Source organism: Hoplias malabaricus, chromosome 13 (assembly GCF_029633855.1).
Source record: "Hoplias malabaricus isolate fHopMal1 chromosome 13, fHopMal1.hap1, whole genome shotgun sequence".
In the NCBI taxonomy this organism is placed as follows: Eukaryota; Metazoa; Chordata; class Actinopteri; order Characiformes; family Erythrinidae; genus Hoplias; species Hoplias malabaricus.
Genome location: NC_089812.1, coordinates 8,204,252 through 8,276,340, shown reverse-complemented (window position 1 = coordinate 8,276,340; position 72,089 = coordinate 8,204,252). Strand labels below are relative to the sequence as shown.

General features: G+C 40.1%; 5 gene segments (V, D, J or C); all 5 read left to right on the top strand.

The window, feature by feature from the left end:
• The first annotated feature begins 410 nt into the window (after window positions 1–410).
• On the top strand, window positions 411–2,703 carry LOC136664441 (immunoglobulin heavy variable 3-30-3-like). The segment is given in 3 exon segments: window positions 411–456; window positions 587–661; window positions 2,471–2,703. Coding segments are annotated over 3 exon segments (354 nt in total).
• Window positions 2,704–8,075: 5,372 nt separating this feature from the next.
• LOC136664440 (Ig heavy chain V region 3-6-like) lies at window positions 8,076–9,798 on the top strand. The segment is given in 2 exon segments: window positions 8,076–8,118; window positions 9,287–9,798. Coding segments are annotated over 2 exon segments (555 nt in total).
• A 1,865-nt stretch (window positions 9,799–11,663) lies between these two features.
• On the top strand, window positions 11,664–12,106 carry LOC136665140 (Ig heavy chain V region 186-1-like). The segment is given in 2 exon segments: window positions 11,664–11,706; window positions 11,799–12,106. Coding segments are annotated over 2 exon segments (351 nt in total).
• Window positions 12,107–48,573: 36,467 nt separating this feature from the next.
• Window positions 48,574–49,176, top strand: LOC136664439 (immunoglobulin heavy variable 3-7-like). The segment is given in 2 exon segments: window positions 48,574–48,622; window positions 48,863–49,176. Coding segments are annotated over 2 exon segments (363 nt in total).
• Window positions 49,177–50,582: 1,406 nt separating this feature from the next.
• Window positions 50,583–51,025, top strand: LOC136664438 (immunoglobulin heavy variable 2-26-like). The segment is given in 2 exon segments: window positions 50,583–50,625; window positions 50,715–51,025. Coding segments are annotated over 2 exon segments (354 nt in total).
• The last annotated feature ends 21,064 nt before the right edge of the window (window positions 51,026–72,089 follow it).

Sequence of the window (72,089 nt, the reverse complement as noted above, 5' to 3'; positions counted from 1 at the left end):
TGATGATTGTTGGTGGGTTGTGTCTGTGTTGGATTATTCATATGAACCTTGGCATCACGAAAATGAAAAATAAAGTGCATACATGTGTACAGTGGTCACATGGCAGCCTAGGGTTTGATCCCCAGCTCGGTCAGCAATATCTCACTACATGTAATAAAAGACACTGCGTTAGCCTAACATTACAAAGATGCTATGAGTAAAAATGTCTGACAAATGCCATAAATGTAATGAAGCAACAACTGCAAAAGTTTGGGAACACTTTTAATTTGAGCGCCAATTGTGTTTAATGCAACAATGGAGCTATGCTACATGTGTATGCAGATATATGCAAACCCTCCACCTCCTTCTGTTATATAAGGAAGATCTGTGTGTGTTGGTGAGGAGGAGAAGAGCATCTTCACAAACCAATGATGATCTCCTCAGTGTTTCTGATGCTGTTAATAGCAGCTGCATGTGGTAAGTCTGTGTGGTGTCTAAAATTAAAAGCAGCAGCTAGAGGTCCAGCTGTTTCCAGTGGCTGTGTGTATTGATAGATACAGAGCACTGTAAATAATTCAACACCATGCACTGTTCTTCTTCTTCTCAGGTGGGGTGGACAGTGTGGAGCTCACCCAGTCGTCCTCAGTGGTCATAAAACCTGGAGAATCATTCTCCATCTCCTGTAAGATCTCAGTGTCCAGCTACTGCATTCACTGGATACGGCAGCCTGCTGGAATAGCTCTGGAATAGCTCGGATATTTGTGTAATGATGGGAGGACAAATACTAAAGATCAGTTTCAGTCAGAACACTTCCATCAGTACGGTATACTTACGAGGCCAGGACTTTCAGCCTCAGGATACAGCTGTTTATTACTGTGCTCAATTAATTGATTTTCACAAAACACTTTGTCTACACCACAGTTGCCTCAAGGTGCACATCCCCCAAAGACCCCTGTACACACTGTATATTAAACAGTTTATTATTTCACTGATATTTTATATTAATTGTTGTTTCCCAACAACTATAATCCCATTAGATATATCAGAAGATCAGTGTCTGACACCATGCACAAACTCTTCTAGGGTTAGAGGAGAATTTGACACATATAACAACAGATGGTAAAACAAAGTAAACCCTGAATATATTCAGTGATGGATATTTAAGCATTGTACCTGTTCAAATAAAATCTCATTTTAAACCCCTCAGAGTAGTGAACATCCTGATTGGTGGATCCAATTAGAGGAGCAGTTATTTTAGCTAATGATTCATCTTCCCGTAATGTAACAGCTGTTATACTGACACACAGTGGGTGGATTTTTGGGAGATTCTGTACTAAATTCCTTTTAAACATGGCTGCTCTCATGTGGGGCACCCACTTTATGGAGCATATAGTGGTTCATCCAAGGATGACACTGCAGTTTTTTTTGAGTGTATAGAAGAAATATACAAATGATATAATAATGTTTGTAATATAATGTTTGTTATATATTTTTGATATAAAAATGACATATTTCATTGAATAATCTGTGGATAATGATCTGGGGTTCTCAGGTTCTCCACTGGGGAACTGAACTGAGGTCTGAACTGATGATAATCTGTACACTATCATTATTACAGCTATAGGTGGCACTAAAGTCCAGCAAATGATAAAAAGCTGAGCCACTGGAAATTAACAGAAAATTAAGGGCTAAAATCAGAATAAATGAACTCACAACACAGAAAATAGTTTTTTGTCATCTACTGTCATCTGTTTTTTGACACTTTTTGTCATCTACTGTTGCGTCAAGGCAACATCCCCTAAAGTCCCCTGCATGCATTATATATTAAACAGTTCATCATTTCACTGATATACAATAGCAGGTGTGATATTTGAAACTCAATTAATGCTGCTATTTATGACTCATAATTACACCCAGGTTACATCAGGATAATTATTTAGACAGCAATATTTTGTAATAAATAATGGCATGACAAATATCTGCCCAGTGAGGAGGCGTATCATAAATGTGAGAAACCTGTATTATCAAATCTATATTGTGGTGTACTGTGTTCAGTGGATTGTGGATCTGAAGAAATGTATATAATTTTAAGTGAAACATCAAAACATGGCCCACCACTGTTATTCCTTTCTCATATATGTAAAAAAGGAAATACAGAGCGGAGGTTATTTTTCTGTTCTGTATCATACTACTGCTCCCTACTCCATGACTTAAGTACTTTTGCCTCTTACAGATCACTGCAGATAAGCAAATACCAGTTTCCTCCCTCTACACCTCTCTCTATTAAAGTGTGGAGAAAAGAGAAGATCTCACATCTCCAGCTTAACCCACACTTCAATACCAACCATGTTCTCTACATCTCTACTGCTCCTGCTGGCAGCTGCATCCTGTCAGTTCCTCAGTAAACAACACTCAACACTTCTGAGATCATGTTCTTGTCCAAGATGATGAATCTAATCACTTTGTATTTCTGTGTATTTCTGATCCACAGGTGTCCACTGCGAAGTACTGACCCAGCCTGCTTCTGTTGTGGTCCGTCCAGGCCAGGTTCTGAACATCGACTGCAAGGTCTCATATGCAGTTACTACCACGTATTACAGTGATAAAGTGAAAAGCATTTTCACAATGTCTGTAGACTCAGGGACAAACACAGTAACACTACAAGGGCAGAATCTGGACACTGGGGACACAGCTGTGTATTACTGCACCAGATACACCCAGTGACACAAACTAATGCACACGCTGTACAAAAACCCTCACAGTGCACCACGCATATAATCAACTATAGTTTCACTAAGAGAATTAGCCCAGTGGGATCTCTTTTATAAAGTGTCATGAATGATGGTGTAATTACACCTTAATGACACACACAAACACATTTAACGATGGAAGTACAGCTGATATATTCACTGTCACAGATCAATCACATTGATACAGGTGTTTGAATCAACTTCAGGTTTTACTGCAGTCTTCAGAATTACTGCATATTTAAATGTAATTACACAAATACATATTGAAGATAGAATATATTTACTTGATTTGTGCAGCGCCCTGTGAAGGACTGGTGCCCCCCCCACCCCCCGGGTGTATTCCCCGCCTTGCGCTCAATGATTCCAGGTAGGCTCTGGACCCACCGCAACCCTGAATTGGATAAGCAGTTACAGATAATGAATGAATGAATGAATGATGATTTGTGCAGCAATAATACATCTGTATCAATCAGTGAATAATTCACCATTAATGTGCTGTTAACAGACACTTCAAAGAGCAGGTCCAGAATTGGGAGATGTACTTATTGTACTGTTTTTTTAATTTAAAAAAACAGTTATGACTTGAATAAAATGTCTAGGAACTTCTGATTAATGTTCATTATTAACTTCATCATTTCAGGTGTAATATTTGAAATTTACTGTATATGCTAGTTTTATAAGTAAGGAGAGAAAAATAATTCTTATTATAAACAATGGCCTTAATTAAACATGATACAATGAGTGTATTTAGGAAGTGGTGATCAAATCATGAGGCTGATAATATTCCAAAAATGCACTATGGAGTATGTTATTTTTTTTATTACAACTTTATACGTAATCAATAAAAACAGACATGTACTATGCTGTATGAAGGTGTAAAAGTACATTTATGTTGCTTTGTACAGTTAATGAGTTTAGTCATTGATGATAATCTGTACACTACCATTACCTCAGCCATAGGTGGCACTAAAGTCCAACAAATGATGTAAAGCTGAGCCACTGGAAATTAACAGAAAATTAAGGGCTCAAATCAAAATAATAATTTAACTCACAGCTCAGAAAATAATTGTATTTTCACACAACACTTTTTGTCATCTACTGTTTCCTCAAGGCAACACTCCCAAAGTCCCCTGCATGCATTATATATTAAACAGTTCATCATTTCACTGATATAATAATAATAATAATAATAATAATACATTTTTATTTGAAAGCACCTTTCAAGAGACCCAAGGACACTGTACAATAGATAATAAAAATAAAACATAAAAAAATAAAAATAAAAATAAAAAAGTTAAAAAAGTAAGTAAAAGGTAAATGCACATACAAACATAAAATAACCATAGAGACATATACATAGTATCATCCATATGCTAGTTTAAAAAGATGAGTTTTGAGTCTGGTTTAAAAACATCTACATATGTACAAGCTCGCAGTTTATCAGGAAGACTATTCCACAGCTTTGGACCCACAACACAAAATGCTCTATTTCCAATGGTGCTTAGCTTAAAATGTGGGACCTCAAGCAAATGGAGGCTTGAGGACCGAAGAGTACGCACTGGAGAGTATGGTTGAAGTAAACTACTTAGATAAGAAGGGGCAAGGTCATACAAGGATTTTAACACCAACACAAGCAATTTGTACTGTATACGAAACTTCACTGGACGCCAATGAAGACGACTTAGGACTGGAGTAATATGCTCCCAAGATTTTGTATGGGTCAGCACCCTAGCAGCAGAATTCTGCACATACTGCAACCTGCTCAAAGCCCGAGCAGGGAGGCCACACAACAGAGCATTGCAGTAGTCGAGTCAGGAAGTTACAAATGCATGGACTATGGTCTTGGCAGCAGTGAAAGAAAGAAAAGGGCGAATCCTAGAGATATTTTTTAAGATGATAGAAGGCTGTCCTACATGTGTTGTTAATATGTGATTCAAATGATAATGTAGAATCAAAAATTACTCCAAGATTTCTCACTAGTGTTGAGGTAGATACAACAAAACCAGGGATACAAACAGTAGTGTCACTAAGCCTCCTGACTGTTGTAGGAGAAGCAATTATGATGGCTTCAGATTTTTTATTATTTAAGCTCAGGAAGTTCTCGATCATCCAAGCCCTCACATCGGTTAAGCATTTCAGCAAGGCACTAGGTGGCAAGCTGAGAGAAGGTTTTGTACAAATATATATCTGGACATCATCAGCAAAACAGTGAAACTGCAGCCCATGATGTCTAATGATGTCACCAAGAGGAAGGATGTACAAAATAAAAAGCAGGGGCCCAAGAACAGAGCCCTGGGGGACACCATGTGACATGTGACATGAGTCAGATCGAAAACTTCCCATTGAAACAAACTGCTGCCTACCAGAAAGATACGATTCAAACCAAGCTAATGCAGTACCAGTTACACCAACCATGTTTTTGAGCTGAGTAAGTAAAAGGCTATGACACACTGTATCAAATGCTGCAGTAAGGTCCAATAGTACAAGAAGACTCAGCAGTCCTTGGTCAGCTGACATCAGCAAGTCATTGACAACCCTAACAAGAGCAGTTTCAGTGCTGTGATTCCTCCTAAAACCTGATTGGAAGACCTCAAACAGATCACATGATTGAATATGTTCTGTTAACTGAGCAGCTACTGTTCGCTCCAACAGTTTAGCAAGGAAAGGGAGATTAGAGATGGGCCTATAATCTGTGAGGTTCTCAGGATCTAAGCCAGGCTTCTTGAGAACTGGAGTAATAGCTGCCAGTTTCAAAAAGGCTGGGACCATTCCTGAAATAAGTGAAGCATTGATAATTTTGTTAATAAGAGGACAGATAAATGGAGAACAGTCTTTCACCTGCTGTGTAGGAAAAGGGTCTAATTGACATGAAGTTGCCTTTGAGAAATTAATAATCTGTGAAACAAGCTGTTGATTTACAGTATTGAAGGTGGAAAAATATCTGCTGCTGAACTGAGGAGATCGTTGTGGAATGTTTAGCCTGGTTGCAGTGGGCTGGAACTGTGAGTAAATTGTAAGTATTTTATGATTGAAAAAGTCCATGAACCGAGAGCAGAGTTCAGCTGAAGGAACCATAGGGAAACTTTTCACAGGGCTCAATAGCTTATTAACAGTAGAAAAGAGAGCTCTAGGGTTACTGTGGGCACCATGAATCACATGAGAATAATAGAGTGTTTTAGCTTCCTGTAGTTTTTCCTTATAAAACAAGACATGATCACTGTAAGTAAGGGCATGCACAGTCAGGCCAGTTCTGTTTGAGAGCCGTTCAAGCTGGTGACCAGCAGCTTTCAGCTTGCGCAGCTCAGCAGTGTACCAGGTAGCAGGCTGAGAAAATGTAACCAAGCGTGTTCTTAGAGGTGCCAGGTGGTTTAAAATATGTGACAATGTTTCGTCATAGTGGGTCACTAGCAAATCAGGATCTAAGCAATCAGGTACCGGGCTCTGACTGAGCATCTCCATAACAGCAGGAGGACTGATATTTTTAATGCTCTGGAATGTAAACTGGCGTGATTGAAGCTGCCCTCGCTGTTGACAGGATAGTGGAAAGTCAAAGAACACAGCTTTATGGTCAGATACACACAGATCAATGCCTCTCACATTAAAAGGGGTTTTACCCAGAGAGCAAACAATGTCCAAGGTGTGGCCCTTGTTATGTGTGGGAAAATCAACGTGCTGAGAAATATCAAAGCTCTGTAAAACATTAAGAAATTCTTTAGCAAACAAACAGTTACCAGAATTGATATGAATATTAAAGTCACCAAGCAGCAACAAATCAGAATAAACAGGAATAAGTGTGGAGATTAGCTCAGAAAACTCTGCCATAAAAACAGATGAGGTTTTTGGGGGACGATAGATAAGCAGAACCAATACAGGTTTAACAGCAGAGACCAACAGCGCCAAACACTCAAACGATGTCATATTTGGGATTAAAACTGTTTTAACTTTGAGGCCAGGGCTGTACACCACTGCAAGTCCTCCTCCTCGACCAGTTAAAAGAGGTTTATCAACGTATTGATAATGTGGAGGCAGAGTCTGGTTGAGCGTGAAATACTCATTGGGCTGCTGCCAGGTTTCCGTGAGACAGAGCAGGTCAATGTCATGTTCCTGGATAATATCTGCAACAAACATTGCCTTATTATTTAAGGAACGAACATTAAACAGAGCACATTTAAGATTATGATCAGTGCTCGGAGCGTGTAGAGATGTTGTAGACACGTAACAAAGGTTCCGGTTATTTGCGTGATCAGTTGAGCCTGCCGTCGCCTTGGAAGATTTACGGTGACACGATGACCACAGCGAGGGAATTTTGTTGGGGTGCTGATAAGAGTTATAAGTCCAACCAAGACCCCGATGACAATATTTAGGTCGTCGCAAAATACCAAGGTGACGATGGATCAATAGAGGAGCAGGAGTTTTACACTGTGCATTTCGGAGCGTAAAAAGTTCACCAAAAGAGTACCTTATCCTCCTTGTCGCCATGATAAGGCCACAATGGAAGTTGCAGCCGTAACAGCCCAGTAGAAGCCAGAGAAATAAACCCGAAATAATCCACATAGCACGGGCAACACAGGTGCTCTCGTGGCAGATGTTAAGCACAGTCACGGACGCTAAACTCTAAGAGAGCTCAGAGCCACAAGGAGAAATCCACAAGGCTCATATTACAGTAAATCCAGTACAAAGTTCGATACAGTGTGTTGGGTTCTGCAGCACTTTTGCACACAGCGGGCAGAAAAACCGAATACAAACTTTAGAACTAATAAAAACTTTATCACCGGGGGAGAAGCGGCAGCCAAACGCGCCAGCGTATCTCTCGCAACCCGGAAGTATATACAATAGCAGTTGTAATATTAATTATAGTAATATTAATAATAATAATATTAATCATTAATGCTGCCGAGACTCATAATTATACACAGCTTACATCAGGATAATTATTTAGACAGCAATATTTTGTAATATATAATGGCATGACAAATGTCTGCCCGGTGAGGAGATGTATATTAAATGTGAGAAACCTGTATTATCAAATCTATATTGTGGTATACTGTGTTCAGTTGAGTGAGTATCTGAAGAAAGTGATATAATTTTAAGCGGAACATCAAAACATGGCCCACCACTGTTATCCGTTTCTCATATATGTAAAAAAGTAAATACAGAGCAGAGGTTATTCTTCTGGTCTGCATCAAATTACTGCCCCCTATTCCATTAACTAAATAGTTTTGCCTCTCACAGGTTACTACATATAAACAAATACCAGCTTCCTCCCACTACACCTCTCTCTATTAACGTGTGGAGAACAGAGAAGATCCCACAGCTCCAGCTTTAACCCACACTTCAACACCAACCATGATCTCTACATCTCTACTGCTCCTGCTGGCAGCTGCTTCCTGTCAGTTCCTCAGTAAACAACACTCAACACTATTGAGATTATGTTCATGTCCAAGATGATGAATCTAATCACTTTGTATTTCTGTGTATTTCTGATCCACGGGTGTCCTCTGTTATGAATTGACCTAGCCTGCTTCTGTGGTGGTCCATCCAGACCAGGCTCTGACCGTCGACTGCAAGGTCTCGTATTCAGTTACTAGCGAGTACACAGGTTGAATCCAACAGCCTTCAGGAAAAGCTCTGGAGTGGATCGGAAGGGAAATGGTGTACAAAAACCCTCACTGGACAAATAACTACTTCATTCTGTGTCATTAATATTTTGGTAATTATATATTTACGACACATATCAAGGATGATTATAATTACATCTTCTTACAAAACTAATATTAATGGTGGAATGTGTGTCATCCACTCAGTTGTTCTACAGTTATACTTCTGTAACCGTGAATAAATATGGCTTATGATTTTAAAAATAAAGAGTAAAAATGGAAAGTAAAAAGTAATAAATAAATCATCCTAAAGCCTGTGGTGTGTGGTGTTACATTAAAATATACACACATCAACAACACTCCCAGATTCTTGACAAAGCGGGCTCTTTGAAGAGCTTCAATTAATTTGAATACAGCAATTTCATACAGCTACACAGTACTTTTAAAGCCTCAAAGGGGCACTCTTTCTTTATTTTTCACAACCATTCACCACAAGAACTTTAAAAAATGATATGAGGAAAAATGTAAAAATGTAAATCTCCTGGGATTTATACAAAAGTGATAAAGCCCACTTACAAAATTATAATTTTCCACTGATATTATTAAGAACTACATATAATTGAATTAATATTATGTACATGATGATGATGTGAGGTGCTAATGAATGCTAATGATGTGAGATTTAGTCACAAAGTAGTTCTGTGGCTGAGTGAAAGTGGAAACACTGTGATGCAAATCAAACACACTATAAAACTTAAGCCAGACTTAAACTGATCAGTGAGTGGTTCGTCTCAGTTCAGCTTCCACACCAACCATGTTCTCAGCAGCTGCTAATCTTCTGCTGCTGCTAATAGCTGTATCCTGTAAGTATCTGCAACATAGTGGCTGTACATTTATGATATTGGGATCATTTTCTAGTTCTAATCCACTACTGAATAACTTCTTGACTGGTGTCTACAGGTGTGGAGTGTATTGAGCTGGATCAGCCGGCTGCTGTGGCAGTTAAACCTGGGGAATCCTTCTCCATCGCCTGTAAGATCACTGGATACTCAGCTGTAGGTGGAGGCTACACCAACTGGATTCGACACTCAGCAGGAAAAGCTCCAGAATGGATCGGATGGTTCTATAGCTCCAGTGCAAAAGGGACCATCGACTCTTTAAAGACCAAGATCAGTTTCAGTGGAGATTCCTCCAGCAATGCAGTGGTGTTACAGGGCAGTAACTTCCAGCCTGAGGACACAGCTGTGTATTACTGCGCTCGAAATCCACACACTGCTATAAACAGTCCAGAGACCTGTACAATAACCCCCTTCACTCAAGAAATGTTAGATATCTCAGAAGATCAGTGTCTGACACCAAGCACTAACTCCTCTAGGATTAGAAGAGGATCTGACACATATTACAGCACATGGTCTGACCACCCTTTGTCTGTTTCATCTTCAGTTAAAATGGAGATTAAACACAATTCTTAAAGTATTAGAAACAGAAACAGAAAGTCACACACAATAACGGATCGTCCAGTGTTTGTCTTCATTATGGTCTCCATTATTTTCAGAATACATCAGGTTTTTGTAAGGTCTCATATTCAGTTACTAGCTACTACACAGGTTGGATCTGACAGCCTTCTGGAAAAGCTATGGAGTGGATCAGATATACCTATGTTGGTGGGAGTGATTATTTCAATGATAAACTGAAAACCAAGTTCATCTCTGGGGATTCAGGGACAAACACAATGACATTACGAGGACAGAATCTGGACACTGGGGACACAGCTGTGTATTACTGCGCCAGAGGCTCACAGTGACACATTCTAATGCACATGGTGTACAAAAACCCTCACAGTGCAGTACACATAAGTTTAACTAGTTTCACTGGACAAAGAACCAGCCAAACAGGTCCCACTTTATAATGTCATTGATAAATGGGTATCTACACCTTTACAGAACATATAACAATGAGTTCATAATGTTTTTACACAACCATTATTAATGTTATAACATGTGTAATCACCTTAGTTGTTCTACAGTTAAGCTTCAGTAATAAGTTTATTGTTGCTACATGTGTTTAGTTAATGTGTGACTGCACAGTTATTAGAGGAGATATGTTTCAAATACTATTAAATACAATCAGGATCATGATACAACGACTACTTATTTGTTCATCGTGGCCTTGTTTGATGTAAAAAAATAATTTTGATGGAGGAAAAGTCAGGAATTAGAAGGAAAGTATAGGAAGTGTATTCATAATTGTTTTTAGTTGCAATTTTATTTTCAGTAATGCTTATATTTAACATTTGCATTTAAGCTTCTATTAGTTCAAATGATCAGTTCACACTTTTCATTTAGTCATTTTATAAATAAGAGGAAAAACATGTGATAAAATAATGTTATAGAAAACATACATACTCTAATGAACACATGGGAAGTGATGATCAAATCATGAGGCAGTTAATGGACAGCACTCTTCTGGATGTTTTAATTATGTAATTACAATATAACTATTGAGGAACTTAGAAGACCCATGTATTTTATATGTAGTGAGTTACTCTATTTTATTTGTCATTTTATAACGTATTTTGCCCCTAAATGGCTTACAATAGTAAAAGTAAACAGTACATACGCAAAGAAAAATGTAAAACTTCCCAAAGCCTGTAATGTATTTGCTGCATTTTATTTTACACTATAGAGGTAAAAACTGAATTTGTAATTTGATTCAATGACAAGAGGTTGCAAATGTTTATATTTATTTATTATTTATTTGAACAGTATAAAATGGAGAAAGAATTAAATATTATACAAAAGTAGAAAGCAAAATAGCATGCAGGGAATATGAAGATACAAGATAATTTTGTGTGAAACACTTTTCTTCTGAAAAAAAAAATTAACATCTTGATTCCTAATGAAGTTTGGAGTTCAGTGATGATCATCTGTTGTGTGCACATTACCAACAACAGGTGGTGTTAAAGACCAGCAAATGATGAAAAGCAGTACCCCCAGATATTAACAGTAAACTGAGGACTCACCAAAACTACTATATATATATATATATATATATATACACACACAAACTCACTCACTGCCACTTACTCATGTACATACTTATGCACATTTAAGAACAGCTCCATATATTGACACTTATCAGGTGAAAACAAACCTGGAGACTACCAGCGTGTTCTAAACTACTGCCCCCTACTCCATGACTTAAGTATTATTGCCTCTTACAGGTCACTGCAGATAAGCAAATACCAGCTTCCTCCCACTACACCTCTCTCTATTAAAGTGTGGAGAACAGAGAATATCCCACAGCTCCAGCTTCAACCCACACTTCAACACCAACCATGTTCTCTACATCTCTACTGCTCCTGCTGGCAGCTGCTTCCTGTCAGTTCCTCAGTAAACAACACTCAACACTATCAAGATTATGTTCATGTCCAAAATGATGAATCTAATCACTTTGTATTTCTGATCCACAGGTGTCCACTGTGAAGAACTGACCCAGCCTGCTTCCATGGTGGTCCGTCCAGACCAGGCTCTGACCATCGACTGCAAGGTCTCGTATTCAGTTACTAGCTATTGGTCAGCTTGGATCCGGCAGCCTTCAGGAAAAGCTCTGGAGTGGATCGGAAGGATCAGTAGCAGTGGGGGCACATATTACAGTGATAAACTAAAAAACAAGTTCACTATCTCTAGAAACACTGGGACCAACACAATAACATTACAAGGACAGAGTCTGGACACTGGGGACACAGCTGTGTATTACTGCGCGAGGGAGTCACAGTGACACACACTGATGTACACGGTGTACAAAACCCTCACAGTGCAGTACACATTTCAACTGTTTTCCCTTGACAAATAACTACTTCATACTGTGTTATTAATATTTTGGTAATTACATATTTACGACACATACCAAGGATGATTATAATTGCATGTTCTTACAAAACTAATATTAATGGTAGAAGTTATGTCTTCCACTTACTTGTTCTACAATTATACTTTTGTAACCGTGAATAAATATGGCTAATGATTTTAAAAGTAAAGAGTAAAAATGGAAAGTAAAAGTAATAATTTAATCATTCTAAAGCCTGTGGTGTGTGGTGTTACATTATAATATACACACTCTCTATTATATGTCTATCAGTGTCGGATCTATGAAGAGCTTCAAATAATTTGAATACAACATTTTCATACAGCTACACTGTATTGTATCTAGTAACTTTTAAGGCCTCAAAGGGGCACTCTTTCTTTATTTTTCACAGCCGTTCACCACAAGAACTTTAAAAAAAGATATGAGGAAAAATGTAATCTTCTTGGATTTATACAAAACTGATAAAGCCCACTTACAAAATTATAATTTTCCACCGATGTTATTAAGATCTACATATAATTGATATTATGTACATGATGATGGTATGAGGTGCTGATGACTGCTAATGATATGAGATTTAGTCACAATGTAGTTCACAACTTATATTAATGTTAACACCTAAAGTAATTAATCTAACTTCACGTTTTGAATTTCTTTTTTAAAACAAATAAAAATATCTGGCCACATGACACTGGACGTTAGGCTTCACATTGCCTTTGCCATTTGTGGCTGTAGAAACATGTTTATAACACTAAGTTAAGTGGAATATGATGATTGTTGGTGGGTTGTGTCTGTGTTGGATTATTCATATGAACCTTTGCATTATGAAAAATTACAAAAAAGTGCATACAGGTGTACAGTGGTCACATGGCAGCCTAGGGTTTAATTCCCAGCTCGGGCAGCAATATCTCACTACATGTAATAAAAGACTGTTAACACTGCATTAGCCTAACATTACAAAGTTGCTCTGAGTAAAACTGTCTCACAAATGCCATAAATGTTATGAAGCATCAACTGCAAAAGTTTGGGAACACGTTTAATTTGAACACCAAATGTGTTTAATGCAACAATGGAGCTATGATGCATGTGTATGCAGATATATGCAAACCCTCCACCTCCTTCTGTTATATAAGGAAGGTCTGTGTGTGTTGGTGAGGAGGAGAAGAGCATCTTCACAAACCAATGATGATCTCCTCAGTGTTTCTGATGCTGTTAATAGCAGCTGCATGTGGTAAGTCTGTGTGGCGTCTCAAATTAAAAACAGCAGCTAGAGATCCAGCTGTTTCCAGTGGCCGTGTATTGATAGATACAGTGCACTGTAAATGATTCAACACCATGCACTGTTCTTCTTCTTCTCAGGTGGGGTGGACAGTGTGGAGCTCACCCAGTCATCCTCAGTGGTCATAAAACCTGGAGAATCATTCTCCATCTCCTGTAAGATCTCAGAGTCCAGCTACTGCATTGACTGGATACGGCAGCCTGCTGGAAAAGCTCTGGAATGGCTCGGATATCTGTGTAATGATGGGAGGACAAATACTAAAGACTCAGTGAAGAGCAAGATCACTTTCAGTCAGGACACTTCCATCAGCACAGTGAACTTACGAGGCCAGAACTTTCAGCCTCAGGATACAGCTGTGTATTACTGTGCTCAGAGTCACAGTGTTTAAAACAGACAGCAGACCTGAACAAAAACACCCTCCACTACTCTCAGCAAACACAACAAGTTTTATTGGAAAATTAATTGATGTTCACACAACACTTTATCTACACCGCAGTTTCCTCAAGGTGCACATACCCCAAAGACCCCTGTACACACTGTCTATTACACAGTTTATTATTTCAATGACCTTCTCTAATAATTGTTATTATTATTATTATTATTATTATTATTATGCATTTATTAATAATAATAATAATTATTAATATTATTAATATTATTATTTTATTATTATGTAATTGTAATTGTTTTCCATCAGCTATAATCCCAGATTTTGAGCCAAGCTGGATCTCCAAATTACATTTTGTTAACTTGCATACAGTGGCCTGGATTTTTGGGAGATTGTGTCCTAAATTAATTTTAAACATGGCTGCTCTCATGTGGGGCACACACTTTAACCCTCACAACAATGAATTAGACAAATGGTCTAGTAGTTTTACTGGAACTAGTGAAATAGTTTGATTATTATGCAACTGCACCTTGACCAAACATGCATCATGTATTTACTCAACAAATAAATGTAAAAACATATATCTTAGCTGTTCCAAAGGTAAACTTTTGTATCAGGGAATAAATCTGCAGTTGTTACATATGCCATTAATGTGTAATTGCACAATTATTAAAAAGGAGATATTTCAAATACATTCATTCATTCATTCACTGTCCGTATCCACTTTTCCAGTACAGAGTTGCAGTGGGTTTGGAGGCTATCACCGGGAGCCAATCGCTAGCAGGGCAACACACACTCACACATTCACTCACACATTAACACCTATGGATAATTTTGAATAGCCAGTCCACCAACTGTGGTATAGTCAGTTGTGCTTTTTCAATGTAAGTTGAGAGGGAATTGAGAATTTTATTCATAATTATTTATTTCGTTCATGTTCATATTTAACTTTTTCATTTGTGCTTGTACAAACCGGATTCCAAAAAAGTTGGGACTCTAAACAAATTGTGAATAAAAACTGAATGCGATGATGTGGAGGTGCCAACATCTAATGTTTTATTCAGAATAGAACACAAATCACAGATCAAAAGGCATCATGGCATCAACAAATCCCAAAAAGGTGGGACAAGGCCATTTTTTACCACTGTGGGGCATCCCCCCTTCTTCTTACAACACTCAGCAGATGTCTGGGGACAGAGGAGACCAGTCTCTCAAGTTTAGAAATAGGAATGCTCTCCCATTCATGTCTAATACAGGCCTCTGTATCAACTGTTCAATCGTCTTGGGCCTTCTTTGTCACACCTTCCTCTTTATGATGTGCCAAATGTTCTCTACAGGTGAAAGATCTGGACTGCAGGCTGCCATTTCAGTACCCGGATCCTTCTCCTACGTAGCCATGATGTTGTGATTGCTGCAGAATGTGGTCTGGCATTATCTTGTTGAAAAATGCAGGGTCTTCCCTGAAAGAGATGATGTCTAGATGGGAGCATCACAAGCCTTGACCCTTACGCACAGCAATTGTTCCAGATTCTCTGAATCTTTTGATGATGTTATGTGATGAAATGTGATATCAAAATTTGCTTCTAAATGACTTAACATTACTAGATGTAAAAAATAAAAAATGATTCCACAGCCTATAGTGACTGGTTTACAGCATTTTAAATTACACTGCAGAAATTAAATTAAATTAGATTTTTTTTTTTTACATTGAAAAGTGGTTGTAAATGTGGGTTTGTACAGTAGGCAGTTGTTCAGTGATGATAATCAGTTGTGTGTACATTACCATTACTATAACAACAGGTGGCACTGAAGTCCACAAATATCCTAAAGCAGAGTCACTAGCCCTTAACAGTAATCTGAGGTCTCGCCACAACAAATAAATTAACTCATCCCAGTTCCATTTAAATTCTATTGGATTTTTTATTAAAACAGACAGCAGACCTGAACAAAAACACCCTCCACTACTCTCAGCAACACAACACACTCTGTTCCATCTCTCACACTTCATTCCAAACACCTTGAAATAGTAATTATGTTCATGTTGATCATTTTAAATGTAGTTTTTATTATAAATCAATAAGAATGTCCTGTTTTTACACACAATACTTAATCTACCTCAGTTTTGCCTGAAGGCAATGTCCCTCAGAAGATCTCTGAATTTATTAAATATTAAATAGCTCATTTCAGTGATATATATTAGAGATTTTTAGGTTTGAAACACAAGACTTGCACTACAGCAATAACCCATAATTTTATCAGACTTATTATTTAAAGTACAATTTGAATGTCAAATTCAGCTGAATGACAAACGCTCAACCAATAAAAGTGTTAAATTAATGTATTTTACTGTCCCGTGTTCAGTTGGTGTGGGACATTAATTTTTTTGAAAATTTCTTGGATATTATTCCTCATTTCCGCCAACATCATCTGAATTGTATTTAATAAAATATTACTATAAATCATAAACTTATGGTTTGTTAATAAATAATAACAATTTAAATACATAGTGATATTAAAAATGACAGGTTGAATTGTGCTGCATTTTTCAAACTGTTGTTTGAAGGGAGCACCCTATTTATTATTCATATTTTTTGGGACATAGCTGCAAGAAAATTTGCATATGAAGTCCTCCCAGTCCTGTGCACATATAAACAGCCTGATCACTGTTTTTAATCAAAGTGACTTTACACCAGTTCTTAAGCCATGTTTTGGTTGTTTCTGCTCTCAGCTGCTGTATCATGTAAGTTCCTTTAAAATTCTTAGGTGAGGTCACTGGCTGCACTTCATATGAGGTGTTGGTATTAACTGTGTAGTTACACATTAACAACAACATTACTACTGGGGATGTGTTCACTGCTGTAGATTGAATACTGTAGGACACTATGTAAGTATCATGTTCAGTGGTTATGTATTTACATGTAAACATTTTAACTAATAAGACGTCCTTGTGTAATCACACGAGCAAAACTGAAGATGATATTAGCTTGTGGAAATACTATAATCCATCATTTACAGTAAATACATCCTCAGTGGTTTGGCCGTTGTTAATGTGTAATTACACAGTCAAAACTGCCCAAAAATAAAGTGGGACCAGTTTACTGATGTTTGCTTAAATTGAGGCCTCCATCTGAATCTTACATGTGATTGGTTGACAGATGTGTACTGCAGTCCTGACCACAGCCAGCCAAGCTCGCTGGTCGTGAGGCCTGGGGGGTCTTTGACAATCTCCTGTAAGATTTCAGGATATTCTCTGAGTGACACCTCTAAAGCGCCTTCATGGATACATCAAACTGAAGGAAAAGGTCTTGAGTTCATTGGTATGATCCATGCTAGTGGAAGCACAGACTATAAAGATTCCCTCAAGGCAAAGTTCAGTATCTCCAGAGACATGACCAGCAGCACTGTGTTTCTGAACGGACAGAACCTGGACACCACAGACACAGCTGTGTATTACTGCGCTCGCTACACAGCCACAGTGACACAGATGGCTACACCACCCGTACAATAACGTATGACAACAACAAAAACAGAGTTTGCTGAACTCAATATTCAGTGGACTTTTACAGTGTCAACAGTGTTTTTTTTCTGTGTTAAGTTACTGCCTCCTACTTTACATTTTAATTAGCTTAGCCTCTAAGGGGTCATTATATTAACAAATACCAGCTTCCTCCCACTGGAAATCTGTGTATTTAGGAGATCAGACTCTCTTTATTAAAGTGTGGAGAACAGAGAAGATCCCATAGCTCCAGCTTCAACCCACATTTCAACACCAACCATGTTCTCTACATCTCTACTGCTCCTGCTGGCAGCTACTTCCTGTCAGTTCCTCAGTAAACAACACTCAACACTATTGAGAATATGTTCATGTCCAAGATGATGAATCTGATCACTTTGTATCTCTGTGTATTTCTGATCCACAGGTGTCCACTGTGTAGAACTGACCCAGCCTGCTTCTGTGGTGGTCCGTCCAGACCAGGCTCTGACCATCGAATGCAAGGTCTCGTATGCAGTTTCTAGCTATTGGACAGCTTGGATCCGACAGCCTTCAGGAAAAGCTCTGGAGTGGATTGGATATATATATGGCAGTGGGAGCACATATTACAATGATAAACTGAAAAGCAAGTTCACTATGTCTGTAGATTCAGGGACAAACACAGTAACATTACGAGGACAGAGTCTGGACACTGGGGACACAGCTGTGTATTACTGCGCCAGATACACACAGTGACACAAAGTAATGCACACGGTGTACAAAAACCCTCACAGTGCAGTACACATGTTCAGCTAGTTTCCCTGGACAAAGAACTAGCCAAATATTTCATGCTGTGTTAACAGTGATGATATAATTACATGTGCTTACACAACTAATATTAACGTTAACACGTGTAATCACCTTTGTTTAACAGTTATACTTCTGTAACAGTCAATAAATATTTTCTGCCTCTAAATGGCTTATAATATTAAAATTTAACAGTAGAACACCAAAGCACATGTTAAAAGTAAAGCATTCCAAAGCCTGTAATATCTAGTCTGCAGAATTTCATTTTACACTGTAGAAATAAACATAGAAATTTCAAATTTACTGCATGAGAAGAGATTGCAAATGTTGATTCATACAGTGATGATGATCTGTTGTGTTTCCATTACCATAAATCCAACATTAGGTGGCGCTACAGTTCAGCAAATGATGTAAAGTGGCACCTCGACAAAGAAATAAACACAGCTGAATTCCCTTTTAGAATTTAATCCTAAAGTAATTAATCTAACTTCACTCTTTAAATTACTTTTTTAAAGCAAATAAAAACATCTGGCCACATGACACTGGACGTTAGGCTTCACATTGCCTTTGCCATTTGTGGCTGTAGAAACATGTTTAAAACACTGCGTTTCTGATTCTGTTAATAGCAGCTGCATGTGGTAAGTATCTGTGGCGTCTCAAATTAAAAACAGCAGCTAGAGATCCAGCTGTTTCCAGTGGCTGTGTGTATTGATAGATACAGTTCACTGTAAATAATTCAACACCATGCACTGTTCTTCTTCTTCTCAGGTGGGGTGGACAGTGTGGAGCTCACCCAGTCGTCCTCAGTGGTCATAAAACCCGGAGAATCCTTCTCCATCTCCTGTAAGACCTCAGAGTCCAGCTACTGCATTAACTGGATACGGCAGCCTGCTGGAAAAGCTCTGGAATGGCTCGGATATCTGTGTAACGGTGGTAGCACTAATACTAAAGACTCAGTGAAGAGCAAGATCAGTTTCAGTCAGGATACTTCCATCAGCACAGTGTACTTACGAGGCCAGAACTTTCAGCCACAGGACACAGCTGTTTATTACTGCGCCAGAGAGTCACAGTGTTTAAAACAGACAGCAGACCTGAACAAAAACAACCTCCACTACTCTCAGCAAACACAACACACTCTGTTCCATCTTTCACACTTCATTCCAAACATTACTGGCCACTTTTTTACAATATTACCAGCTTACAGTGTAATTCTCATTTAAAATGATTAGAAAATATTTTTTTTTTTTCACACAAACGTTTGTCTCCACTTCTGTTGCCTCAAGGAAATGTCCCCCAAAAGTCCCCTGCATGCATTATATATTAAACAGTTCATCATTTCACTGATATACAATAGCATTTGTGATATTTGAAACTCATTAATGCTGCTAAGACTCATAATTACACCCAGCTTACATCAGGATAATTATTTAGACAGCAATGTTTTGTAATAAATAATGGCATGACAAATGTCTGCCCGGTGAGGAGATGTATATTAAATGTGAGAAACCTGTATTATCAAATCTATATTGTGGTATACTGTGTTCAGTTGAGTGAGTATCTGAAGAAACTGATATAATTTTAAGCGGAACATCAAAACATGGCCCACCACTGTTATCTGTTTCTCATATATGTAAAAAAGTAAATACAGAGCAGAGGTTATTTTTCTGTTCTGTATCATACTACTGCCCTCTATTCCATGACTTAAATAATTTTGCCTCTCACAGGTCACTACAGATAGTCACAGTGACACAAACTAATGAACACGGTGTACAAAAACTCTCACAGTGCAGTACAAATATCAACTTTTTTCCCTGGACAAAGAACTACTTTATACTGTGTCATTAATATTTTGGTAATTACATATTTACGACACATACTAAGGATGATTATAATTGTATGTTCTTACAAAACTAATATTAATGGTAAAATGTTTGTCATCCACTCAGTTGTTCTACAGTTATACTTTTGTAACCGTGAATAAATATGGCTCATGATTTTAAAAGTAAAGAGTAAAAATGGAAAGTAAAAAGCAATAATTAAATCATCCTAAAGCCTGTGATGTGTGGTGTTACATTAAAATATACACAATGTCTATTATATGTCTATCAGTTATTATTTCAGTGACCTTTTATAGCAATTGTGAAGTTTTCCCAGATTCTTGACAAAGCGGGATCTATGAATAGCTTCAATTAATTTGAATACAACAATTTCATACAGCTACACAGTACTTTTAAGGCCTCAAAGGGGCACTCTTTCTTTATTTTTCACAAATAATTTTCACTTTATCTTTCACCACAAGAACTTTAAAAAAAGATAGGGGGAAAAATGTAATCTCCTGGGATTTATACAAAAGTGATAAAGTCCACTTACAAAATTATAATTTTCCACTGATGTTATTAAGAACTACATATAATTGAATTAATATTATGTACATGATGATGATGTGAGGTGCTAATGAATGCTAATGATGTGAGAGTTAGTCACAATGTAGTTCTGTAGCTGAGTGAAAGTGGAAACACTGTGATGCAAATCAAACACACTATAAACTCTTAAGCCAGACTTAAACTGATCAGTGAGTGGTTCGTCTCAGTTCAGCTTCCACACCAACCATGTTCTCAGCAGCTGCTAATCTTCTGCTGCTGCTAACAGCTGTATCCTGTAAGTATCTGCAACATAGTGGCTGTACATTTATGATATTGGGATCATTTTCTAGTTCTAATCCACTACTGAATAACTTCTTGACTGGTGTCCACAGGTGTGGAGTGTATTGAGCTGGATCAGCCGGCTGCTGTGGCAGTTAAACCTGGGGAATCCTTCTCCATCGCCTGTAAGATCACTGGATACTCAGCTGTAGGTGGAGGCTACACCAACTGGATTCGACACTCAGCAGGAAAAGCTCCAGAATGGATCGGATGGTTCTATAGCTCCAGTGAAAAAGGGACCATCGACTGTTTAAAGACCAAGATCAGTTTCAGTCCCCCGCAACTAGATTTTTCCCAAAAAAATAAAACAATAATACTAATTATATAATAATCACATTCATAATATAACGTGTTGTATTTTAGTAATAAAAATGTAACATATTTCATTGAATGATCTGTGGATGAGCTGGGGTTCTCAGGTTCTCTCTGGGGAACTGAACTGAGGTCTTCTGTGTGGAAAGCAGTGGTGTTACCCACTAAACCGACACTTATCGTCTGGAAAGAATTATGCACGAAGAAAAGTGTCATGGTACAGTTGCAGTGGTAAACAGCTGATGATCAGTCACTGAGATGTGCATGAAATAATATCAAGATTACTATAACAACTAATAATATTCATAATCAGAATGAAAACCAAGCTCAGTCTAGAGAGGGGCCAACAACTCTAGTTCTGGAGGTCCAGTTTTAAGCTAAGTTTGTTGATCCTTGCTCCTCCCAAACTCTGCTGGCCACAGACTCTCCGGCTCCTGAGATGTTGCACGCCTGCTGTAAGGATTCTGCACAAAGTCTTTCCAGCCAGATCCACTAGGGGTCAGTGCAGTAACTTCAGGGATATGAAACTCAGACTGAATAAAGTATGGAGAAAGATTCCTGTATTCAAATGTTGACTTGTGGCTTTAGATTTAAAATAAGCATGGGACTATTCATCTGTTCAGAGAAGATCCCACAGGTCCATCGTCATCGTGTTCTCTGTGTCTCTACTGCTCCTGCTTTCAGCAGCTTGCTGTGAGTTATTAAGTAAATAATATATTTCATTTGAATAATATCCAGTTTTAACACAATAAAGAGTAGATTTTTGCAGCTGTGGGAACAAGATATAAATGTCCTACTTTTAAATTATTTCTACTGGCCTGGTCATTTTTCAGAGATGTTAGATTCTAAATCCAAAACATGAGAAAAACAGTCATGCAGTGTTTGTATTTCTGATCCACAGGTGTCCGCTGTGTAGAACTGACCCAACCTGCTTCTGTGGTCATCCGTCCAGACCAGGTTCTAACCATCGACTGCAAGGTCTCATATTCAGTTACTAGCCAGTACACAGGTTGGATCCGACAGCCTTCAGGAAAAACTATGGAATGGATCGGATATACCTATGTTGGTGGGAGTGAATATTTCAATGATAAACTGAAAAGCAAGTTCAGCATCTCTGGGGATTCAGGGACAAACACAATGACATTATGAGGACAGAATCTGGACACTGGGGACACAGCTGTGTATTACTGTGCCAGAGGCTCACAGTGACACAATCTAATCCACATGGTGTACAAAAACCCTCACAGTGCAGTACACATAAGCTTAACTAGTTTCACTGGACATAGAACCAGCCAAACAGGTCCCACTTTATACTGTCATTGATAAACGTGTATCTAAACCATTACAGAACATATAACAATGAGTTCATAATGTTCTTATACAACCAATATAAAGAATTAGAAGGAAAGTGTAGGAAGTGTATTCATAATTGTTTTTAGTTGCATTTTTTTCAGTAATGCTTATATTTTACATTTTCATTTAAGCTTCTATTAGTTCAAATGATCAGTTCACATTTTTCATTTAGTCATTTTATAAATAAGTGGAAAAACATGTGATAAAATAATGTTATAGAAAACATACATACTCTAATGAACACATGGGAAGTGATGATCAAATCATGAGGCAGTTAATGGACAGCACTCTTCTGGATGTTTTAATTATGTAATTACAATATAACTATTGAGGAACTTAGAAGACCCAGGTATTTTATGTGTGTAGTGAGGTACACTATTTTATTTACTATTTAATAACGTATGTTGCAGCTAAATTGCTAACAATAGTAAAAGTAAACAGTACAAATGCAAAGTAAAAGTAAATGTAAAACTTCGCAAAGCCTGTAATGTATTTGCTGCATGACTTAACGATTTTTGCCTCTTACAGATCACTGCAGATAAGCAAATACCAGTTTCCTCCCACTACACCTCTCTCTATTAAAGTGTGGAGAACAGAGAAGATCCCACAGCTCCAGCTTTAACCCACACTTTAACACCAACCATGTTCTGTACATCTCTACTGCTTCTGCTGGCAGCTGCTTCCTGTCAGTTCCTCAGTAAACAACACCCAACATTATCGAGATTATGTTCATGTCCAAGATGATGAATCTAATCACTTTGTATTTCTGTGTATTTCTGATCCACAGGTGTCCACTGTGAAGAACTGACCCAGCCTGCTTCTGTGGTGGTCCGTCCAGACCAGGCTCTGACCATCGACTGCAAGGTCTCGTATTCAGTTTCTAGCTATTGGACAAGTTGGATCCGACAGCCTTCAGGAAAATCTCTGGAGTGGATCGGATCTATACATGGCAGTGGGATCACAGTGTACAGTGATAAACTGAAAAGCAAGTTCACTATGTCTGTAGACTCAAAAACAAAGACATTAACATTACGAGGACAGAGTCTAGACACTGGGGACACAGCTGTGTATTACTGCGCAAGAGACTCACAGTGACACAAACTAATGCACACGCTGTACAAAAACCCTCACAGTGCACCACACATATAATCAACTATAGTTTCACTAAGAGAATTAGCCCAGTGGGATCTCCTTTATAAAGCATCATGAATGATGGTGTAATTACACCTTAGTGACACACACAAACACATTTAACGTTGGAAGTACAGCTGATATATTCACTGTCACAGATCAATCACATTGATACAGGTGTTTGAATCAACTTCAGGTTTTACTGCAGTCTTCAGAATTACTGCATATTTAAATGTAATTAGACAAATAAATATTGAAGATAAACTATATTTACCTGATTTGTGCAGCAGTAATCCATCTGTATCAGTGAATAATTCACCATTAATGTGCTGTTACCAGACACTTCAAAGAGCAGGTCCAGAATTGGGAGATGTGCTTATTGTACTGGTTTTTTTTATTTAAGGAAACAGTTATGATGTGAGAGAAAAGTCTAGGAACTTCTGATTAATGTTCATTATTAACTCCATCATTTCAGGTGTAATATTTGAAATGTACTGTTCAAGCTTGTTTTATTAACAACCAGAAAAAATGTCATTCGTATTACAAACAATAGCATTAATTAAATATAATATAATGAGTGTATTTAGGAAGAGGTGATCAAATCATGAGGCTGATAATATTCCAAAAATGCACTATGGAGTATGTTATTTTCTTACTACAACTTTATATGTAATCAAAAAAACAGACATGTACTATGCTGTATGAAGGTGCAACAGTACGTTTTAATGTAAAATTTAATGTTTTAATGTAAAATTTAATGTTTTAATGTTTACTTTCACACTGCTGAAGTAAATATTGAATTTTATTTTATTTTTTTATGTAATGTGACAAGAGATGGCAAGTGTTGCTTTGTACAGTTAATGAATTCAATGATGATAATCTGTACACTACCATTACTACAGCCCTAGGTGGCACTAAAGTCCAGCAAATGATGTAAAGCTGAGCCATTGGAAATTAACAGAAAATTAAGGGCTCAAATCAAAATAATAAATAAACTCACAGCTCAGAAAATAATTGTTATTTCAAACAACACTTTTTGTCATCTACTGTTGCCTCAAAGCAACACCCTAAAGTTACACACAGCTAACATCAGGATAATTATTTAGACAGCAATATTCTGTAATAAATAATGGCATGACAAATGTCTGCCCAGTGAGGAGGCGTATCATAAATGTGAGAAACCTGTATTATCAAATCTATATTGTGGTCTACTGTCTACAGTTGAGCGAGTATATGAAGAAACTAATACAATTTATTAAAAGTGGACCATGGCCCATCATTGCTTTCCCTTTCTCCCTCCACCCTTCAACTTGTTGCTGTATTTCTTCAAATATTACAATAATCTTATTGAGAAATACACACTCACTAAATCACTCACTCACTCATGAACATACTCACACACGTTTATTAGCTGCTCTGTATGTTTATACTTATATCAGCTGACAAAATAAATACAGAGCAGGGGTTCTTTATCTGTTCTGCTTTAAACTACTGCCCCCTACTCCACGTCTTTAATAGTTCTGCCTCTCACAGCTCACTTTAGATAAACAAATTCCAGCTCCCTCCCACTACACCTCTCTGTATTTAGGCGCCGAGAACAGAGAAGATCCCACAGCTCCAGCTTCAACCCACACTTCAACACCAACCATGTTCTCTACATCTCTACTGCTCCTGCTGGCAGCTGCTTCCTGTCAGTTCCTTAGTAAACAACACTCAACACTATTGAGATTATGTTCATGTCCAAGATGATGAATCTGATCACTTTTTATTTCTGTGTATTTCTGATCCACAGGTGTCCACTGTGAAGAACTGACCCAGTCTGCTTCTGTGGTGGTCCATCTAGACCAGGCTCTGGCCACTGACTGCAAGGTCTCGTATGCAGTTTCTAGCTATTGGACAGCTTGGATCCGACAGCCTTCAGGGAAAGCTCTGGACAAAGAAGTACTTCATATTGTGTCATTAATAATTTGGTAATTACATATTTACTACAAAAAAGGATGATTACATGTTATTAATGGTAGAATGTGTGTCATCCACTTAGTTGTTCTACAGTTATACTTCTGTAACCGTAAACAAATTTGGCTTTTGATTTTAAAAGTAAAGAGTAAAAATGGAAAGTAAAAAGTAATAATTATCATCCTAAAGCATGTGGTCATCTCAGTTCAGCTTCCACACCAACCATGTTCTCAGCAGCTGGTGATCTTCTGTTGCTACTAACAGCTGTATCCTGTAAGTATCTGCAACACAGTGGCTGTAAACTTCATGTTCCATAGAGTGGGTCCTCCACGTAAAGGCAGCCATGTTTAAATTGAATTTGGTTCAGAATCTATGACAAATCCAGGGCACTAGGTGTCAGAACAATGGTTGTTACATGACGTGAAAAAGAGTGATTAGAGAAAGATGACTACTCCTTTAAATGGATCCCACATCAGGACTTTCAATTATCTGACATTCCTAAGCAAGTACAATATTAGAATTGTCATCACTGATTATATGTAGGGTGTACTTTGGAGTGTGGGAAATGGAAAAAGTCAGCGATTTCTGGGACTGAACTGGGACTGGAGGAAAACATCTGATTAGAATTATTTAAAAACCTGATGTATTCTGAAAATAATGGAGACCATAATGAAGACAAACACTGGACGATGTGTTATTGTGTGTGACTTTCTGTTTCTGTTCCTAATACTTTAAGAATTGTGTTTAATCTCCATTTTAACTGAAGATGAATCAGACAAAGGGTGGTCAGACCATGTGCTGTAATATGTGTCAAATCCTCTTCTAATCCTAGAGGAGTGTCCTCAGGCTGGAAGTTGAAACACCACTGCGTTGCTGGAGGAGTCTCCACTGAAACTGATCTTGCTCTTTAAAGAGTCAATGGTCCCTTTTTCACTGGAGCTATAGAACCATCCGATCCATTCTGGAGCTTTTCCTGCTGAGTGTCGAATCCAGTGAAACTCTCACTGAATAAAGTATGAAGAAAGATTCCTGTATGCAAATGTTCACTTGTGGCTTTAGATTTAAAATAAGGATGAGACTATTCATCTGTTCAGAGAAGATCCCACAGGTCCATTGTCATCATGTTCTCTGCGTCTCTACTGTTCCTGCTTTCAGCAGTTTGCTGTGAGTTATTCAGTAAAGAATATCCATCCATCCATCCATCCATTATCCACCGCTTATCCGGATCCGGGTCGCGGGGGAAGCAGTCGGAGCAAAGAAACCCAGACCTCCCTCTCCCCAGCCACTGCCTCCAGCTCCTCCGGGGGTATACTGAGGCGTTCCCAGGCCAGTCGAGATATGTAGTCTCTCCAGCGTGTTCTTGGTCTGCCCCGGGGCCTCCTCCCCATCACCAGGAAGGCATCCAGGAGGCATCCGAACCACATGCCCGAACCACCTCAACTGGCTCCTCTCGACGTGGAGGAGCAGTGGCTCCACTCCGAGTCTCTCCCGGATGTCAGAGCTCCTAACCCTGTCTCTAAGGGTCCAGACACCCTGTGGAGAAAACTAATTTCAGCCGCTTGTACCCGCGATCTCGTTCTTTCGGTCACTACCCAAAGCTCGTGACCATAGGTGAGGGTTGGGACGTAGATTGAACTGTAAATCGAGAGATTTGCTTTTCTGCTCAGCTCTCTCTTCACCACAACGGACCGGTACAGAGCCCGCATTACTGCTGACGCTGCACCGATCCGCCTGTCAATCTCACGCTCCATCTTTCTCTCACTCGTGAACAAGACCCCGAGGTATTTAAACTCCTCCACTTGAGGCAGTATCTCACTTCCAACCTGGAGAGAGCACTCCACTGGAAACCAGTCGGACTTACTGCCAGCCATATGAACCAGACTCCTGCTCTGTTTATACAGGGACTGGATGGCTTGTAGCAAAGAGTGCAGTACCCCATACTCCCTGAGCACCCCCCACAGAATACCCCGAGGGACACGGTCAAATGCCTTCTCCAGATCCACAAAACACATGTTGACTGGTTGAGCAAACTCCTATGCCCCCTCCGGTATCCTACCCAGGGTAAAGAGATGGTCCTGTGTTCCACAACCGGGGCAGAATCCGCATTGTTCCTCCTGGATCCGAGGTTTAACTATCAGTCGGACTTTCTTCTCCAGTACCCCCGCATAGACCTTACTGGGGAGGCTGAGGAGTGTGATCCCCCTATAGTTGGAACACACCCTCCGATCCCGCTTTATAAAATGGGGAACCACTACCCCAGAACTCTGGGTGAACTTCATCCACCCCCGGAGCCCTACCGCCAAGGAGTTTCCCTACCACCTCGGCCACCTCAGCCCCAGTGATAGACTAGCCCCCCCTGGGGTCCCCAAACTCTGCTTCCTCGGCGGAGACGTGCTGGTGGGATTGAGAAGATCCTCAAAGTATTCCTTCCACCGCCTAATGATGCCCCCAGTCGAGGTCAACAGTTCCCCACCCCCACCATATACAGTGTTGGTGGAAAACCGCTTTCCCCTCCTGAGTCGCCTGATGGTTTGCCAGAAACTTCTCGGAGCCGACCGAAAGTCGTTTTCCATGTTCTCACCGAACTCCTCCCACACCCGAGTTTTTGCTTCAGTGACAGCCGAGGAGTCCCCCGAGCCAACCAGGCTTGATAGAACTCATTCTTCAGCTTGACAGGCCCCCTCACCCGGGGTGTCCACCACCGAGTGCGGGGATTGCCACCCGGACAGGCACCGACAACCTTGCAGCCACAGCTCCGTTCAGCCACCTCAACAATGGAGGTCCGGAGCATGGCCCAATCGGACTCAATGTCACCAGCCTCCCTGGTGATGCAGCCTCCCCCGGGATGCAGATGTGGGAATTGAAGATCTTTCTGACAGGTTCCTCTGCCAAACGTTCCCAGCAAACCCTCAGCACGCGTTTGGGCCTGCCAAGTCTGTCCGGCATCCTCCCCCGCCATCTGATCCAACTCACCACAAGGTGGTGATCAGTTGACAGCTCAGCTCCTCTCTTCACCCGAGTGTCCAGAACATATGGCCACAGGTCAGATGATACGACTATAAAGTCGATCATCGAAATGCGGCCTAGCCCTTTCAACCCGAATTCCGCATTTTGCGGGGTAGAAACACACCTTATATAATCAGCTTTGTAAGTCTTGAATGTCTGAATGCTTCTGTGAGCTCTGTATACCGTTAGAAAGCGCAGATCCTACCGTTTCTAAAAATAGCGCTCTCATTGCGGTGCTGTGAAGCCTCTGGGAGTAATCCAGTGTGAAAAACCACCTAAAAATCAAGGCGCTCCTTCAAAATTTTGGTCTTATGTCCTTGTCATGAAAGACATAATGATAGGCGCTAAAATCAGAAAAAAAAACGCTGAAAAAGGGACAAGAAAGACGCTGTTTACTTTCAGTTTCGTTTTGACTCACATAACGTCAACCCACGCTGTCTCTGGGCAGAAAAATATGAGTCATCAGCAAAAACATATTTCTATTATTGATTTATAGTTTTTCAAGGTTTTTTTTAGGTTTCACATCAAATAACACTGCATTAGATCAACAAATATAAACTAAAAAGCTTAAATAAATATTTATTGTGTGTTTTCTAAATAAACAAGTATTATTTCATAATTTTTTAAAAAGATTATAATAATAATAATAACTGTAAACATTATCAGCATCTGAGAAAACTGCCAAAGTACCAAAATGTTTTTATTTTTTCCCAATATTATGTTGGGATATTGTCCATATTTGCCCTGAACTAAATTCCTGAAAGTCTGGGCCTGCTGTGACTGTCAGAACTTTATCAGTCATACATCCCAGAGCTTAGAATATCAAGAAAAATATGTCCGTCTGATGCTAAAAATTTATTTTGTCACAGTAATATGACATGTAATAAATTAGCATCAAAAATGCTTATGTTTTCAACTAAAATACACCTCACACTAACAATCTGTGTCAAGATATCCACTGTGGGAATATTATTTCAAGGCTGTACATTGAGAAATATGAAAAAAAAAAGCAGGCGCTAGGTAAAATTTTTGGTCAAAACATGACAAATTTATAGAAAAATTGATTTATCGGTCAGCATGAAAACCTCAAGTGATTATATATTTGAGTAGCTAAGGTTCTTTAGAAAATAAAACAACATAGCCATATTCAATATGTCACATAATTACTGTTTAAATGCAACTGAAAGAGGCACTGACAAATAAACGGAATAGCAAAATAGCTATATATATAGGGTCCATCGAGCTAGGGTGTCCTGATGCCAGGTGTACTTGTGGACACCCTTATGCTTGAACATGATAATAAACTGTGATGAGCACAGAAGTCCAATAACTGAATGCCACTTGGGTTCAGATCAGCGGGGCCATTCCTCCCAATCACGCCCCTCCAGGTCTCACTTTCATTACCCACGTGAGCATTGAAGTCCCCCAGCAGAACAATGGAGTCCCCAGAATGAGCGTTCTCCAGCACCCCCTCTAGGGTCCCCAAGAAGGCATGGTATTCTGAACGGCGCAGGGAAATTACCCTCTCGTCCACAGGGGTAAACCCCAATGTACAGGCGCTAAGCCGGGGGGCTATGAGTAAGCCCACTCCTGCCTTAAGCCTCTCACCCTGGGCAACTTCAGAGTGAAAGAGCATCAAACCCCTCTCAAGGAGATTGGTTCCAGAGCCCATACTGTGTGTCGAGGTGAGTCCAACTATATCTAGCCGGTACCTCTCAACCTCGCGCACCAGCTCAGGCTCTTTTCCCCCCAGAGAGGTTACGTTCCATGTTCCAAAAGCCAGTTTCAGTAACCGAGGATCAGAACGCCAGGGCCCCAGACCCTGGCTGCCACCCGATCCGCAATGCACCAGACCCGAATTACTACCTCTCCCACAGGTGTTGGGCCCATGGGAGAGTGGACCCATGTAACTCCGGACCCATGGGCCCCGGTAACCCTACTCCGGGCAAGGGAGACTGTGTCCATGTTCTTATCTCAGTAAAGAATATATTTAATTTTAATGATATCCAGTTTTAACACAATAAAGAGTAGAATTTTGCAGCTGTGGGAACAAGATGTAAATGTCCTACTTTTAAATTATTTCTACTGGCCTGGTCATTTTTCAAATATTTTTGATTCTAAATCCAAAACATGAGAAAAATACACATGCAGTGTTTGTATTTCTGATCCAAAGGTGTCCACTGTGAAGAACTGACCCAACCTGCTTCTGTGGTCATCCGTCCAGGCCAGTTTCTAACCATCGACTGCAAGGTCTTGTATTCATTTACTAGCTACTACACAGGTTGGATCCGGCAGCCTTCAGGAAAAAAATCTATGGAGTCGATCAGATATACCTATGTTGGTGGGAGTGATTATTTCAATGATAAACTGAAAACCAAGTTCAGCATTTCTGGGGATTCAGGGACGAACACAATGACATTATGAGGACAGAATCTGGACACTGGGGACACAGCTGTGTATTACTGCACCAGAGGCTCAAAGTGACACAATCTAATGCACATGGTGTACAAAAACCCTCACAGTGCAGTACACATAAGCTTAACTAGTTTCACTGGACAAAGAACCAGCCAAACGGGTCCCACTTTATACTTTCATTGATAAATGTGTATCTACACCATTACAGAACATACAACAATGAGTTCATAATGTTCTTATACAACCATTATTAATGTTATAACATGTGTAATCACCTTAGTTGTTCTACAGTTAAGCTTCAGTAATAAGTTTATAGTTGCTACATGTGTTTAGTTAATGTGTGACTGCACAGTTATTAGAGGAGATATGTTTCAAATACTATTAAATACAATCCGGATCATGATACAACAACTACTTATTTGTTCATCGTTGCCTTGTTTGATGTAAAGAATTAAATTTGATGCTGGAAAAGTCTGGAATTAGAAGGAAAGTGTAAGAAGTGTAGTCATAATTGTTTTTAGTTGCATTTTTTTCAGTAATGCTTATATTTAACATTTTCATTTAAGCTTCTATTAGTTCAAATGATCAGTTCACATTTTTCATTTAGTCATTTTATAAATAAGTGGAAAAACATGTGATAAAGTAATGTTATAGAAAACATACATACTCTAATGAACACCTGGGAAGTGATGATCAAACCATGAGGCAGTTAATGGACAGCACTCTTCTGGATGTTTTAATTATGTAATTACAATATAACTATTGAGGAACTTAGAAGACCCATGTATTTTATGTGTGTAGTGAAGTATTTTATTTGCAATTTAATAACATATTTTGCCCTTAATATATATATATATATATATATATATATATATATATATATATATATATATATTGTCTAGTGTAGTTGATGAAAATCACCTCATGGAATGGTTTTGAAACTCACTCACTGCCACTTACTCACATACATACTTATGCACATTTACGGACTGCTCCATACCTTGACACTTATCAGGTGAAGAATAAAACAGAGTGGAGACTCCTAACGTGTTCTAAATTACTGCTCTCTATTACATGTTTTAAATAGCTTTGTCTCTTACAGATCACTGCAGATAAGCAAATACCAGCTTCCTCCCACTACACCTCCCTCTATTAAAGTGTGGAGAACAGAGAAGATCCCACAGCTTCAGCTTCAACCCACACTTCAACACCAACCATGTTCTCTACATCTCTACTGCTCCTGCTGGCAGCTGCTTCCTGTCAGTTCCTCAGTAAACAACACTCAACACTATTGAGATTATTTTCATGTCCAAGATGATGAATCTAATCACTTTGTTTTTCTGTGTATTTCTGATCCACAGGTGTCCACTGTGAAGAACTGACCCAGTCTGCTTCTGTGGTGGTCCGTCCAGACCAGGCTCTGACCATTGACTGCAAGGTCTCATATGCAGTTACAAGCTATTACACAGGTTGGATCCGACAGCCTTCAGGAAAAGCTCTGGAGTGGATCGGAAGTATACGTGTTGGTGGGAGCACATATTACAATGATAAACTGAAAAGCAAGTTCAGTATATCTGGAAACTCAGGGACGAACACAATAACATTACGAGGACAGAGTCTGGACTCTGGGGACACAGCTGTGTATTACTGTGCAAGAGACTCACAGTGACACAAAATAATGAACACGATGTACAAAAACCCTCACAACAATGAATTAGACAAATGGTCAAGTACTTTTACAGGAACTAGTGAAATAGTTTGATTATTATGCAACTGCACCTTGACCAAACATGCATCATGTATTTACTCAACAAATAAATGTAAAAAGATATATCTTAGATGTTCCAAATGTAAACTTTTTTATCAGGGAATAAATCTGCAGTTGTTACATATGCCATTAATGTGTAATTGCACAATTATTAAAAAGGAGATATTTCAAATACATTCATTCATTCATTCATTCACTGTCTGTATCCACTTTTCCAGTACAGAGTTGCAGTGGGTTTGGAGGCTATCACCGGGAGCCAATCGCTAGCAGGGCAACACACACTCACACATTCACTCACACATTAACACCTATGGATAATTTTGAATAGCCAGTCCACCAACTGTGGTATAGTCAGTTGTGCTTTTTTCAATGAAAGTTGAGAGGAAATTGAGAATTTTATTCAGAATTATTTCTTTCGTTCATGTTTATATTTAAATTTTTCATTCGTGCTTGTACAAACCTGATTCCAAAAAAGTTGGGACACTAAACAAATTGTGAATAAAAACTGAATGCGATGATGTGGAGGTGCCAACATCTAATGTTTTATTCAGAATAGAACACAAATCACAGATCAAATATTTAAACTGAGAGAATGTATGATTTTAAGGGAAAAATATGTTGTTCCAAAATTTCATGGCATCAACAAATCCCAAAAAGTTGGGACAAGGCCATTTTTTACCACTGTGTGGCATCCCCCCCTTCTTCTTACAACACTCAACAGATGTCTGGGGACAGAGAAGACCAGTTTCTCAAGTTTAGAAATAGGAATGCTCTCCCATTCATGTCTAATACAGGCCTCTAACTGTTCAATTGTCTTGGGCCTTCTTTGTCGCACCTTCCTCTTTATGATGTGCCAAATGTTCTCTATAGGTGAAAGATCTGGACTGCAGGCTGCCATTTCAGTACCCGGATCCTTCTCCTACGTAGCCATGATGTTGTGATTGGTGCAGAATGTGGTCTGGCATTATCTTGTTGAAAAATGCAGGGTCTTCCCTGAAAGAGATGACGTCTAGATGGGAGCATATGTTGTTCTAGAACCTGAACATAGTTCTCTGCATTAATGGTGCCTTTCCAGACATGCAAGCTGCCCATGCCACAAGCACTCATGCAATCTCATACCATCAGTGATGCAGGCTTCTGAACGGAGCATTGATAACAACTTGGGTTATTCTTGTCCTCTCTGGTCCGGATGACATGGCATCCCAGTGTTCCATAAAGAACTTCAAATCGTGACTCATCTGACCACAGAACAGTCTTCCATTTTGCTACACTCCATTTTAAAAGATCCCTGGGCCAGTGCTAACGTCTGAGCTTGTGGAGCTTGCTTAGAAATGGCTTCCTCTTTGCACTGTAGGGTTTCAGCTGGCAACGGCGGATGACATGGTGGATTGTGTTCACTGACAATGCTTTCTGGAAGTATTCCTGAGCCCATTCTGTTATTTCCTTGACAGTGCCATTCCTGTTTGAGGTGCAGTGACGTTTAAGGGCCCGGAGATCACGAGCATCCAGTAGAGTTTTACAGCCTTGACACTTACGCACAGCAATTGTTCCAGATTCTCTGAATCTTTTGATGATGTTATGCACGGTTGATGATGATAACTTTAAAGTCTTTGCTATTTTACGCTGGGTAACACCATTCTGGTATTGCTGCACTATCTTTCTGCCCAACAATGGTGGAATTAGTGATCCTCTTACCATCTTGGCTTCAGAGAGACACTGACACTCTGAGAAGCTCATTTTATACCCAATCATGTTGTCATTTGACCTAATTAGTGTTAATTGGTCTTCCAGCTGTTCGTTATATGCTCAATTTCCTTTTTCCAGCCACTTATTGCTACTTGTCCCAACTTTTTTTGGATTTGTTGACACTGTGAAATTTTGAAACAACATATTTTTCCTTTAAAATGTTACATTTACTCAGATTAAACTTTTGATCTGTCATTTATGTTCTATTGCAAATAAAATATTGACATTTGCCATCTCCACATCATTGCATTCAGTTTTTAATCACAATTTGTTTAGTGTCCCAACTTTTTTGGAATCTGGTTTGTAATATTTTAAATGTAAGCTTCAGGTATTTCATTTTGCCATTTTACCCAAAATGTTATAAATAAATAAATTAAGAAAATACAATAAAGATATAATATGACAATGTAATATGAGATAATATAATAACCTATATATTTATTAAAGCTTTACACAAACTAAATTAGCATATTTCGGGAGTGGTGATCAAATCATGAGGCAGGTAATAGGATAAAAGCACTAGTTTGCATGTCATAGATACTTGTATTAAATTGCTATTTAATATCAAAATCTGATTCTAAATGGCTTAACATTACTAGATGTAAAAAAGAAAAAGGCATCCCACAACCTATAGTGACTGGTTTACAGCATTTAAAATTACACTGCAGAAATTAAATTAATTTAGATTTTCTTTTACATTTCCTGCTAATTGAAAAGTGGTTGTAAATGTGGGTTTGTACAGTAGGCAGTTGTTCAGTGATGATAATCAGTTGTGTGTACATTACCATTACTATAACAAAAGGCGGCACTAAAGTCCACAAATGTCCTAAAGCAGAGAAACTAGCCCTTAACAGTAATCTGAGGTCTCACCACAACAAATAAATGAACTCAGCACAGTTCCATTTAAATTCTATTGGATGTTTTATTAAATCATTGTGAACCAAACTGTGGATGCATTTCAAATAAATGCCCACTTTATATCCAGGACTGGAATCTGTAAATTAAACACCACTGCTCTGCTCATACTTTAGAATCACAGTTGATTTAGCTTTTAACAAGAGTGAATAAAATTGCACATAAATAATATTTCACATATAACAATAAAACTTATGAATAAACCAAATAGTTTCTGAAATATTCTTTGGAAAATCTGTCCAATAAATCCAATATTCTGAATATTCCCAACTGATGACTCAAAGCACATGTACTTGGAAAATGAGAAGTAATAATTATTAAACTGAGAAATTATCACTAATGAGAACACAGGAAGGAAATACGGTGAAAACATGAGACACAGGATTATCTGAGAATCCAAACACAAGCAGCTTTTATGTATATTTCATATTATATTTATATATTATGTGGTGGTACTCTCATTTAATGTTGCTGTATCCTTGTTTCTTGTCCTTCAGCTGAAAAGCAAACATCTGAAAAGGATTTAAAAAAAAGTTTTATGTTTACTTATATTCTGTGTTCAGATTTTATTTTTACAAACAGTTTCATTCTTATTTTATACAAAAGGTAGACACTTTTATTAAAATGCAGATGTCACATTTAAGCTTTCCTTTTTGTTTGTAACTGAACAAGAAATACAGAAATATAAGCCACCAATCAGCTATCAGTGGGTTCAGATTCACTGGGGTCTTCAGTGTTTTAAACAACCAATCACCAGTGAGATGTTCACAAGGACTAAACTTCTGAACTAAACTTTCTAAACTGAAATGGGATGTAAAAGCTTTGTTAATAATAACATTACTACATCGATTATTATTGTTATTGGACCAAGTTGGTGGTAGTGAGGTCTAAATTTGATTAATAAATATGTTTCTTCTTTTCAGATGTCCATGGCATCAGTCTGAGCTCGTCTCCTGAACAGGTGAAATCTCCTGGACAATCAGTGAAGATTTCCTGTCAAATCTCTGGCTATGACCTCAGTGGCTGGGGAACTGGTTGGATCAGACGATCTCCAGGAAAAGCCTTGGAGTGGATTGGGATCATCTGGGGTAGTGGATCTATAGACTCTGGTTCTTCCTTTAAGAATTGCTTCACAATATCCAGAGACACCAGCAGCAATGTGCTTTTCTTAGACATCAGCAGCTTGGAGACTGGGGACACAGCTGTTTATTACTGTGCAAAAACTGCCACAGTGGTACAGCTAAGTGAGAGCACTGTACAATAACTTGTGAACACCGGTCGTAACACACACAGGCAAATTTCACTCAAGCTAGAACTTTCCTCCAAGCTTCATTAATATCATTGAACACTTGAAACAGCAATTATTATGTTTTCAGGGCTCTTCTGAGTGGAACCAATAATGTATCATCAACATTTAAATAGAAATTAATCAAAAAATATGTACAAGAAGCCCCTTGTCTTGTGTTTATATTCCACTAGAGGGGGTTTTCTGGCTGAGTTCCCGAAGTTATAGGTACCAAGAAACACTGAAGAACAAACTATTTGAGGTTTACAGCTGGTAGGTCCAAAACATTTCAATATGTGTGCAGTACTAACTGCATTGAGTTGTGGTTAAATTTAAAATAACATAAGCAAAGAATCAGTAACACCTCAGAATTTGTTGCACCATCAGATACTTCCCCTAGGGGTTGCCGCAGCAGATCATTTGCCAATCCGACTTGTCACTAGACTAGGCACAGGTTATATGCCACATGCCCTTCGTGACCCAACCCTCCCATTCCATTCAGGCTTGGGACCAGCCCCAGTAGTACACAAGCACTGCCCCAGTGGCTGAGCAGCTGACTCCAAACTCCTTGCCCACAGTGACCCACAGTGACAAGTTTTAAATGCCCCCATAGATGTAACTGCATGGTAGTAACCCCACATGTGCCACCGCTGACTCAGACACGAGTGCTTCCTGCTGCATGTCTTAAAAAGCTTAACCTCTCATGGACCACTGGACATGAGCAAACGCAGGCTTCATCCCATTTCATATCTTTCTATTAAAGTGTGGAGAACAGAGAAGATCCCATGGCTCCAGCTTCAACCCATACTTCAAACATGTTCTCTACATCTCTACTGCTCCTGCTGGCAGCTGTCTTGACTCCAGCTTCTTTAATTCCATTTATTTCATGTGTTGAATATTTATTTTAATGTATTTACTGGTTATGAGTTACAAACACCTACAACTGTAGTCATTGCTTTAGTATTCCAAATGCTGAGACAATAGTCTGTTCACATCCAACTGAGATTGTCTCTCAGTCACAGCAACAGTCTGTAATATCTCACAAAGCTCTGACAATTTTAAAAGACCCCCAGTTTAACATTCAATTGTTATTCCAGTAGGAGGCGCCATTCACTAAAAAACCCCACTGTTCTCTCAATGCAACTGCAGCTGTTTTTCATAACACTGACTCGTCATGCAAATTTTGTAACATCTCTTCTGCATAAACAGAGTAAACTGAGCAGATCTCCAGGTTTCTGCTGACTTTGACCAGCTCTGTGTCCATCAACATAATGATCATCACCTACTTTCTGCTGCTGCTCGCTGCAGGACGTGAGTCAGATGTTTCTCTCTCTGTGAAGATCCACATTAATGCATTTGAACAATGAAGTAAAAATGTAATCTGCTGCTCCTCTGTGTCTCTGTTTAGGTGTCCACTCTCAGGTCGTCCTCACACAGTCTGAACAGTCAGTAACACTGTCTCCAGGTGGATGCCACAAACTGACCTGTGCCTGCAGTGGGTTCAGTGTGGGCAGCAGTAATATGCACTGGATCCGTCAGGCTCCTGGGAAAGGACCGGAGTGGATCATTTACTATTATTCTGACAGCACCAAAAGCTCAGCCAAGTCAGTTCAGGGCAGGTTTACTGCGTCCAAGGACAGCTCCAGTTTCTACCTGCACATGACTCAACTGAAGGCTGAAGACACTGCAGTGTATTACTGTGCTAGAGACGCACAGTGGTGGAACTCATACAGACAGCTGTACACAAACCCTGCAAGTGATGAACACAGCAGACATGGTCAGAAATAAAAGTCTAAATGAACCGTTAACATCAATCTTGCCTCTAATAAGGACACAGTCAGTCATATCCCCAAGGACCAATGTCCAGTTCACCGAATACACTGTTTTGCCTCTTTCCACACACACATACACACACACACACACACACACACACACACACACACACACACACACACACACACACACCAACAGAGCGTATATTACTGATTTCTAAAATATTGTAACAATAAAAATTGTAAAAGTAACCAATAAACAATTAATCTCAAGCCTTCTTGGGAATATAAATCTCAAAAAATAAATCAGATGGAATTTGGGAATTCTGGAAATGTGCTCAGATTAATTATGGTGCCATCATTTCATCAGGAGGGAAAGTGAATGTGGGAATTAAAGAATAATTTCATCCTCTGTCTTATGAGTGTTCTGGCCATTCCTTCACTGACCGTGGCTCAGTCTGGAGCCAAATGACATCACAAGGACAGATACATCTATCAATCTATTAACTATTGATCAGTGACTAAAAGCAGTGAGACCCTGGTACACTCTCAGAAAAAAGTGTAGAGGAATATTATTAGTCACTAAATGTACAAACAAATGTAAATGTACCTTTAAAAAAGGTACAACAATGGTGTTAAAGTCCAGTTGTGTTCCCTAAAGGTACATTACATCCTCTTCTCCAGAAAGAAAGGTGAATATTTGAAAGCTTTCATTAGAAAGTTGTGTAAAATAAAATAATATTATATTTCATGGTGATAAAACAGGATGTATGACATCAGCACAATTTAAAACCTAGAATTATAATAGAATAATGTTCCCTAACTAAATTAACTGAAAATGTACCTTTGAGAATACCACCACAGTGACAGTTTTTGTGACAGTGAATGTCTTTTTCACATATTTAGTGCTGACAAATCTACATTGTTGACTAAACCTGAAGTGCTACCAGCTGATGTTGTTGAATCACTTTTAAAGGTTCCTCCTTAATCATATGCGAGTATGTAAATTTCTAGTCCATTACCACTGTGAACCAGCTACTTCCACAAAGTGTATAAAACTCCTGGACACAAGCACCCAGACACAGAGCAAAGATGAGCTGGACTCTGCTGTTCCTGTTGGTCTCTGTACCATGTAAGTGGACACTGGTCATTGTTTAAATGCTGTAGGTATCTCTTTATGAGAAAATATAATAAATCTAATGTTTTAATGATGTGTTTCCTTTTCTCAGACGTCCATGGCATCAGTCTGAGCTCATCTCCTGATCAGGTGAAGTCTCCTGGATAATCAGTGAAGATTTCCTGTCAAATCTCTGGCTATGCCCTCACTAGCTGGAGCACTGCGTGGATCAGACAACCTCCAGGAAAAGCCTTGGAGTGGATTGGGATCATCTGGAGTGGTGGATCTATAGACTCTGGCTCTTCCTTTAAGAATCGCTTCACAATATCCAGAGACACCAGCAGCAATGTGCTTTTCTTAGACATTAGCAGCTTGGAGACTGGGGACACGGCTGTTTATTACTGCGCCAGATATTACACCATGTTACAGCTGAGTGAGAGCACTGTGCAAAAACTTACTGCCATCTGTTTTAATCCATATGCAACATTCATTCAACTGGAAGCAAAACAAAACAATAAGCCACACACTTTTAAAGCCATTTTAACTATAATTCATTACATAAAAAATAATACATGAATATTTTAAAAGCTTCTGGAGGTAATTCAGAGTAAATTATTGATAAAAAATATCAGACTTGTGTATGGTACTTCTCATATTCAACCCTTGCTGTCAGTGCAACAGACTGCTCTTGAATTCAGAGAGAATTATAGATGATAACATATCAGACTTATTAATATCACAGCATTATCTTTACATTCAGACTTGAACCCCTCACACTAATTTACTGAAATGATCAGAGCATCTCCAACATTAGAAACAAACACAGATTCAGTCTAAAGACACTGTGAGGAATGCTGGGTAATGATCTCATTAATATATACTTCAGTATAAATGTACAGGAGGTCAGTGTTATGCTGGTAGTGTAGTCAGTACAGTAAAGTAATACTGAATCTCTCTTCCATTTTTCTGTCTCATATTAACAGTCCCCAGTGTCTCAGCAGCTTCATTGAACTCTACAAGGCCTTGAGTGTAACTGGTGTATTATTCGCAGTCCAGTAGCACCCACTCCTCCCTCATAAAAGAACCATTTTGTTCTCCATAGAGTGGATCCCCTGTATATACGTGTGTCCAAATTTAAAGCAGACTTACTACAGAATCTGTCATGATCCAGACCACTAGGTTTCAGTATAACTTCTGTATCATGGCATAATGCGGAATCATTAATGAAGATTACAGTAAACAGCAGGAAACAAAGACACAGGCCGTGGGCTGTTGTTAATACTATGTACTAGCTGTTAAACACTAGGGGGCGATCATCCTTCACACACACAATATACACCACTGGAGCCCTCTCACGAGTCACTAGATAAACAAATACCAGCTTCCTCCCACTGGACCTCTGTGTATTTAAGAGATCAGACTCTCTCTGTTAAAGTGTGGAGAACAGAGAAGATCCCACAGCTCCAGCTTCAACCCACACTTCAACACCAACCATGTTCTCTACATCTCTACTGCTCCTGCTGGCAGCTGCTTCCTGTCAGTTCCTCAGTAAACAACACTCAACACTATTGAGCTTATGTTCATGTCCAAGATGATGAATCTAATCACTTTGTATTTCTGATCCACAGGTGTCCACTGTGTAGAACTGACCCAGCCTGCTTCTGTGGTGGTCCGTCCAGACCAGGCTCTGACCATTAACTGCAAGGTCTCATATTCAGTTACTAGCTATCACACAGGTTGGATCTGACAGCCTTCGGGAAAAGCTCTGGAGTGGATCGGATAGATCAGTAACAGTGGGGGAACAGTTTACAATAATAAACTGAAAAACAAGTTCACTATCTCTAGAGACACTGGGACAAACACAATAACATTACGAGGACAGAGTCTGGACACTGGAGACACAGCTGTGTATTACTGCGTGAGGGAGTCACAGTGACACACACTAATGAACACGGTGTACAAAAACCCACAGCAGAGTGTCTAAACAGTTCATACATTGCTTCATATTGTTTGTTTTCTTTATTCATTTATTAATTAGTAAACGTGAAGAGCCCATAGCCAATAACACTGTTGAGGGTCAAGAAACCTTAGTATGTTTTATTTTGTAAATAATATATAGCAGAACACTCTCAGAAACAAATGCCAATTGTGCTCATTAGGTGGCAGACTGGGGTTTCATATCTGACCCAGACAACCATACTGCACTACACCAACTGAAGTCCTTGGACAAGTTTCCTAACTCCACATTCAATATTTCCTGTAATATGATGATAACAGGAGGTCAATCTGGGTAGGAGTATTTTCCAATGCTGTAAATGTAAGTGTAGGTATCTCTCATGACTGGGGTGTTCAGGACCATTGATTAGGAAATGTAATTATATCTCAGTTCCATTGCTGTTGCATTTATTTATTTATTTTTTATTTTTTTACAAGGTGAAGTATATTTTATTGTCCATATATGCATATGCTACTAAGTGTGTGTCACTTATGAAGGGAATTGTCCATATATGCGAGGGTTTATGAATGTTGGAAACTCCATACTGTCCTAAGGTAAAGGACTCACAGGAAGCCCCTCTCTCGTTCTCTCTCAGACATAAGCATGAGAACATGTAAACAAAGACCATGTGTTTCAACATATTTGGAAGGGAAAAATAACCATATACAAACGAAACAGAAAGGAGCTGAAGGGGAGAGACAAATGAAATTGACCTGATTCTCTCCCAGCTCCTATGGCTGGTAAGATGCTGTCCTTTTGTGAAATAAAAATTTATTTAAACATCTAGAAGGTGTCTGGCAGGGAATCTTCTTCATCATCCACACCACACCACCCCAGAAGAAATACACAACAAAAGTATTCAATGTATGTGCATGCTTTGAGTCCAGCTCCTTTTATTCTATTTATTTCATTGTGTCCAAATGCACTGTTGAATATTTATTTTCATACATTTACTGACTGAGTTACAGACACCTACAATTGTAGTCAGTGATTTAGTATCACAAATGCTGAGAATACATTCCATTCACATCCTACTGAGCTTGTCCCTCAGTCACAACAGGGGCCTGTAATATCTCACAAAGCTCTGAGAATGTTGAAATGAAATATCCAGTAGGGGGCGCCCTTCACTGATAAAAGTCCACAGTTCTCTTAATGCGACTGCAGCTGTTTTTCATAACACTGACTCGTCATGCAAATGTTATCACATCTCTTCTGCATAAACAGAGTAAACTGAGCAGATCTCCAGGTTTCTGCTGACTTTGACCAGCTCTGTGTCCATCAACATAATGATCATCACCTACTTTCTGCTGCTGCTCGCTGCAGGACGTGAGTCAGATGTTTCTCTCTCTGTGAAGATCCATATGAATGCATTTGAACAATGAAATAAAAATGTAATCTGCTGCTCCTCTGTGCCTCTGTTTAGGTGTCCACTCTCAGGTCGTCCTCACACAGTCTGAACAGTCAGTAACAGTGTCTCCAGGTGGATCCCACAAACTGACCTGTGCCTGCAGTGGGTTCAGTGTGGGCAGCACTAATATGTACTGGATCCGTCAGGCTCCTGGGAAAGGACTGGAGTGGATCATTTACTATTATTCTGACTCTTATAAAAGCTCAGCCCAGTCAGTTCATGGCAGGTTTACTGCGTCCAAGGACAGCTCCAATTTCTACCTGCACATGACTCAACTGAAGGCTGAAGACACTGCAGTGTATTACTGCGCTAGAGATGCACAGTGGTGGAACTCATACAGACAGCTGTACACAAACCCTGCAAGTGAAGAACAAAGCAGATGTGGTCAGAAATAAAAGTCTAAATAAACTGTTAACATCAATATTGCCTCTATTAAATATGCAATCAGTCATTTTCCCAACAAAGTATAGCATGTAATAGTTATGAAATATATTATAAAAAAAAAAAAGAATTCAGATCAGATGAAGTATGAAATAAATTTGCTGTCCCTGAATGAGCCAGTTTATTCTCCATAGAGTTGGTCCCCAGTATATAGGAGTGTCCAGATTTAAAGCAGACTTACTACAGAGTCTATCATGCATCCAGGCCACTAGATGTCAGTATGAGCTCTGTTTCATAACACAGTGCGGAATCATTGGAGAATATTACAGTAAACAGCAGTGAACAGGCATGGGTTGTGGTTGTTGTTTCCAAAGCTGCTGTTGTTTCTAATATGTACCAGCGGTTAAACACTAGGGAGCGATCTTCCTTCACTCACACAATATACACCACTGGAGTCCTCTCACGGATAACTAGATAAACAAATACCAGCTTCCTCCCACTGGACCTCTGTGTATTTAGGAGATCAGACTCTCTCTATTAAAGTGTGGAGGACAGAGAAGATCCCACAGCTCCAGCTTCAACCTACACTTCAACACCAACCATGTTCTCTACATCTTTACTGCTTCTGCTGGCAGCTGCTTCCTGTCAGTTCCTCAGTAAACAACACTCAACACTATTGAGATTATGTTCATGTCCAAGATGAATATAATCAGTTTGTATTTCTGTGTATTTCTGATCCACAGGTGTCCACTGTGTAGAACTGACCCAGCCTGCTTCTGTGGTGGTCCGTCCAGACCAGGCTCTGACCGTTGACTGCAAGGTCTCGTATTCAGTCATTAGCTATGCTACATTTTGGATCCGACAGCCTTCAGGAAAAACTCTGGAATGGATTGGATATATCAGCAGTGGTGGGGGCACAGCTTACAGTGATAAACTAAAAACCAAGTTCACTATCTCTAGAGACACTGGGACAAACACAATAACATTACGAGGACAGAGTCTGGACACTGGGGACACAGCTGTGTATTACTGCGCGAGGGACTCACTGTGACACAAATTAATGAACACGGTGTACAAAAACCCATAGCCAAGTCTCTAGAGTCAGATTCCTCACTGTATTTAAATTTTTCATGTCACCCAGATCTTAAAGAACGTGGGTTGTGGTCAAAGTGCTCCTAAAACAACAGACATATCAGATATATTTCTGATTACTGGATCTTTACAATATTTTCTTTTGGAGAATTCTGAAAAAATGCTGAGATTACTTTCAGTCCAATCATTTCATTAGGGGGGAATATAAAGAGTAATTAAATCTTGTTCCTAATAACATTATTTAATAACATATAGAAGAGTTATTAAAATGACAGTTACACTTTCCATTTTCTCAGTCAGTTTCTTTAATTTAGGGAAAAGAGTATTATTTCTTCCAAAATATTCCATATTAATTATCAACTCTTTATTTATAGAGTTGATATATATATTGCTCTAAGACTGCAAGGGAAGCTCAGCTTCCCCTAAAATGTAAAAACATAAGTGATCAAATATATACTGTTGTGTGTACATGTCATTGAATAAATATGCACTACAACGCACTCAACTTTTGTTCAGAATCAGCTTCTTATCACGGGTAAAGACCCAGCTTTCCTCTCAATCATTCGCACAGTTTCACAGTGATTTAAACAGTGCGGACGCTGAGCATCCACAGAGTTCAATAGCAAAGCATCGAAGTGCAGCGAAACGAGACGAATCATTGGATAAATGCTGGCCTTTGTCCCACCCATCTGACTCTCAGCATCTCTGGGGGTCTATGGGGTAGTGAGCTGGCCTCGGCTGGCGCGGACGCTCAGCTTCTGCATGATGATTGGATGATCTGTCTGAGGCTGAATCCCTTTTTGATTGACAACGAAATGAGCGAATCAGTGATCCTTTGGTGTAAAGATCCGTGGGAGCACAGGCGGACACACTTCGCATGGGCTAGCTCTACTGGCCATTGAGAGGATACTAGTCAAGTGCCTGGTAAAGACGCCTTGTTGGTACGACAGGGTCAAAGATAATTTTCTAAAAAGGAACGGAGGGTAGAATTTACAAATAAATAAACCGACAAATTTTATGATGTAGGCCGAAATTAAGCTTCCCCTCCTGGAAAGACCAGCATCCGCCACTGAGATATATATATATATATATATATATATATATATATATATATATATATATATATATATATATATATATACACACACAAACCGTATTCCAAAAAAGTTGGGACACTAAACACATTTTGAATAAAAACTGAAAGCAATGATGTGGAGGTGCCAACATCTAATATTTTATTCAGAATAGAGCACAAATCACAGATCAAAAGTTTAAACTGAGAGAATGTATCATTTTAAGGGAAAAACATGTTGTTCCAAAATTTCATGGCATCAACAAATCCCCAAAAAGTTGGGACAAGGCCATTTTTTACCACTGTGGGGCATCCCCCCTTCTTCTTACAACACTCAACAGACGTCTGGGGACAGAGGAGACCAGTTTCTCAAGTTTAGAAATAGGAATGCTCTCCCATTAATGTCTAATACAGACCTCTAAATGTTCAATCGTCTTGGGCCTTCTTTGTCGCACCTTCCTCTTTATGATGCGCCAAATGTTCTCTACAGGTGAAAGATCTGGACTGCAGGCTGCCATTTCAGTACCCGGATCCTTCTCCTACGTAGCCATGATATGGTGATTGCTGCAGAATGTGGTCTGGCATTATCTTGTTGAAAAATGCAGGGTCTTCCCTGAAAGAGATGACGTCTAGATGGGAGCATATGTTGTTCTAGAACCTGAACATAGTTCTCTGCATTAATGGTGCCTTTCCAGACATGCAAGCTGCCCATGCCACACGCACTCATGCAACCCCATACCATCAGTGATGCAGGCTTCTGAACGGAGTGTTGATAACAACTTGGGTTATTCTTGTCCTCTCTGGTCCGGATGACATGGCGTCCCAGTGTTCCATAAAGAACTTCAAATCGTGACTCATCTGACCACAGAACAGTCTTCCATTTTGCCACACTCCATTTTAAAAGATCCCTGGGCCAGTGCTAACGTCTGAGCTTGTGGAGCTTGCTTAGAAATGGCTTCCTCTTTGCACTGTAGAGTTTCAGCTGGCGACGGCGGATGGCACGGTGGATTGAGTTCACTGACAATGCTTTCTGGAAGTATTCCTGAGCCCATTATGTTATTTCCTTGACAGTGGCATTCCTGTTTGAGGTGCAGTGACGTTTAAGGGCCCTGAGATCACAAGCATCCAGTAGAGTTTTACGGCCTTGACCATTACGCACAGCAATTGTTCCAGATTCTCTGAATCTTTTGATGATGTTATGCACGGTTGATGATGATAACATAAAAGTCTTTGCTATTTTATGCTGGGTAACACCATTCTGGTATCGCTGCACTATCTTTCTGTGCAACAATGGTGGAATTGGTGTTCCTCTTACCATCTTGGCTTCAGAGAGACACTGACACTCAGAGAAGCTCTTTTTATACCCAATCATGTTGTCAATTGACCTAATTAGTGTTAATTGGTCTTCCAGCTGTTCGTTATATGCTCAATTTCCTTTTTCCAGCCACTTATTGCTACTTGTCCCAAATTTTTGGGATTTGTTGACACTGTGAAATTTTGAATCAACACATTTTTCCTTTAAAATGTTACATTTACTCAGATTATACTTTTTATCTGTCATCTATGTTCTATTACGAATAAAATATTGACATTTGCCATCTCCACATCATTGCATTCAATTTTTATTCACAATTTGTTTAGTGTCCCAACTTTTTTGGAATCTGGTTTGTATATATATATTTGGCAAGCCAAACAGGAAATATTTAATGAACATATATATAGAATGAACGCTGATATATATCTGCACTGGAGACTGAAACAGCATCTTCAACACAGCATCATGTTCTTCACATTTCTGCTGATGCTGACCACAGCAGTGACCTGTGAGTGTACAGAGGTGTACTGTTTGCCACAGCCTTAAAGCAAGAACCAGCAGGTACATTTGGTTGGCACTAATTACCCTTTGGTATTCTGGGACATTGAGTCTCCCAGAGTATCAGTGCCTCCCTTCCTTCGTCCCCTGCTGGCAGCTGGTGGCACAAGCTACAGCGTAGGGTACATAACGAAAGGAAACATTGTTTCTCCAGGATCTAGGTGCGACACAATTAAAAATGATGGTTCTTCAAGGGTTCTTTAATAATGAATATGGTTCCATATAGAACCCTGAACACGTTAAGAATCTTTTGCAGGAGAGAGATTGTCTCACAGCAGAGAGACATGTGCATATCACCCCTGACTCTCCTCATAAGAACAGTGTTAAATAAGGACATTTTAAATAAGCTCCAGCCCAGAGTGGACAGCTCTGTGACGTATGGCTTCCACGGTGCATAGTATAGATTTAACTTCCATTTGAACACACAGCAATAAATAATAACTGACAGTGTATTAATGTTAATGCAGTGGTGGGTGAGGGTTGGATTGTTACACAAACATATTTATACTGATCCCCTGCATGTTTCAACACCAAGTGTAAAGCCTTCACAGAGAGGTAGAAAATAATTCTACAACAGGAAAACACTTACTTTAAGCTTCTGTCTGAGAGTGAGGAGAAAATCAAGCTTCACTCTCACTTCAGTATCAAACAAATCCACAGCTGTGTCTGTTCAAACTTCAGCCGTGAGAAGACAGTTAAACACTAGGGGTCTGAAAGGATGTGGAGCTACCAGGAATCTCTGAGAAAAGGAAATGGACACATGTCTAAATTAAACAAAGTACCTGCTGATGTCCAAGAAATGAATGAACCAGTTTATACTCCATAGAGTGGGTCCCTCACATGGGGGTGGGCATGTTTATATTAAGTGTAGTGCAGAGTCTGATATATTCAGGCCACTGTGTGTTAGTTTAATGCCTGTGTCAAACGGTGAAGGAGAATCACTGGAGGAAATAGCTGCTCCTTTAAAGAATGGGGTCAGAGCAGTGGTAGAGGATGTGGAGAAGTGGGCGGGGCTATTTGGAGGGAGAGTTCAGAGTGAGAGACCTATGCAAAGTCAGAGTCCTTTACAGACTTTTTATTCCCAGTCTCCACTCAGTCTTTATGCTGGATCAACAGCACTCAGTGACCTGGAGAATGGATGTGAAGACTTTCTGGAGCTTTCTGTTCATGTCCCTCGCTACAAGTAAGATCCTGCTGCTTCTCTACTGGATCTTATTGTTGTCAGCTCCAAGAACAGGTCATTTAAGGTGGACAGAACAACCAGTCAATACAAGGACATTGTGTATCATTTGTATCGACACGTCATGAAGTTTTGGTGCGGTCTAAACAACAACTGACATGTTCTAGTTCTGTAAAGTAACTGGACGGTGAGAAACACAGGGACGTTCTGTTGCTTTATTAATTGATGTGTTGTTTCTTTTAGAGTGTTGGGGTCAAACGCTGATCCAGTCTGAAGCAGCGGTCATTTCTCCTGGAGGGTCTCATAAACTGACCTGTACAGCATCTGGACTAGACTTTGATGGTCGCTGGATGGGCTGGATTAGACAGGCTCCTGGAAAAGGCTTAGAATGGGTCGCAGCTATTAACAGTGACAGCAGTAGCAAGTACTACTCTCAATCTGTCCAAGGAAGATTCACCATCTCCAGAGACAACAGTAAAGACCAGCTGTATCTGGAGATGACGAGTGTGAAGAACACTGACACGGCGGTGTATTACTGTGCTCGAGACCCACACTGACACAAGAGCTTACAGCGCTGTACAAGAACCCCTGCAGTGTGGAGGATGAAGGAGATGTAGTTCCATTTATTTCTGTGTCTCTAATTAATAACAATGTCATTTCAATGTTTAACTAAAACTAACTGTATATTGCTGATATATTGTTCATTTTACAATACATACACTTAATCAGTTACAGCAGAACAAGCTACAACAGAGTCTATTAAAGAGTCTTAGATGTTGCTTCAGCATTTCTGAACTTTTTCTCAGATCTGAAGTGAGACTAGAGCTGGATTTTCTCCTCTTTCTCAGAGTGTAAACCCTTAAGTGTTGTTTATCTGTTGGGGACAGTTTTTGGTGAGACACCTGATCTTGTTCAGTTGTTATGAGCCCCATTTTCTCTCTCCGTCTTGAACACTGCACTTTTTACTGGACATTAAGTAAGTAACAGGTGAGCGGTGGTGTTTTCTCAGTGCTGTAGAGGTGCAGTGTGTAATTTTGAATCTTGTTATATATTTGTTTGTGTGGTTTGTGTAAATGAATCTTATCATTTTTCATGCACTTCTATGAGCCACTGAACTTGATGATACTGGGAAGAGCTTTGTGTTTACAAACATTTCTCACCCTCCATTTTACCTCTCCCTGGTGAAATAACACACAGAGTTTCAGGCAGAAGTGAAGTGCTCAGTATCAGCCTCTAGGGGGCAGCTGTGCTTTACTGTAAAAGTTCACATTTAAAACCATACAGTTCAGATTGTCCTTAAACTCTACCTCTGGAGATGGAGGATGTGTCTATGGAGGAATAACTGTTTTAATAGAGGCACAAAAACAGTATAAACCACAAAAACAAATTATGGGATGGTGGAAGTTGTCCAGATGTGGTGTGGTCTAACGTCCACATTGTGTAACAAACATTTACCAACGTGTACCAATTACTCAGCTTCAGCTTTTTGTGCCATGAAAGTGTGAACTGAACACACTATTACTGAAAATACCCGTCTGATATAAGGTTAGTTTTAGCTTTGTTAAATCCACCCAGAACATCTGGAACATCACTCTTTAAAACCAGCTTTAGTTCTAGTCTTTCAGCTTTTTTACTTCACATCACCACTGTCTGAGCAAAACCTTCTATCTCCATTACTGCTGTTATTAATTGTATGATGAAATTTGTAAACACCAGCTTCCCTTGACATTATGTGAGTGTCACAGTGACCAGGTCAATAGGTTTGTTCTAAAAGTGCTTGGAATGACACATTTCTCCATTGACTCACATTGAAAGTTGATCATGTTTTTCTCCTGAAAAGTAGCCATTTTGGAGAGAGGAGGTTGTCGTCTCACAGCAGCGATATGCAAATCACCCCTGACTCTCCCCATAAGAGCAGTGTGTCTCTCTGCAGCAGTGTCCATCCTCTAAACACAGCACAAACATGTTGTGTTCAGTTTCTCTGCTGCTGCTGACCACTGCCTCAAGTGAGTCTTTCAGCTCAAGCCCCACTTCACTTCGTCTGATTCACTGCTTCAAACGTACTCAGATCTTTCTTCTTCTGCTCTTTCCACAGGTGTGTTCTGTGCTACTGAGATGATCCAGCCGGACTCAGTGGTCATCAGACCAGCAGAGACTCTGACCATCAACTGTAAAATTACTGGAGCTTCTATCTCTGACAGCAGTCATCTTGGAACAGCTTGGATCCGACATCCTGCAGGAAAAGCTTTAGAATGGATCAACCACATTAATTATGCCTCCAGCATATTTGCTAAAGATTCACTGAAAAACAAGTTCACCGTCTCTCGAGACACGTCCAGCAACACAGTAACTCTCCAAGGACAGAATCTGGAGCCTGGAGACACAGCTGTGTATTACTGCGCATGAGACCCACACTGATACACAAAGACCACAGTGCTGTACAAAGACTGTTGATTCATTTTCAGTTATTCAGTGTGTACACCTCAGCGTAGTGTTTTGTTAAAATAATGAGATGTGTACCTGAAGAAGACATAATTAATTAAGCAGCATATATTTTCCCCAAATTTGAATATCTTCTTTCAATATCACTAGTAATATCATGCTGGTTGAGTGAAGGACACATGGGGGATGGACGCCTACGCAGAATTGGACATTTAATATCAAAGACACACACAAACACTGGAACACATCACACTAACAAACAACAATGAACGACAAATTCTAAGAATACAAAGGGAGTTTAAACCGCCCCCAAACCCCTGACAAATAACTTCCCTAAGTTACCCAAAGAAATTCATTCACACTTACATCACACACCCTGACTTTTGAACTTCATGCTGGTAATAATTTGGATAGATACCAAAGGTGTCTGGTATGTCCATAAACACTCTGAAAGGTTGATTACTCAGACCCCAGTACAGGTTCCACCACTAGTCCATTTCAGATGCCAAGAGACGTGGAGAGTTCTGTGGCTTCCACCATGCACTGTACCATATTAACGCATATTTGAACATGCAGCAATAAACAGTTATTACTCACAATAGATTATCGAAGTGTTCCTGAGAACATTCTGGAATTTTAATGCAGTGTTTTCTGAGAGATGGAAGGCCACAGAAACGTAATGATATTTTTCTGAGCTTTTCACAAACAGATGTTTCCATTATGAGATCACATCTGGTCCCATGAAACCATGCCCAATGTCCAATATGTCTGTCAGAACTGTAAAGCATCATTTCAGAGCTCAGGTATGATGTATAATGTGATGTAAATTACAGGTGTGATGTATTATATTTGTAAAGGAAGCTAGCAGTGATAAATACAGTGCTGTGAAACTCTGCTCACCCCTGGTCCAAATTTTCAGAAAATCCACAAAACAATTCTTTGGTATGAGCTTTTACATATGTTTGCCTGTGAAGGAGGGGCTTATTGAAAGTGTTCTTGAATACAAATACATCCACTGCACCCCAGGGTCAGAGGGAAGTGGTGATCTAATCCTGTGGTCATCAGTTTGTATGAAATCATGAGCGACCTCAAAGGCATTATTCTCATCTCGGCATGTTTCATAGGTGAGGAGAATGAGCACTGATTGAACATGAGTCTGGATTTTCTGATCTGTGAATTATTAATACGTCTTATTCCTGCAGGTGTGAGTGGTCAGACACTGACCGAGTCTGAGCCGGTGGTCATAAGTCCTGGAGGGTCTCACACACTGACCTGTACTGGTTCTGGATTCACATTCAGTGACTATTGGTAAGCTGGATCAGACAGGATCCTGGGAAAGCACAGGATTGCACACATTTATGACAGCAGTAACATTTACTTTTCCTCAGCACTGAAAGGACAATTCAGCATCTCCAGAGACAACAGCAAAAGTCAAATCTACCTTCATTTAAACAGTCTGAGGAGTGAGGACACTGCTGTTTATTACTGTGCTCGATAGCCACAGTGGCACTGGTCCTTATTGTGCTGAACAAAAACTCCCCAGCTGTGTTTATTATCGATCTACAGCTCTGTGCCACTGTCTGAGAGCGCACTGCCTTCCTTTAACAGACAACATGACCATTCAGTACAGAGTTATTCCACACTCAAGAACACACCACTCTCCTCACAGTGGGTGACTTGAGGATTCAACCCATTTAGGAACACTACTTTTAAACATCCGGATTGTTCACTGATTCGTTCTCACTCATAGTCCTTACATTATTCAAAAGATATGTTTTTCAGCATCTTACAATGTTCCTTTTCTCAGCTGCCTTTGCAGAGACGTTTCTGGGAACGAGGATTGTAGTAAACCTCAGATACACTGATACAGGAAAGTACTCCGACCCCTTTAAATTTTTCACTTTTTGTTTCATTGCAGACATTTGCTAAAATCAAAAAAGTTAATTTTATTTCTCATTAATGTACACTCACCACCCCATCTTGACAGAAATAAACAAAAATGTAGAAAATTTTACAAATTTATTAAAAAAGAAAAACTGAAATTTCACATGATCATAAGTATTCAGACCCTTTTCCAGCCAAACTGAGCAATTGTGGGAGAAGAGCCTTGGTGAGAGAGGTAAAGAAGAACCCAAAGATCATTGTGGCTGAGCTCCAGAGATGCAGTAGGGAGATGGGAGAAAGTTCCACGAAGTCAACTATCACTGCATCTCTCCATCAGTTGAGGCTTTATGACAGAATGGCCCGACGGGAGCCCCAGTGCAAGACATATGAAAGCCTGCATAGAGTTAGCCAAAAAACACAAGAAGGACTCCCAGACTATGAGAACTAAGATTCTCTGGTCTGATGAGATGAAGACTGAACTTTTTGGTGTTAATTCTACGCAGTATGTGTGGAGAAAAGCAGGCACTACTCATCAGCGCCCAAAACAATCCCAACAGTGAAGCATGGTGGTGGCAGCATCATGCTATAGGGATGTTTTTCAGCTGCAGGGACAGGACGACTGGTTGCAATTGAAGGAACAATGAAGGAACAAGGACAGAGATATCCTGGACGAAAACCTCTTCCAGAGTGCTCTGGACCTCAGACTCTGTTCACCTTCCAACAAGACAATGACCCTAAGCACACAGCTAAAATAACAAAGGAGTGGCTTCGGAACAACTCTGTGACCGTTCTTGACTGGCCCAGCCAGAACCTAAACCCAACTGAGCATCTCTGGAGAGACCTGAAAATGGCTGTCCACCAACGTTCACCATCCAACCTGACGGTACTGAAGAGGATCTGCAAGGAAGAATGGCAGAGGATCCCCAAATCCAGGTGTGAAAAACTTGTTGCATCATTCCCAAGAAGACTCATGGCTGTACTAGCTCAAAAGGGTGTTTCTACTCAATACTGAGCAAAGGGTCTGAATACTTATGATCATGTGAAATTTCTGGGTTTTTTTTATAAATTTGTAAAAATATATATTTTTTTTTCTGTCAAGATTGGGTGGTGAGTGTACATTTAATGAGAAATAGAACTTTTTTGATTTTAGCAAATGGCTGCAATGAAACAGAGTGAAATTTAAAGGGGTCTGAGGGCTTTCCGTACCTGCTGTTAAACACTAGGTGGCGATCTTAATTCACTCACACAATATACACCACTGGAGACCTCTCATGGATCACTAGATAAACACTAGAAGGCTGCTGCTTCCTGTCAGTTCCTCAGTAAAAAACACTCAACATAATTGAGATTATGTTCATGTCCAAGATCCATCCATCCATCCATCCATTATCTGTAACCGCTTATCCAATTTTAGGGTCGCGGGGGGTCCAGAGCCTACCTGGAATCATTGGGCGCAAGGCGGGAATACACCCTGGAGGGGACGCCAGTCCTTCACAGGGCAACACAGACACACACACATTCACTCACACCTACGGACACTTTTGAGTCGCCAATCCACCTGCAACGTGTGTTTTTGGACTGTGGGAGGAAACCGGAGCACCCGGAGGAAACCCACGCTGACACGGGGAGAACACACCAACTCCTCACAGACAGTCAACCGGAGCAAGAATCGAACCCACAACCTCCAGGTCCCTGGAGCTGTGTGACTGCGACACTAACTGCTGCTCCACCGTGCCGCCCTTAATGGTGATTATCACTTATAATAATAATTATTGTTACTGAATTAAATGACAAAAATATTAATAATTTATTAAAGACTGAAATACTGTCAACGCTAGGGAATGAGTTCTCAGGATTTTCAGACTCTTAAGGAACAAACTCCACACACTGTATTATTTCAAATAATGGAAACACTTTATTAAATACAATCTGGATCATGATACAACAACTACTTATTTGTCCATCGTTGCCTTGTTTGATGTAAAAAAAATTAAGTTTGATGGAATTTGAAGGAAAGTGTAGGAAGTGTATTCATAATTGTTTTTAATTACATTGTTTTCAGTAATGCTTATATACATTTTCATTTAAGCTTCTATTAGTTCAAATGATCAGTTCACATTTTTCATTTAGTCATTTTATAAATAAGTGGAAAATCATGTGATGAAGTAACGTTATAGAAGACGTACGTACTCTAATGAACACATGGGAAGTGGTGATGAAATCATGAGGCAGTTAATAGCACAGGACAGCACTCTTCTGGATGTTTTAATTATGTAATTACAATGTAACTATTGATGAACTTACAAGACCCATGTATTTTATGTGTGTAGTGAGGTACACTGTTTTATTTGCCATTTAATAACGTATGTTGCCCCTAAATCGCTTATAATAGTTAAAGTAAACAGTACAAATGCAAAGAAAAATAAATGTAAAACTACCCAAAGGCTGTAATGTATTTGCTGCATTTTATTTTTCACTATATAGGCATAAATTCAATTTGTAATTCAATTAATTTACCAGTGATCGAAATATTTATTTTATTTTTAAAAATAAAATTTGTTTGAACAGTATAAAAACAAGAAAGCATTAAATTGTCTACAAAAGTAGAAAGTAAAATAACGTGCAGGGAATGTAAAGATACAAGAAAGGCTTGTGTGAAGCATGTTCCCTCTGAGAAATAAAAATGAACCTGTTGATTCATAAAGAAGGGGCTTGGTCAGTGATGATCATCTGTTTTGTGCACATTACCAACAACAGGTGGCACTAAAGACCAGCAAATGATCCAAAGCAGTACCACCAGATCATAACAGTAAACTGAGGACTCACCACAACAAAGAAATGAACTCGCAGCCCAGTTCAATTTAGATTTTACTGAATGCTTTGATAAACAGAACTTTTTCAGCATTTGCTATAGCTTTCACTCTCCACCCCTCCACTTCATCATATATTACAATTAAAGAAATATACATCAAAAAATCACTTCCATACATACATACATGCACACTTAGGGACTGCTCCATGTGTTGTCACTTATATCAGCTGAAAACCAACAGAGTGGAGACTCCTAACATGTTCTGTTTTAAACTACTGGCCCCTATTCCATGTTTTATACTTTGCCTCTCACAGTTTACTACAGATAAACAAATACCAGCTTCCTCCCACTACACCTCTTTGTATTTAAGCAGCTGTGGAAGATCCCACAGCTCCAGCTTCAACCGACACTTCAACACCAACCATGTTCTCTACATCTCTACTGCTCAAGTTCACTATGTCTGCAGAACCAGGGACAAACACGTTAACATTACGAGGACAGAGTCTGGACACTGGGGACACAGCTGTGTATTACTGTGCGAGGGAGTCACAGTGACACAAACTAACACACACACAGTGTACAAAAACTCTCACAGTGCAGTACTACTTCATATTGTGTCATTAATATTTTGGTAATTACATATTTATGACACATAAAATGAGGATAATTATAATTACATGTTCTTACTGAACTAATATTAATGGTAGAATGTGTGTCATCCACTTAGTTGCTCTACAGTTATACTTCTGTAACTGTGAATAAATATGGCTCATGAGTTTAAAAGTAAAGAGTAAAAATGGAAAGTAAAAAGTAATAATTAAATCATCCTAAAGCCTGTGGTGTGTGGTGTTACATTATAATATACACACTGTCTATTAAACAGTTATTATTTCAGTGATCTTTTATAGCAATTGTGATATTTTTATCAGCTACACTCCCAGATTTTTGACAAAGCCGGATCTATAAAGAGCTTCAATTAATTTGAATACAGCATTTTCATACAGCTACACAGTATTGTATCTAGTAATATTTAAGGCCTCAAAGGGGCACTCTTTCTTTATTTTTCACAGTCTTTCACCACAAGAACTTAAAAAAATGGGTATTTATTCAAAACTGATGAAGCCCACTTAATAATCTTCCCCTGATATTATTAAGAACTGCATATAATTGAATTAATATTATGTACATTATGATAATGTGAGGTGCTAATGAATGCTAATGATGTGAGGTTTAGTCACAATGTAGCTCTGTGGCTGAATGAAAGTGGAAACACTGTGATGCAAATCAAACACACTATAAAACTTAAGCCAGACTTAAACTGATCAGTGAGTGGTTCGTCTCAGTTCAGCTTACACACCAACCATGTTCTCAGCAGCTGCTAATCTTCTGCTGCTGCTAACAGCTGTATCCTGTAAGTATCTGCAACATAGTGGCTGTACATTTATGATATTGGGATCATTTTCTAGTTCTAATCCACTACTGAATAACTTATTGACTGGTGTCCACAGGTGTGGAGTGTATTGAGCTGGATCAGCCGGCTGCTGTGGCAGTTAAACCTGGGGAATCCTTCTCCATCGCCTGTAAGATCACTGGATACTCAGCTGTAGGTGGAGGCTACACCAACTGGATTCGACACTCAGCAGGAAAAGCTCCAGAATGGATCGGATGGTTCTATACCTCCAGTGCAAAAGGGACCATTGACTCTTTAAAGACCAAGATCAGTTTCAGTGGAGACTCCTCCAGCAATGCAGTGGTGTTACAGGGCAGTAACTTCCAGCCTGAGGACACAGCTGTGTATTACTGTGCTCAAAATCCACACACTGCTATAAACAGCCCAGAGACCTGTACAATAACCCCCTTCACTCAAGAAACGTTAGATATCTCAGAAGATCAGTGTCTGACACCAAGCAATAACTCCTCTAGGATTAGAAGAGGATTTGACACATATTACAGCACATGGTCTGACCACCCTTTGTCTGTTTCATCTTCAGTTAAAATGGTGATTAAACACAATTCTTAAAGTATTAGGAACAGAAACAGAAAGTCACACACAATAACGGATCGTCCAGTGTTTCTCTTCATTATGGTCTCCATTATTTTCAGAATACATCAGGTTTTTAAATAATTCTAATAAGATGTTTTCCTCCAGTCCCAGTTCAGTCCCAGAAATCGCTGACTTTTTCCATTTTCCACACTCCAAAGTAAATCCTACATATAATCAGTGATGACAATTGTAATATTGTACTTGCTTAGGAATGTCAGATAATTGAAAGTCCTGATGTGGGATCCATTTAAAGGAGTAGTCATCTTTCTCTAATCACTCTTTTTCACGTCATGTAACATCCCATTGTTCTGACACCTAGTGCCCTGGATTTGTCAGAGATTCTGAACCAAATTAAATTTAAACATGGCTGCTCTTATGTGGAGGACCCACTCTATGTAACATAAAGTGATTTTTACAAGAATGACAAGGCAATTAGATTTTGCCCAGAAAAATTTGACAATAATACTAATAATATAATAATCACATTCATAATATAACGTGTTGTATTTTAGTAATAAAAATGTCATATACTCTCCGACTCCTGAGGAGCATATAGTGTATGTATATGTATTTTATGTCTGTAGTGAGGTACACTATTTTATTTGCCATTTAATAACGTATGTTGCAGCTAAATTGCTAACAATAGTGAAACTAAACAGTACAAATGCAAAGTAAAAGTAAATGTAAAACTTCCCAAAGCCTGTAATGTATTTGCTGCATTTTATTTTACAATATAGAAGTAAAAATTGAATTTGTAGTCTGATTCAATGACGAGAGGTTGCAAATATATATTTTATTTAAAAACAATTATTTATTTGAACAGTATAAAATGGAGAAAGAATTAAACATTATACAAAAGTAGAAAGCAAAATAACATGCAGGAAATGTGAAGATACAAGATAATTTTGTGTGAAACACTTTTCCTCTGAAAAAAAAATATATATATATATTATAATATATATATACAAACTCACTCACTGCCACTTACACACGTACATACTTATGCACATTTAAGAACTGCTCCATATATTGACACTTATCAGGGGAAAACAAACAGAGTGGAGACTACTAACGTGTTCTAAACTACTGCCCCCTACTCCATGACTTAACGATTTTTGCCTCTTACAGATCACTGCAGATAAGCAAATACCAGTTTCCTCCCACTACACCTCTCTCTATTAAAGTGTGGAGAACAGAGAAGATCCCACAGCTCCAGCTTTAACCCACACTTCAACACCAACCATGTTCTCTACATCTCTACTGCTCCTGCTGGCAGCTGCTTCCTGTCAGTTCCTCAGTAAACAACACTCAACACTATTGAGATTATGTTCATGTCCAAGATGATGAATCTAATCACTTTGTATTTCTGATCCACAGGTGTCCACTGTGAAGAACTGACCCAGCCTGCTTCCATGGTGGTCCGTCCAGACCAGGCTCTGACCATCGACTGCAAGGTCTCGTATTCAGTTTCTAGCTATTGGTCAGCTTGGATCCGGCAGCCTTCAGGAAAAGAGCTGGAGTGGATCGGATATATCAGCAGTGGTGGGGGCACAGCTTACAGTGATAAACTAAAAAACAAGTTCACTATCTCTAGAAACACTGGGACCAACACAATAACATTACGAGGACAGAGTCTGGACACTGGGGACACAGCTGTGTATTACTGCGCGAGGGAGTCACAGTGACACAAACTAATGAACACGGTGTACAAAAACCCTCACAGTGCAGTACACATATCAACTGTTTTCCCTTGACAAAGAACTACTTCATATTGTGTCATTAATATTTTGGTAATTACATATTTACGACACATACCAAGGATGATTATAATTACATGTTCTTACAAAACTAATATTAATGGTAGAAAGTGTGTCTTCCATTTAGCTGTTCTACAGTTATACTTCTGTAACCGTGAATAAATATGGCTCATGATTTTAAAAGTAAAGAGTAAAAATGGAAAGTAAAAAGTAATAATTTAATCATTCTAAAGCCTGTGGTGTGTGGTGTTACATTATAATATACACACTCTCTATTATATGTCTATCAGTGTCGGATCTATGAAGAGGTTCAATTAATTTGAATACAGCTACACTGTATTGTATCTAGTAACTTTTAAGGCCTCAAAGGGGCACTCTTTCTTTATTTTTCACAGCCGTTCACCACAAGAACTTTAAAAAAAGATATGAGGAAAAATGTAATCTTCTTGGATTTATACAAAACTGATAAAGCCCACTTACAAAATTATAATTTTCCACCGATGTTATTAAGATCTACATATAATTGATATTATGTACATGATGATGGTATGAGGTGCTGATGAATGCTAATGGTATGAGATTTAGTCACAATGTAGTTCACAACTTATATTAATGTTAACACGTGTAATCACCTTTGTTTTACAGTTATAATTCTGTAACAGTGATTAAATATTTTCTGCCTCTGAATGTCTTATCAAATTAAAATTTCACAATAGAAAACCAAAGCACATGTTAAAAGTAAAGCATTCCAAAGCCTGCTGTCACATCCTGGCCAAATCCTGTCTGTTTTCCCCGCCATGTGCTCTCTCAGCACATGGCTCTGTCTGTTATTGTCCATGTCTCCACCCTTGTCCTGCCTTTGTTCCGCCTCCTTGTCCATACTCCTCATTATCTGTTTCAGGTGTGTCTTGTCTGTAAGATGTATTTAAGTTCCCTTGTGTCATTTCCTTGGATCGGTCATTTGTTTAATTCCTATTCCAAGTCATGTCGTTTTGTTTCCTATTCCTAGTCGTGTTCGCGTTCTAATTCCTAGTCAGTTGTTTTCGTTTCCTCGTTTCATGTTGTTGTTTCGAGTCCTTTCATTTATCAGTCGTCATGTTTGCCCTCAAGTCTGTTTGTGTTTGTTTTGTTATTTTGGTTTAAATAAACGTCTGTGTTGTAGCGTGTGCGTCCGCTTCTGTCAGTCCGCCCTTCGCATTTCCTGACACCTGCAATATCTGTTCTGCAGAATTTCATTTTACACTGTAGAAATAAACGTGGAAATTTCAAATTTACTGCATGAGAAGAGATTGCAAATGTTGATTCATACAGTGATGATGATCTGTTGTGTTTCCATTACCATAAGTACAACATTAGGTGGCGCTACAGTTCAGCAAATGATGATAAAGCGAAGCTACCAGGTGAACAGTAAACTGAGGACTCACCTCGACAAAGAAGTAAACACAGCTCAATTCCCTTTTAGAATTTAATCCTAAAGTAATTAATATAACCTCAAGTTTTGAATTTCTTTTTTAAAATAAAAATATCTGGCCACATGACACTGGACGTTAGGCTTCAAGTTGCCATTTGCCATTTGTGGCTGTAGAAACATGTTTAAAACACTAAAAGTTTAGTGGAGTATGTTGAATCTTGGCATCATGAAAAAATAAAAAAAAGTGCATACATGTGTGCAGTGGTCACATGGCAGCCTAGGGTTTAATTCCCAGCTCGGGCAGCAATATCTCACTACATGTAGTAAAAGACTGTTAACACTGCATTAGCCTAAGATAACAAAGTTGCTCTGAGTAAAATTGTCTGACAAATGCCATTAATGTTATGAAGCATCAACTGCAAAAGTTTGGGAACACTTTTAATTTGAATAAAAGTGTGTTTAATGCAACAATGGAGATATGATGCATGTGTATGCAGATATATGCAAAACCTCCACCTCCTTCTGTTATATAAGGAAGGTCTGTGTGTGTTGGTGAGGAGGAGAAGAGCATCTTCACAAACCAATGATGATCTCCTCAGTGTTTCTGATGCTGTTAATAGCAGCTGCATGTGGTAAGTCTGTGTTGTGTCTCAAATTAAAAACAGCAGCTAGAGATCCAGCTGTTTCCAGTGGCTGTGTGTATTGTTAGATACAGTGCACTGTAAATGATTCAACACCATGCACTGTTCTTCTTCTTCTCAGGTGGGGTGGACAGTGTGGAGCTCACCCAGTCGTCCTCAGTGGTCATAAAACCCGGAGAATCCTTCTCCATCTCCTGTAAGGTCTCAGAGTCCAGCTACTGCATTAACTGGATACGGCAGCCTGCTGGAAAAGCTCTGGAATGGCTCGGATATCTGTGTAACGGTGGTAGCACTAATATTAAAGACTCAGTGAAGAGCAAGATCAGTTTCAGTCAGGACACTTCCATCAGCACGGTGCCAGACAGTCACAGTGTTTAAAACAGACAGCAGACCTGAACAAAAACACCCTCCACTACTCTCAGCAAACACAGCAGACTCTGTTCCATCTCTCACACTTGAAATAGTAATTTTGGTCATGTTGATCATTTCAAATATAGTTTTTATTATAAATCATTAAGAATGTCCTGTTTTTTGTTTTTTTTTTACACACAATACTTAATCTACCTCAGTTTTGCCTGAAGGCAATGTCCCTCAGAAGATCCCTGAATTTATTAAATATTAAATAGCTTATTTCAGTGATATATATTAGAGATTTTTAGGTTTGAAACACAAGACTTGCACAACAGCAATAACCCATACTTTTATCAGACTTATTGTTTAAAGTACAATTTGAATGTCATATTCAGCTGAATGACAAACCCTCAGCCAATGAGAAGGATAAATTAATGTATTTTACCCGGGAGTACAGTTGGTGTGGGATATTAATTTTTTTGGAACTTTCATTGATATAATTCCTCATTTCCACCAACATCATCTGGAATGTATTTTTAAAAATATTACTATAAATCATAAACTTATGGTTTGTTAATAAATAATAACAATTTAAATACATATTGATATTAAATATGACTGCATTTTTTAAACTGTTGTTTGAAGGGAGCACCCTATTTATTATTCATATTTTTTGGGATATAGCTGCAAGAAGATTAGCATATGAAGTCCCCCCAGTCCTGTGCACATATAAACAGCCTGATCACTGGTTTTAATCAAAGTGACTTTACACTAGTTCTTAAGCCATGTTTTGGTTGTTTACGGCAAACAGCTGCTGTATCATGTAAGTTCCTTTGAAATTCTTAGGTGAGGTCACTGGCTGCACTTCATATGAGGTGTTGGTATTAACTGTGTAGTTACACATTAATAACAACATTACTACTGGGGAAGGGTTCACTGCTGTAGATTGAATACTGTAGGACACTATGTAAGTATCATGTTCAGTGGTTATGTATTTACATGTAAACATTTTAACTATTAAGACGTCCTTGTGTAATCACACGAGCAAAACTGAAGATGATATTAGCTTATGGAAATACTATAATCCATCATTTACAGTAAATACATCCTCAGTGGTTTGGCCGTTGTTAATGTGTAATTACACAGTCGAAACTGCCCGAAAATGAAGTGGGACCAGTTTACTGATGTTTGCTTAAATTGAGGCCTCCATCTGAATCTTACATGTGATTGGTTGACAGATGTGTACTGCAATCCTGACCACAGCCAGCCAAGCTCGCTGGTTGTGAGGCCTGGGGTGTCTTTGCCAATCTCCTGTAAGATTTCAGTATATTCTCTGAGTGACACCTCTAAAGTGCCTTCATGGATACGTCAAACTGAAGGAAAAGGTCTTGAGTTCATTGGTATGATCCATGCTGGTGGAAGCAAAGACTACAAAGATTCCCTCAAGGCAAGGTTCAGTATCTCCAGAGACATGACCAGCAGCACTGTGTTTCTGAACGGACAGAACCTGGACAATGCAGACAGAGCTGTGCATTACTGCGCTCGCTACACAGCCACAGTGACACAGATGGCTACACCACCCATACAATAACGTATGACAGCAACAAAACCAGAGTTTGCTGAACTCAATATTCAGTGGACTTTTACAGCATCTGAACAATTCTTATGAAATCTGTGTTGGGTTTTTAGAATATTCTGAAACTACCACAAGAACTATCTTTCAAAGTGTGTGATTAGCTCCAACACACACACACACACACACACACACACACACAACATCCCAGACTCTTCATTTCTGCTTTTCATTTTTGTATGTGTTTTCATATATTTATATTTATTCATTTCCCAATCAGAATGTAAGCAGAATATGAACTTCTTTGTTCAGTAACTGAGGTGTATTTCACATATAACAATAAAACTTATGAATAAACCAAATAGTTTCTGAAATATTATTTGGAAAATCTGTCCAATAAATCCAATATTCTGAATATTCCCAACTGATGACTCGAAGCAGATGTACTTGGAAAATAAGAAGTAATAATTATTAAACTGAGAAAGTATCACTAATGAGAACACAGGAAGGAAATACGGTGAAAACATGAGACACAGGATTATCTGAGAACACAGACACAAGCAGCTTTTATGTGTATTTCATATATTATATATCTATTATGTAGTGGTACTTTCATTTAATGTTGCTGTATCCTTGTTTCTTGTCCTTCAGCTGAAAATCAAACATCTGAAAAGGATTCAAAAAAAGTTTTATTTTTACTTATATTCTGTGCTCAGATTTTATTTTTACAAACAGTTTCATTCTTATTTTATCCAAAAGCTCGACACTTTTATTAAAATGCAGATGTCACATTTAAGCTTTGCTTTTTGTTTGTAACTGAACAAGAAATACAGAAATATAAGCTGCCAATCAGCTATCAGTGGGTTCAGATTCACTGGGGTCTTCAGTGTTTTAAACAACCAATCACCAGTGAGATGTTCACAAGGACTAAACTTCTGAAGTATGACCTATATGCAAAATATGAGCCCTGTATTCAGATATATTTGTGGATAATACACACAGACAAAATCACACACACACACACACACACACACACACACACACACACACACTTGTACAAACACACTGCAGGAAATATGCTTCAGTGTACATTTTCAGGCACTTTTAGAGCAATCTTGGACTGGACATTTCTACTCGTGTAAGTGGACACTCATTGCTGCTGTCAAAGAAAAACTGAAATGGGATGTAAAAGCTTTGTTAATAATAACATTACTACATCGATTACTATTGTTATTGGACCAAGTTGGTGGTAGTGAGGTCTAAATGTGATTAATAAATATATTTCTTCTTCTCAGATGTCCATGGCATCAGTCTGAGCTCGTCTCCTGATCAGGTGAAGTCTCCTGGACAATCAGTGAAGATTTGCTGTCAAATCTCTGGCTATGACCTCAGTGGCTGGGGAACTGGTTGGATAGACCACCTCCAGTAAAAGCCTTGGAGTGGGTTGGGATCATCTGGGGTAGTGGATCTATAGACTCTGGTTCTTCCTTTAAGAATCGCTTCACAATATCCAGAGACACCAGCAGCAATGTTCTTTTCTTAGACATCAGCAGCTTGGAGACTGGGGACACAGCTGTTTATTACTGTGCAAAAACTGCCACAGTGGTACAGCTGAGTGAGAGCACTGTACAATAACTTGTGAACACCGGTCGTAACACACACAGGCAAATTTCACTCAAGCTAGAACTTTCCTCCAAGCTTCATTAATATCATTGAACACTGGTAACAGCAATTATTATGTTTTCAGGGCTCTTCTGAGTGGAACCGATAATGTATCATCAACATTCAAATAGAAATGAATCAATAAATATGTACAAGAAGCCCCTTGTCTTGTGTTTATATTCCAGTAGAGGGGATTTTCTGGCTGAGTTCCCGAAGTTATAGGTACCAAGAAACACTGAAGAACAAACTATTTGAGGTTTACAGCTGGTAGGTCCTAACTGCATTGAACTGTGGTTAAATTTAAAATAACATAAGCAAAGAATCAGTAACACCTCCGAATTTGTTGCACCGTCAGATACTTCCCTAGGGGTTGCTGCAGCAGATCACTTGCCAATCCGACTTGTCACTAGACTAGGCACAGGTTATATGCCACATCCCCTTCGTGACCCAACCCTCCCATTCCCTCCCAGCCCCAGTAATACACAAGCACTGCCCCAGTGGCTGAGCAGCTGACTCCAAACTCCTTGTTTGGAGTTTTAAATGCCCCCATAGATGTAACTGCATGGTAGTAACCCCACATGTGCCACCGCTGACTCAGACACGAGTGCTTCCTGCTGCATGTCTTAAAAAGCTTAACATCTCATGGACCACTAGACATGAGCAAACACAGGCTTCATCCCATTTCATATCTTTCTATTAAAGTGTGGAGAACAGAGAAGATCCCATGGCTCCAGCTTCAACCCATACTTCAAACATGTTCTCTACATCTCTACTGCTCCTGCTGGCAGCTGTCTTGACTCCAGCTTCTTTAATTTCATTTATTTCATAGTGTTGAATATTTATTTTAATGTATTTACTGGTTATGAGTTACAAACACCTACAACTGTAGTCATTGCTTTAGTATTACAAATGCTGAGACAATAGTCTGTTCACATCCAACTGAGATTGTCTCTCAGTCACAGCAACAGTCTGTAATAGCTCACAAAGCTCTGACAATATTAAAAGACCCCCAGTTTATCATTCAATTGTTATTCCAGTAGGGGGCGTCATTCACTAAAAATCCCCACTGTTCTCTCAATGCAACTGCAGCTGTTTTTCATAACATCGACTCGTCATGCAAATGTTGTCACATCTCTTCTGCATAAACAGAGTAAACTGAGCAGATCTCCAGGTTTCTGCTGACTTTGACCAGCTCTGTGTCCATCAACATAATGATCATCACCTACTTTCTGCTGCTGCTCGCTGCAGGACGTGAGTCAGATGTTTCTCTCTCTGTGAAGATCCACATTAATGCATTTGAACATCCATCCATCCATCCATCCATCCATCCATCCATTATCCACCGCTTATCCGGGTCCGGGTCGCGGGGGAAGCAGTCGGAGCAAAGAAACCCAGACCTCCCTCTCCCCAGCCACCGACTCTAGCTCCTCCGGGGGTATACCGAGGCGTTCCCAGGCCAGTCGAGACATATAGTCTCTCCAGCGTGTTCTTGGTCTGCCCCGGGGCCTCCTCCCCGTTGGACATGCCCAGAACACCTCTCCAGGAAGGCGTCCAGGAGGCATCCGAACCAGATGCCCGAACCATCTCAGCTGGCTCCTTTCGACATGGAGGAGCAGCGGCTCCACTCCGAGTCTCTCCCGGATGTCCGAGCTCCTAACCCTGTCTCTAAGGGAGAGTCCAGACATCCTGCGGAGAAAACTCATTTCAGCCGCTTGTACCCGCGATCTCGTTCTTTCAGTCACTACCCAAAGCTCGTGACCATAGGTGAGGGTTGGGACGTAGATTGAACGGTAAATCGAGAGCTTTGCTTTTCTGCTGAGCTCTCTCTTCACCTCAACGGACCGGTACAGAGCCCGCATTACTGCTGACGCTGCACCGATCCGCCTGTCAATCTCACGCTCCATCTTTCCCTCACTCGTGAACAAGACCCCGAGGTATTTAAACTCCTCCACTTGAGGCAGGATCTCACTTCCAACCTGGAGAGAGCACTCCACCCTTTTCCGGCTGAGTACCATGGACTCGGACTTGGAGGTGCTGATCCTCATCCCTACCGCTTCACACTCGGCTGCAAACTGGTCCAGCAAGAGCTGGAGGTCCCAGCTCGATGAAGCCAACAAGACCACATCATCTGCAAAAAGCAGACATGGAATCCTGAGACCACCAAACCGGACACCCTCCGCCACTTGGCTACGCCGAGAAATTCTGTCCATAAAAATTATGAACAGAACCGGTGACAACGGGCAGCCCTGACGGAGTCCAACTCTGACTGGAAACCAGTCAGATTTACTGCCAGCCATACGAACCAGACTCCTGCTCTGTTTGTACAGGGACTGGATAGCTCGTAACAAAGAGCCCAGTACCCCATACTCCCTGAGCACCCCCCACAGAATACCCCGAGGGACACGGTCGAATGCCTTCTCCAGATCCACAAAACACATGTAGACTGGTTGAGCAAACTCCCATGCACCCTCCAGGATCCTAGCGAGGGTAAAGAGCTGGTCCTGTGTTCCACGACCGGGGCGGAATCCGCATTGTTCCTCCTGGATCCGAGGTTCAACTATCAGTCGGACTCTCTTCTCCAGTACCCCCGCATAGACCTTACCGGGGAGGCTGAGGAGTGTGATCCCCCTATAGTTGGAACACACCCTCCGATCCCCCTTTTTGAAAAGGGGAACCACCACCCCAGTCTGCCAGTCCAGAGGCACTGCCCCCGATGTCCACGCGATGTTGCAAAGACGTGTCAACCAGGACAGCCCCACAACATTCAGAGCCTTGAGGAACCCGGGGTGAACCTCATCCACCCCCGGGGCCCTACCGCCAAGGAGTTTCCCTACCACCTTGGCCACTTCAGCCCCAGTGATAGACGAGCCCCCCCCGGGGTCCCCAAGCTCTGCTTCCTCTGCGGAAGACGTGCTGGTGGGATTGAGAAGATCCTCGAAGTATTCCTTCCACCGTCTGATGACGTCCCCAGTCGAGGTCAACAGTTCCCCACCCCCACCATATACAGTGTTGGTGGAAAACTGCTTTCCCCTCCTGAGTCGCCTGACGGTTTGCCAGAAACTTCTTGGAGCCGACCGAAAGTCGTTTTCCATGTTCTCACCAAGCTCCTCCCACACCCGAGTTTTTGCCTCAGCGACTGCCGAGGCCGCAAGCCGCTTGGCTCCCCGGTACCTGTCGGCTGCCTCCGGAGTCCCCTGAGCCAACCAGGCTTGATAGGACTCTTTCTTCAGCTTGATAGCCCCCCTCACCCGGGGTGTCCACCACCGAGTGCGGGGATTGCCACCCCGACAGGCACCGACAACCTTGCAGCCACAGCTCCGTTCAGCCGCCTCAACAATGGAGGTCCGGAACATGGCCCACTCGGACTCAATGTCACCAGCCTCCCCCGGGATGCAGTCGAAGCTCTGCCGGATGTGGGAGTTGAAGATCTTTCTGACAGGTTCCTCTGCCAAACGTTCCCAGCAAACCCTCAGCACACGTTTGGGCCTGCCAGGTCTGTCCGGCATCCTCCCCCGCCATCTGATCCAACTCACCACAAGGTGGTGATCAGTTGACAGCTCAGCGCCTCTCTTCACCCGAGTGTCCAGAACATATGGCCACAGGTCAGATGATACGACTATAAAGTCGATCATCGAAATGCGGCCTAGGGTGTCCTGATGCCAGGTGTACTTGTGGACACCCTTATGTTCGAACATGGTGTTCGTAATGGACAAACTGTGACGAGCACAGAAATCCAATAACTGAACACCACTCGGGTTCAGATCAGCGGGGCCGTTCCTCCCAATCACGCCCCTCCAGGTCTCACTGTCATTACCCACGTGAGCGTTGAAGTCCCCCAGCAGAACAATGGAGTCCCCAGAATGAGTGTTCTCCAGCACTCCCTCTAGGGTCCCCAAGAAGGCATGGTACTCTGAACTGCTGTTCGGTGCATAAGCACAAACAACAGTCAGAGCCCTTTCCCCAACCCGAAGGCGCAGGGAAATTACCCTCTCGTCCACTGGGGTAAACCCCAACGTACAGGCGCTAAGCTGGGGGGCTATGAGTAAGCCCACACCTGCCTTACGCCTCTCACCCTGGGCAACTCCAGAGTGAAAGAGCATCCAGCCCCTCTCAAGGAGATTGGTTCCAGAGCCCATACTGTGTGTCGAGGTGAGCCCAACTATATCTAGCCGGTACCTCTCAACCTCGCGCACCAGCTCAGGCTCTTTTCCCACCAGAGAGGTTACGTTCCATGTTCCAAAAGCCAGTTTCAGTAACTGAGGATCAGAACGCCAGGGCCCCCGACCCCGACCGCCACCCGATCCACAATGCACCAGACCCGGATTACTACCTCTCCCACAGGTGGTGGGCCCATGGGAGAGTGGACCCATGTATTTCCTTCGGGCTAAGCCCGGCCGGACCCCATAGGTGAAAGTCCGGCCACCAGGCGCTCGCCAAGGAGCCCCTCCCCCAGGCCTGGCTCCAGGGTGAGGCCCCGGTAACCCTGCTCCAGGCAAGGGAGGCTGTGTCCTCGTTGTTATCTTATTCATCCATGTCTTTATGGATCACTCTTTGTCTGGCCCATCACCTAGGACCAATTTGCCTTGGGAGACCCTACCAGGGGCTATTGCCCCCGACAACATAGCTCCTAGGCTCACGCAGGCACGCAAACCCCTCCACCACGTTAAGGTGGTGATCCAAGGAGGAGGCATTTGAACAATTAAATAAAAATGTGATCTGCTGCTCCTCTGTGCCTCTGTTTAGGTGTCCACTCTCAGGTCGTCCTCACACAGTCTGAACAGTCAGTAACACTGTCTCCAGGTGGATCCCACAAACTGACCTGTGCCTGCAGTGGGTTCAGTGTGGGCAGCACTAATATGCACTGGGTCCGTCAGGCTCCTGGGAAAGGACTTGAGTGGATCATTTACTATCATTCTGACTCTTATAAAAGCTCAGTCCAGTCAGTTCAGGGCAGGTTTACTGCGTCCAAGGACAGCTCCAATTTCTACCTGCACATGACTCAACTGAAGGCTGAAGACACTGCAGTGTATTACTGCACTAGAGACGCACAGTGATGCAACTCATACAGACAGCTGTACACAAACCCTGCAAGTGAAAAACACAGCAGATGTGGTCAGAAATAAAAGTCTAAATGAAACGTTAACATAAATCAAGCCTCTTTTAAAGATTCAATGAGTCATTTTTCCATCAAAGTATAGCATGTAATAATTATTAATTATATATTTTTTTAAATGATTCCAGCATCACATCATATGAAGTATGAAAATACAGTGGAACCTCTACTAACGAACGCCTATAGTAACGAACTTTCCAAGATACGAACCGGGCATTTGAATATTTTTTGCCTCCACCAACGAACAATGACTCTAGAAACGAACCCGTGCCTCCGCTGAGCCGGCGGCTGTAAATGGCCACTGACCCCAATTGGCGAGTCTCCCAGTGTGCCCAGCTTTTAAGATTAGCAAATTGTTGTTTTAGCAATTTAGCATTAGTTTAAATAGCAGACATCGAAATTCGTGCTAAGTTAAGCCGTATCTACGCTTCGTCTCCCCACATTCACCGCATACTCTCCGTTATTCCACCCACCCCCACCTTCGGTCATACAGCCAGTGCATGTGTTACTCCTCCAGCCAGTCGTCACGTCTTCAAGGCAGCGATGTGTAACCACTTAAAACATTTTAATTTCTTTTTTATTACTGTTACCACTGTATGTCTTTTTTCATTTTTAGTAATGCTACGTTTTTTTTATTAACTAATTTGAGAGTTTTGTAAACATATATCAGTGCAAAACGGGTGGCTTTCGGTGTGCTCTGGAACACATTAATTGCTTTTCCATATTTTAAATGGGGAAAATTGACTCGAGAAACAAACTTTTCCACTTAGGAAACGGGTCACGGAACGGATCAAGTTCGTAGGTAAAGGTTCCACTGTACTTTGCTGTCCCTGAAGTAGCCACTAGGTGTCAGTATGAGCTCTGTTTCATAACACAATGCAGAATCATTGGAGAACAATACAGTAAACAGCAGGGAACAGTCACAGGTCTTGGGTGATGTTTCTGAAGCTGCTGTTGTTCCTACTATGTACCAGCGGTTAAACACTAGGGGGCGATCTTCCTTCACTCACAATATACACTACTCGAGTCTTCTCACGGGTCACTAGATAAACAAATACCAGCTTCCTCCCACTGGACCTCTGTGTATTTAGGAGATCAGACTCTCTCTATTAAAGTGTGGAGAACAGAGAACATCCCACAGCTCCAGCTTCAACCCACACTTCAACACCAACCATGTTCTCTCCATCTCTACTGCTCCTGCTGGCAGTTGCTTCCTGTCAGTTCTTCAGTAAACAACACTCAACACTATTGAGATTATGTTCATGTCCAAGATGATGAATCTAGTCACTTTGTATTTCTGTGTATTTCTAATCTACAGGTGTCCACTGTGAAGAACTGACCCAGCCTGCTTCTGTGGTGGTCCGTCCAGACCAGGCTCTGACCATCGACTGCAAGGTCTCGTATTCAGTTACTAGCTATGCTACATTTTGGATCCGACAGCCTTCAGGAAAAACTCTGGAGTGGATTGGAGGCATCAGCAGTGGTGGGAGCATATATTACAGTGATAAACTAAAAAGCAAGTTCACTATCTCTAGAGACACTGGGACAAACACAATAACATTACGAGGACAGAGTCTGGACACTGGGGACACAGCTGTGTATTACTGCGCGAGGGAGTCACACTGACACACACTAATGAACACGGTGTACAAAAACCCACAGCAGAGTGTCTAGACAGTTCATACATTGTTTCATATTGTTTGTTCATAATTTTATTCATTCATTAATTAGTAAATGTGAATAACACATAACCAATAACACTGTTGAAGGTCCAGATACC